The sequence below is a fragment of the Vulpes lagopus genome, chromosome 10 (genome assembly GCF_018345385.1).
Source record: "Vulpes lagopus strain Blue_001 chromosome 10, ASM1834538v1, whole genome shotgun sequence".
Lineage (NCBI taxonomy): Eukaryota > Metazoa > Chordata > Mammalia > Carnivora > Canidae > Vulpes > Vulpes lagopus.
This window is the reverse complement of record NC_054833.1, coordinates 58464532-58525894: the sequence shown is the minus strand read 5'-3', so window position 1 is coordinate 58525894 and position 61363 is coordinate 58464532. Positions and strand designations below refer to the sequence as shown.

Genomic DNA, 61363 nt, shown 5'->3' with positions numbered 1-61363 from the left:
TCTGCAGAAGGCCTGGATTCCTGCCTGGGCACCGCTGCTTCTTAGCAAATCTGCAAGGCCCAGCGGTTCCAGATTCCCCCCAGAGTCTCCCTGACTGGTCATGGCCATGGGGTGGAGGGCTTGGGGGGAGCTTGTCCCTCGAGGACATCGTAGGGGCTCACATGGCTTGGTTGTACTTTCGTTCCCTTGTCACCCATCTGCCCGCTCCAGGGGCCAGGCTCTCTGCATCCATGCACGTCCTCTCCGTCCCGAGTCACACCCACATTCCCACATTAGACACCCGCTCTGCTGACCACATGCCACTTGCAATTATTGATGGGTGCCCTTTTCAAACCAATGTTATGACTGGCCTGGCCCTCGTGGTATGATTACAAGACACCCTTTGGGAATGACCATTGGGAATCTTGAAAAAAAAAAAAAAAAAGATTTATCGCTTACCAAAGACCTGGGAACGGGGCACCTGGGTGACTCAGTTGGTGGGCCTCTGCCTGCAGGTCGGGTTGTGATCCTGGGATCCTGGGATCGAGCCCCGCGGAGGGCTCCCTGCTCTATGGGGAGCCTGCTTATCTCTCTGCCTGTGGCTCCCCCTGCTTGTGCATGCTCTGTCCGTACCTCTCTGTCAAAAAAAAAAAATCTTAAAAAAAAATAAGACCTGTAAACTTTACAGGGCACTTGGAGCCCCACAGTGAGGTGGCAGGTGCAGTGAGAGCATGTGCAGCCAGTGGCTTTTATTGGGGTCGAGGGTGGGGGCCTGGGGCTTTGCAGGCTCATTCTGTTGGTGAATTTAAAACATTAAAGAGAATTTAAAGCCCAGGCAAGACAAAAGGCAAAGTGGCCCAAATGGTCAGTTATGGAAATCAACCAAGATCTATAAAATAAGAGCCTCAGGGCAGGGAGGTGGCCTGGCTCTTTATGCCTATTTTGTGCTCCTGTTGTGGGACAAGGTGCCAGGCTGGGGCAGCGGGACTTGGAGAAACCAGGTGCAAGAGGACAGGGTTAGCAGAGAGTGCAGCGACTTCCCACATCTGTCAGAACTCCCCGTGTCACAGTGACGGGAGCAACAAGAATTTACAGACTTGGTAAGACCCAAGCCTGGCAGGGCAAGGATGGAGCTGGGAAAAGTATATAAAAGGAGTGAAGAGAATGGAAATTAAAAAGAAGAAGAAGAAGAAGAAGAAGAAGAAGAAGAAGAAGAAGAAGGAGGAGGAGGAGGAGGAGGAGGAGGAGGAGGAGGAGGAGGAGGAGGAGGAGGAGGAGGAAGAAGAAGAAGAAGAAGAAGAAGAAGAAGAAGAAGAAGAAGAAGAAGGAGAAGAAGAAGGAGAAATTCCATTTTCAGAGATATGTATAAACTCCACAATTGGACAAGGTGGAACCTGGGATTAGGAGAAAGGGAAATGGGGACATGGCAAGTGGGGGTAGGAGCTGCAGCTTTCAGGGTGCCTGAAACCCTTCCTGGAGGGGTCAGGGTCGTTCTGTGTTTCCCTGGGGTAAAGCATGAGCAGGGCCTGCAGGGAGCAAGGCTGGCTGGCAGCATCACTCTGCTCATCGTCTGTGCAGTGAAGCGGTGGGCTTAGGATCTCACAAGAAACCCTACACTTGAGGGGTGACTGGGTGGCCCAGTGCGTTAAGCGTCCAGGTCTTGACTTAGGCTCAGGTCATGATCTCAGGGTTGTGAGATCGAGCTCTGCGTGGGGCTCTGTGCTCAGCAGTGAGTCTGTTTCTCTTCTTCTCTCTCTGCCTGATGCCCCCACCCCCCTTCCACCACAAGCACACACACACTGTCTCTTTAAATATAAATAAATAAAATGTTAAAAAAATAATCCCATGGAGAGTCTGGGCTGAGATACTGGGGAGGCTGCTGTGCCATTAGTTGGCCCAGGACAATCCAACCCATTCCGTGATAGTCTAAGCGCCTGTGGCGCAGCCTTGCTGAGAGATGCCCAGAGAGACGGGTGTGGAGAATAGCCATTAAACTTACAGTTAGATGAAAAACAGCCACCAGAAAAAATGTTGCCATGGAGCAGGTGAAGACGGTGACCAGACACTAGGCACATTAGTTAAGCGAGCAGCCTGATGAGAGGAGGTCATAAGGCTGAAATGCAAGAGAAGAGATTATGGGACAACAGGAGACATGACATGAGAACTGGTTGAATTGCACAAAGAAATGAGGGGTGAGGAGCACCTGGGGGGCTCCGTCAATTGAGTGTCTGCCTTGGGTTCAGGTCGTGACCTCAGGGTTCTGGGATCCAGTCCCACGTGGGACTCTTAGCTCAGCAGGGAGCCTGCTTCTCCTTCTGCACCCCCCCCAGCTCCCCCTGCTTTTGCTCTCCCTCTCTCTCAAATAAATAAATAAAATCTTAAAAAAAATAGAAATGAGAGATGAACATCACAGATAAATAAAAATGCAGTGAAAGGAGTATGAGGGGGACAGACATTGTGGAATACACTATACAGGACATGACAAATGGGATGAAAGTGAGCAAATGAAGTGGGAATAAATGTAGAACTAAAAATAATGAGAAAAGTTATATATATATAAAATATGTAATGCATCTCTATACTATACACAGACATGTCATATATTTTATGTATGACATGCAAAGAAGTCTAATACACACATAGTTGGAATCTCTGAAGAAGAAATCCCAAAGAATTGATAGAACATACATACATTTCAATAAATAACTCAAGAAATTTTCCTTAGATGAATCCATATATTGAAAGAGAAAACTCTATGCCAAGGAAAATGGATCAAGCATATTGAATTTTAAAAATAAAGAATTTTTTGAGCAGCCAGGAAAAAAAATAAAGGGTCAAGCCACTTACAAGGGGATAAAGATCGGGCCAGCCTTGCATGTCCACAGATCCACAGCAAACTCCAGCAGAGGTGGCCCACGATTCTCAAGGAAAGAAGGTGAAGTCAGTATTTTATGAGAAGGCCAGTTTTCCATCCTCCTTCCCCCTCCTCCTCCTGGCAACCACTGATCTTTTTGCTGCCTCAAAATAGTTTTGCTTTTTTTTTTTTTTTTCCAAAATATCATATAGTTGTAACCCTATGGTGTGTAGCTTTTCCAGTGTGGCTTCTTTCACTTAGCAATATGCATTTAAATTTCTTCCATGTTCTTAGGTAGCTTAATAGCTCATTAAAACAAATTCCATTGTGTGGAAGCACCTCAGTTTGCTTATCCTTTCACCTCTTAAGGGACATCTTGGTTGCTTCCAATTTGGGGAAATTATGAGTAAAGCTGCTACAGATATTCATGTACAGGTTATTGTGTGGACATACGTCTTCAATTCATTTGGACAAATACCTAGGAGTGTGATTGCTGGATATGGTAAGTCTACGTTTAGCTTTGTAAGAAATGGCCAAGTTGTCTTTCATAATGGTGGGACACTTCATTCCCAGTGGCGGTGAACCAGAGCTTCTATTACTTCCCACCCTTGCCAGCCTCTGTTGTCGGTGTTGTGGATTTTAGCCATTCGGATAGGTGTGCAGTAGTGTCCCACTGGTGTTTTAAGTGCCCTTCTGATATAGGATGTTGAGCATCTTTTCATATGCTTGCCTGATGTCCATATGTCTTTGGTGAGGTGACTGTTCAGATGTTTTGCCCATTTTCCAGTTGGGTTGTTTATTTTCTTATTGTTGAATTTTAGGAGCTCTTTGTAAATTTTTTTTAAGATTTTATTTTTAAGTAATCTCTACATCCAATGTGGGGCTTGAACTTACAACCCCTGAGATCAAGAGTTGTATGCTCCACTGACTGAGCCAGCCAGGCACCCTAACGCTCTGTAAATTTTGAATAGAAGTCATTTATCATATATATGTTTTGCAAATTCCCCACCCCCAATCTGTGGCTTATCTTCTAATTCTCAAAACCTTAGGCAGTTTTGGACATGCATGATTTGAGAATGGTTTCATGAGCTCTTTTTAAAAAGATTTTCTTTATTTATTCATGAGAGACACACAGAGAGAGGCAGAGACACCGATGAGCCACCCAGGCATCCCTCATGAGCAATTCTTGAAGAGATTACTAGAGGATGAATTTGGATCAACTAAGGAATAACTGGATACATTTTGGTAAAAGGAGGGTGGTAAATATAGACTATATTTATCACAGAAATAACACAAAAGTTTGGTGGTAGGATTGGGAGATGGAAGGAATAAAGTTGAGGATATAAGCTAATTCATTCATCATTCATTAAAAAAAACAAAACACCAAATTTGAAAAGCTGGATCATTTTCTAAGAGGATATTATTTATCAGAAAGATCCCAGAAGAGGGGTACCTTGGTGGCTCAGTGGTTGAGCATCTGCCTTTGGCTCAGGTTGTGTTCTTGGGGTCCTGGGATCGAGTTCCACCTCAGGCTCCCCGCAGGGAGCCTGCTTCTCCCTCTGCCTGTGTCTCTGCCTCTCTCTCTCTGTGTGTCTCATGAATAAATAAATAAAATCTTTTAAAAAAGAAAGATCCCAGAAGAGAGAAGATGTAAGTAGAGGTTTTTAGAAAAGAAATACAAAAAAGTTTTCAAAGAGTCGCTAGCTTCCCCCAAAGGTTCAGACTTTGTCGATGTCACAAAAAATTCTAACAGAGGAGATTTTTAGATACTGTTTGGGGCATGGAAAAAGAGGAAAAATCTCCACATTATTTTAATTAATGCAGTACAATTGCAAAGGTTGATAAAAAAATTATATAAATAGTCCATGCCAGTCACCCACCTGGCTAAACTGTGGTAGAAATCTGGATGTAGATACACAAGAGTGAAGATGATGTGGAGGCACGGGGAGAGACCACTGCCCTGGAGCTGGGGAGAGAGGTCTGGAAGCCAGCCTTCCTCACAGCCCTCAGAGGGAGCCAGCCCTGTGGAGGACACTGTGATCCTGGACTTCCAGCCTCCAGGACCAAGAGGAGTTACATCTCTGCTTGTCTGGCCCTCTGTGGTGGTACGTGCTTACGGCAGCCCTTGAAATGAGGATTGCTTCTCCTCAGTGTGGATGCCCATAAAATACACGGTCGCCTGGGAAGATCTGCCATGCCGCAAGAATATCCAAATCTGCCAATAAAATTCCTGGGCGTACGAATTAGGATGAAGTCATCAAATCCCACAAGCGAGGATCACATCCGGCAAGAGTGGAACTAAGGAATTCTGGTTTTGGAATCTCAATTGATTAAATTTCTCGTGGGTCAGCTTTGGCAGAGAAGGGTGGCGAGCGATGGTATCTGTGCTTTGAACAGTGACACCCATTCAGAGTGTTGCCCATGAAGCTTGTCCCTGCCCTCTTAGGACCCCTCGGGGCCACCCCTGCTGATTCCTTCCTCTGGTGGAAAACCACTCTGCCTCAACAGAAGGTGGAGGACAGTCCTCACCATCAAACGAGCTTTTGTTGTATTTTTAGTGGTTTGTTTTTCTGTACCGACATGCCTGGGTGAAAGGAGCAAAAGTTCACTGGGCAGCTTTTAACTTTGGTTCGGATTGTGTCATGCTCTTTCTTCTTTTCCAGGCTTTTTTGTCCCCGCTGGGGCCAAAGGCTCCCCTGGCAGCCGTGACCACCAGGTGCTCCCACCAGCTGCCACAGCAGGGCCGCGATTTCGGCTTTTGTGCAGAAAAAGAGAATCATTCACAAACAGAACACACCAAATTAGTTCTTTAAAATTCAATCCAAAAAAAATAAATAAATAAAATTCAATCCAGTTGGACAGTAACATTTTCTTTTTTTAATTTTACAACTTGTGTTCTTTGTCTTGGATACTGTTCAGGAATGAAATCAAGATATTCTAATGTCCTTTATCAAGAGGACGGTTCTCAATTAAACAATAAGGTTTGTTGCTCAAGGGAGGTGCTAAATCCTTAAACAAACAGGCCATTTTGGAGCACTGATTAATTGTATTTTTACTGCAAACATTGAAGGACCTCAAAAAAACCCAAAGGGTCATGTTCCCACTGGTACAATACAAACTTAGGTTTGTTTTAGGAACAAATGAACTCTTCCTTTATCAGCACTTTCTGGGTTTGGGGACTGTGAGGAACACATTTAACACCAAATTAACCTGTTATAACCTGTTATGAATACTTAGAACAGAAATTCCACATCAAAAGTACAACTGCACAGACATTAAAAACCAGCCCATCATCATTTCCACTGTGGAAGTTTGTATTTTTCGTAAATCATTCAGCTCTGTGTTTAAGAAACAAAAGTTATGTCCTCAAATCAATGAAGACTTTTGATCTTGTCATTTGTGAAAACATGGCTGGAACTTGAAGGCATTACATCGAGGGGAGAAAGTCAGACAGGAAAAAGACAAATACAAAAAAAAAAAGGGGAAAACAAAAAAAGACACAGTATAACGTCCCTTATTTGTAAGATCTAAAAAACAAACAAAAAGGAGCTCATGAGCTCGTGGATACAGAGGACAGATGGGTGGTCGCCAGAGGTGGGGTAGGTAGTTGGTGAAATGTGTAAAAGGGGTCAAAAGATACAGACTTCCAGTTACAAAATAAGTAAGTCGAGGAGATGAGATGCACAGCATGATGACAGTAGTTAATAATTCTGTGTGGAGTATTTGAAAATGGTGAATGGAGCAGATCTTATAAGGTCTCATCGCAAGAAAGACATTTTTGGTGCTATGGATGGTGATAGATGTTAGCTAGATTTATTGTAGTGATCACTTTGCAAGGCCTACAAATATTGATCCCTGACATTGCACACCTGACTAATATGTCATAAGTCAATTACACCTGGACAGAAATACACGTTAATGGGAGGAGAGTGGGGGGAAGGGATAATTCCAGTTGGGTCAAAAATGACTCTCTGAACTTGAAATGTGATCTTCACATTTGTATAAAACAAAGGATTAAAGGAGTTTAAAGATAATGAAAACCTTTAAGTCATAGAAATTGAAGTAGGAAGCAACATTTTTATCAGAATTTAAGCTATAACAAAGTATACAACACAGTGTAGGATGTAGCACTTAAGAATCTTTGGTAAATAACGCATTCATATGCAGACTGTTTGGTATCTTGATGTGAGTGGTAATTTTTAAAAATAATTTATTTTAGGTATTTAAGATGGGCATTAAGGAGGGCATGTGATGAGATGAGCACTGGGTGTTATACTGTATGCTGGCAAATTGAATTTAAACTAAAGGAAGGAAAGAAAGGAAAGAAAGAAAGAAAGAAAGAAAGAAAGAAAGAAAGAAAGAAAGAAAGAAAGAGAAAGAATTTGGAAACCAAATTGGAAGACAAATGCACAAAAAAGCTAATCCAAGGCAGAATGTGACAGACTTTAAAGAGTAGGTACAAAATATGATGGGGGTTTGTAGAAGAAATTCAAATGCAGTCTATACAACTTATTTTGAAGCTTTAAAGAAAATATTTTTGAAAGACTCTGGACACATCAACCAGTGGTGAAGGGGACAGGGCCAAAGTGGTGAGTTTTGGCAAGCCGACTGGGGGGGGCCCCCAGGGAGGACCCAAGGAAGCTGCAGGACACCATAGGGGCATGGATTCCCCTCATGGCCTTAGTGTGAATGAGAAAGAGCAAGGATGGAGCAACCACACAGCCACAACTGGGCAGGAGGTGTGAGAAGATGTGTCATCTGGGATAGTGAGTATGCAGATGTGGCCTCCAGGCCAAGATGAGGGCAAGGGCAAGGCCGAGAGAATACGCCTCTCATTCTGTCAGTGCTCAACAACCTGTAGGCCCCAAGTCTGTGGGATGTGTGCTTCCATTCTGAGGGTGTGTTACTATGGGGGAATCTAAGTATCAAACCAATGAGCCTTTGCTGGGGCCTTACTGTCTGCTGAATTATATGTGGTCCCATTGAGATTCTACAACACAATATGGTGCTTGTCTTTTTTTTTTTTTTTTAATTTTATCCGTCTACTTGAAAGAGAAAGAGAGAGCAAGAGAGGGACAAGCAGACTCCGTGCTGAGCATGGAGCCTGATATGGAGCTCACTTCCGGGACCCTGAGATCATGACATGACCTGAGCCGAAATCAAGAGTTGGACGCGTAACCAACTGAGCCATCCGGGCGCCCCAGTGCCTGTCTTCATGGAAGGCAGCAATTCACCTACTGAGGGTCTATTAGGTGCTCGGTATTTTATATACACACTCTCACAATCCTCACAATGGCCCTACAGGGTAGGTGAGATGATTGTGATTTTACAGACATAGACACTGAGTCTTAGAGGTTAAATGACTTGACCAAGACGATTTGGCTCTAGCCCGTTGGAAACCAAATTGGAAGCCTGGCTCTTCTCTCCCTCTCGACACTTTTAGTGCTTTTCTGCATCATGCTATTGAGGAGGGGAGACAAAGCACCTGTACTGCTGTCCACATGACTGGCTTCACCAGCTTGGAGGACAACTAAGGTGACCTGTCTTTTTCTTTTAAAAAATATTTTATTTGTTTATTCATGAGAGAGAGAGAGAGAGAGAGAGAGAGAGAGAGAGAGGCAGAGACACAGGCAGAGGGAGAAGCAGGCTCCCTGTGGGGAGTGTGAAGTGGAACTTGATCCCAGGATCCCAAGAACACAACCTGAGCCAAAGGCAGACGCTCAACCACTGAGCCACCTGGGCTGCCCTGTCTTTTTCATATTCAAAGTTATTGCTCAAGACCAAGTCCCCTGGCCAAGGTCTTGGAGAACCCTTGGAGATTTATGTAGCTTAAAAGGGCCAGACCCGGCTGGCTCCATGGGTGGAGGGCCACAAGATAGGGGTGCCTGGGTGGTTCAGCGGTTGAGCATCTGCCTTTGGTTCAGGGCATGATCCTGGGGTCCTGGGATCAAGTCCCGCATCAGGCTCCCTGTGGGGAGCCTGCGTCTCCCTCTGCCTGTGTCTCTACCTCTCTCTCTGTGTTTCTCTTGAATAAATAAAATCTTAGAAAACCTTGTTTGCTGAAAGAATAAAAATAATGATTGTAACAAAAAAATTGTTTAGAGTGTAAATCTCATGTTAGGTATTCTTATCACAATAAAATATAATTTTAAAGAAAAAAAAAACCTTAAAAAAAAGCCACCAGATGCCTGGGTAGTGGAATGTCAGCTTCTCAACTGTCAATGCATGGCTCACTTCTGGCTCCATGGGGGTGGCCCCACTCCCTCAGTAGTGGGATTGACCAAGAGCGCCATGGCCTCGGGCCCGAAGGCACCACACTTAAGTGCCTATTTCTTCGTCTGCTGTGTTTCCCAAATCACCTTCAAACTGCCACACCCAGCCTCCCCCACGAACCATTCCAGGTCTTTGCATGGATATGGGGCACGGTGGACTGAATCTTCCTGCCCCGAGTCCGGGCACTAAGACTCTAACCCCTAGTGGAATGGTGTTTGGAAGCAGGGCCTTTGGGGGGTGATTTGGTCATGCAGGTAGAGACCTTTTTAAGAAGAGAAAGAGACTAGTGCCTGCCCAACCTCTGCCATGTGGCAAGAAGGTGGGTGTCTGCAAACCAGTTCGTGGGCCCTCACCAGACCCTGAACCTGTGGACACCCGGCCCCAGAACTGGGGGGGACAAATGCCACCTACTCTGTGGGATTTTGCTATAGCAGCCCCAGCTGACCAAGACCCAGGGTCACTAGGGGTGAATCTTTCTTTGCTTGTAGTGGGGTCCCCATGGGCCCCATGGCACCTGCCCTGAGAGCAGACCTTCTCTGTGCTACCTATGTCGGTTAGGGAGGTTCTTCTGAAGATGTTAAACCTCTAAAGGAAAGTGACTGGGGTCTCTCTTGTTCATTTAAGCCAATTTTAGCTTTAATGTCTTCATGGAGGGATGGTCGACAAATCATCTCTTTAGTCGACAAAAAGTGCCGTGGCCCCTGTGAAAAGTGCCCATGGTCCCCAGTCCCCGGCTCTGCGGGAGGGAGGCCCCTGGAGGGGACTGTGTTGGTGGAGGGGCACCGCTGGGCCCGTCCTGCCCCGCCCAGCAGGCGGCTGCTGGCTCCTGACTTTGCAGCTGAGGGCAGGAAGGCAGGGCTTCCGGCAGAGCCAGAGGTTTTCTGCGAGCTCACCTGTACAAGGAATTTATGAACCATATCAGCTTGGGTAAACAACGGAAGTTCATGTTCCTCTAATCAGGTGCCATGTTTCATTATTAAAAGGTAATTAGAAGCTGGGGAGCCTGGGGGGCTCCTCCTGTGAAGCGTCTGCCTTTGGCTCTGGTTGTGATCCCAGAGTCTCTGGATCGAACTCTGCATTGGACTTGTGCACTTGCTCTCTCTCTCTCTCTCAAATAAATAAATATAATCTTAAAAAAAGAAAGAAGGTTTATTAGGTGCAAAGCTATTGGTCCCTGCCCAGGGCCGAGATGGCGTTCCCAGGTCACAGGGCTGAGCCCCAGGTGGGAGAGGGCAGGGCTTGCGCAGGGTCAGAAGCTCCCAAGGCTGGGCGAGGGCTGTGGGCCAGGGACGGGGCAGCAGGCTCTGCAGCCAGGTCCTTCAGCTCAGCTTCTGGGCAGGGGGTGGGGGTGGGGGCGACAGGGGTACCCCTCTCCTCGGCCTGCCTGCGAGCACCAGCCCCATGAAGGTCCTCACTTCCCTTCCAGATCAGGGTCTTCTGGGCTTCTTGCTCAGGCCAGTCTGCAAGCCAAGAAACCAGTTTGAGCTTGTCTCAAAAACCTGCCGAGTTAGTGAGGCTCTAAAACCCTGATGGGTGAAGATCGGTTTGCACTTGCATCTGATCTTCAAGCAAACCATTCCTGAGGTTTTCTTGAGGCAGTTTGTCAAGAAGGCAGCTGCCAAGACACCCCAGGGAGGTGCTGGGGGGAGCGCCTGTATGGCAGCAGGTGGGGGCAGGTGGGCTTTCCTGGTGAGGGGGGCTGTCTCCCCAGACTGGGGGCCGGGGGGACTGTCCTGTGCTGGGAGGGCCCCGTGGGGTAGCAGCGGGGATGCTCGGTGTGTGGGCCCCCCCTCTATCCCCCCATTCCTAATTTTACTAAAACAGAGAAGGGAAGCAAAGGTCTGCTAGAAGCTGGAGAGAGTGTGAAGTCCTTTCTCACGGGGCCTCTTTCTATCAAGATTTTATAAACTCCGAACTGGTTTCGGGCCTTGAGTTCCCCAGAGATCTGGGGATTGAAGCGGAGAGAAACTTCCGCCCTCTGCTGCCCTGCTGGCCGGACACCTCCAGGGTCTTCGCAGGCTTTTCCGGTGGGTGAGCCACCTGCGTCGGAGTTCTGAAGGTGTCTGGGATTCCAGCTAGAGTCAGGACATCCAAGTTAGGAAACAAACGAACAAAAAACGGTCAGAGGGAAAAGTTTCTAAAGTTCGAAAACTTTTACCACTAAGAATGACTGTTTAAAGTTTTGCCTCGGACATTTGGAGTGAGGCGTGGTATTAAAGAAAGCAGGTGGGCAGCGGGGGAGTCTGGGTCCCCGGAGACTGGAGCATCCCGCGGCTGTGGCCACATGGTGGCACTGGCGTCTGAGTCTTTGGAGATAAGAGACCCAGGAAAGACAAACCCAGCTTCTCCAAGACTTGGCAGGTGAGAGTCACACCCCCAAACACGAAGTGACCTGTAACGCCTATCTCAGTGATTGAAAGACGTTTTACAGAAATGCACTAAAATGGAAAAACTCAGTTTTTTCCCCTTTCTGTGTAGGGAACGCCCCAGTTTTCCTGACACTTCTGGTCACCAGATGTCTGGAGGGTTTTCCCCACAGCAAGCAATTCCCCCCCATCAGCTGGGGGTCTGCCTGGAGGTAGTGTCAGACCCCAGAGGTTAGGGGCTCAGTCCCACAAGACCACCCCTTCCTTCTTCCAGATGCCAGTCCCAAGCCCAGTAGCACCTGGGCCCCTGACCCCTGGGGGCTGGAGATCAGGGGTGCCCACCACCCACTGTGTGGGTTTAATTGGTTTGTGACAGCAGCTCACAGAACCCTGACTATTGTGGTTTCACGGAGGCGATCCCACATGGAAATGATGGATTATTAACTGTCCCCAGCCCCCTCCCCTTTCTGGGGGACGGGTGTTCAGGGCTGGAAACTCTAAGCCTCCAGTTCTGGCTCTGTCTTTCTGCTGCTTGGACCCCAGCCAGGAGCCAGGCCAGGAGCCCACCAGGAGTCACCCCCCAGAGTCACTTTGAGGGGATGGAGGAGGCTCCCAGGAGTTTACAAGGGTTTCAGGAGCTCCGTGTCAGGAGCTGGGGGCAGAGGAAAGAAAAAATCTTTTTTCTATGATTGCACACGTGCTTCGGTCTGATTGTACAAATTGAACACGTGTGCGACCAGAAGCCCGATCTGGAAAGGTCACTACCAGCCCCCCAGTGACCCGCAGTGTTCCCTTTTCAATCAACTAGCCCCTAGTTATGGGGCTAAGCCCCATAACTACTAGCAGGATAGGAGAGTGCTTCCCGGTTTTGTCCTCGAGGAAATGGACCCCCCTGTATGAGCTCGTTGGAGGCTGGCTTCTCGTCCTTGCCCAGGGTGGGGGTCCCCCCACCTCGATTTGCTGCACACAGTGTCCCGCCGCAGGAACATACCCTGGCTGCGCTGCCCAAGGGCATTTGTCAGAGGGGGGCGTTTCTTGCCTTTGCCTATTAGGAAGAGCGCTGCTGTGATGTTGTACGTGCATTTTGGTGATAATGGGAGACCCCTTTCTATCAGGCTTACCCCTTGTGCTGGAATTCCTGGCTCATGTGACCAGACTGAGTAGACATCGCCAAAAAAGATTGCCAAAGTGGTTGTTTCATGGCCCAGCACCTTCCCTTGCCCCACCAGGGACTCCATGTCCCCACCAGTGTTCTTCCTACCACAGTATTTTATTTTATTTTTAAAAAATATTTGGGATCCCTGGGTGGTTCAGTGGTTTGGCGCCTGCCTTTGGCCCAGGGCGTGATCCTGGAGTCCCGGGATTGAGTCCCTGCCATCTGTTCCACGCTCCCGGCGTGGAGCCTGCTTCTCCCTCCTCCTGTGTCTCTGCCTCTCTCTCTCTCTCTCATATAAATAAATAAATAAATAAATCTTAAAAAAAAAGATTTAAAAAATATTTTATTTATCTACTTGACAGAGAGAGTGTGCATGCAAGAGCACAAGCAGGGGGAGCAAGGGAGAGGGAGAAGCAGGCTCCCCATGGGGAGCCCAATGTGGGATTCGACCCCAGGACCCCTGGATCACGCCCTGAGCTGAAGGCAGACACTCAACCCTGGAACCCCCCAAGTGCCCGACATTTGACATCCTGAGTACCCTAAGCAGGTGAGCACTTCCAACCATTCTAGCTCCTGGTGTCCCTGTGAGCATCTGAGAGCATCTGTGTCCTCTTAGCATCACTTGTCCTCACCCTGCAGAGTTCTGGGTGTGTTTGGTGAGCCAGGTAGGGAGAAGGAGCCTCCGTGGGCAGGCCACAGACGCAGAGCTGCAGAGCAGCGGAGGGGGATGGATCGAGGGTTTAAGAACCTGCTAGCCTCCCCTCTGCCCCCCATCTCCATCCCCCACATCCCAGGTTCTCAGGCGGAGGTGGTGAGTCTGCAGAACAGACTGCACTTCTGGGGGCTTTCTGCCATGGGAGGGGCTGTTTTGGAGGTTGAGGAGGGGATTACTGCCCCCCTTCTCCAGTGCCCCCACCCCCAGAAATGCAGGGGCCCAGCTTCCCGCACAGCCACGCACCCCAGGTCAGGGCCTGGGAAGGAGACACAGCCTTGGGCAGAAGAGCCCGTGGCCTGGGAGGGGCTGGCCCGCAGGAGCAGAGGCTGGGCTCTGGGGTCACGAGGCTCCCCGGGACCCGGATGAGCATGAGTAAACCTGCCTGACATCTACACCTCAGGGTCCAATGGGCACCTTGCTCTGTGTCCCACGAGCGGGCTTTCTCCTCTTCCTGTTTCCACTCTGCTTAGGAATCCACGCCCCCTCTGTCTTCCTGACTCACTCAATCTACCCACTTTTTGGGCTATACTCGAAGCCTCACTGTCCCTGCCCGTGGTCATGGTCTTCCTTCCTCTGATTCCTCCCCATGGTCACTGCTACCTCCTGGCCTTACCCCATCACATCTGTCCCAGGATGTGTGCACCTGCCATCTGCCACACGCCCCATAGCCTGCACGCTTGCCCCTAAAAGCTCCATCCTCAGGATCTCCTCAAATTGAAAAGCAGACCACGTCCTTTCCTTGCTGAACCTCATCCCGTTTCACGGAGGAGCAGCAGTCGGAAACCCCTTCCATGGCCCTGCAGCCCCACAGGATCTAGCCCCTTCCTTGCTCTCTAACCTCCTCGTGGATACACCAGCCTGCTAGATTTGAGCTACTTACTGAGCCACCCATCTGCATGGAGACTGGGTCTGTAAAGAGGTAATTAAGATGAAATTGATGTGGGAAACAAAGGCAGAAGAGAAGTGATTAAATTTCCGTGCTGCCTACAGCCCACTGACCAGTCCTTGAATCAGGCAGGGGGCCTTACTCCAGGGGCTCAGCGGCCTCCATGCTCACCCGTCACTCAGGGCAAAAGGCAACCTTAGCCCCACCCTCAGGACCCTGTGAATCTGCTTTATTTTTTATTTTTATTTTTTGTGAGTCTGCTTTAACACAGAACAATTCCTTTAGAACCTTCCTTCCTCTCAAACCCCCAAGATCATGCCCCAGGCATCTGACCCACGGATGTACATCTGAAGGGTCTCATGCCTCAGGTTTTATTAGCCGGTAATAAATGGCCTTTCCCGACAATAGCTGGTCCCCTCAGGGTCCCGGGAACCTTGCTTCCAAATTCCCCAGAGACTCAGGCTCTCCCTGACCCCCTCCCGACTTGAAAGTCTATAACGGGCCCTCCTTGTGACCCCGTGCAGCCCTTCCTGCCCACGGGCCCTGTCCCCAGGTTTTCATAAAACCACCTTTTTGCACCAAAGATGTCTCAAGAAATCTTTCTTGGCCGCTGGCTTCGAACCCTGCCGTCTTTCCTACATCAAAATGAGGTCCCTGATTCAGCATGACTGGTGTCCTTATAAGAGGAGGGATTCAGACTTGAAGGCACAGTGAGAAGGCAGCCACTGCAAGCCACAGAAAGAGGCCTGGGAGGGGGATCCAGCCCTGCCCGCACCCTGATCTTGGACTCCTGGCCCCTAGACCGTGGGAAAACAAAACTGTGTGGTGTGTGCTATTGTTACAGTGCGCTAGGGAGCTGGTGCACATGCTCCTCCTCTGTGTCTGGTCCAGATCCAGCATCCAGGGTGGGCTGAGGGACCCTCCCCTCTCCTCCTTGTACTTCAGTTTGCTTGCTGTGGATGGAGATGGGCGGCTTGAGGTCCCTGCTAGATGCTGGGATGCTGGACGGTCCTATGCTGCCCCTGCAGAGGACTCTACCAGTAGCTCGGGACCTCCCTCCAAATTGACCTTCACAAGGGTCTGCTGTGAGATGCATGAGCAGATAAGAAGAGAGGCAGAAAGGGAGCCCAAGGGGCTGGAGGGGGGCAAGGAAGGGGAATAGACAAAGGCACAGAGTGAAGTGGACGCAGAGGATGACGGAGACCCAGCAGGCACGGGGGCCAGGGAAGCTCTAGCATGTGGCTTCTGGTTCCTCCATGTCCCACAGCATTTCATGTTTTTGGAACTGGGGCTGGGACGATGTTTCCAGTGGGGCTGGGGCGGGTGGGGCAGAGACCTCGGGCTTGGAGCTGGTCTTGGGATCAGATTAGACTGAGGTTTGGGTAAGGCCAGAGGTGGGGCCTGGGCTGGGGGTGGGCATGGGGGGCCATCTGGACTTCCACCACCACCACCCCTGCAGGCTCTGCTGGATTCCTCAAAAAATGACTTAAAAGTGTGTGTGTGGGGGGCTGTCCAGAAGGGGCACGCCTCCTTCCACTTCCCACACTTGAGTTCTCCAAATTATTGATGTCTCCAAATGGTCACTGAAGGCCCTCATTCCTCTGCTCCCAGCCTCCCTCCTGAGCAGCAGGAAGCTGGGCCCCCCGGGAGTCAATGAAAGTGAAAGTTGAGCACCTGAAGATGGGGTGGGGGGAGGGCAGAGGAGAGGGGTCTCCGCAGCAATAGGAGGAGGTGAAAGAACAAGCACGGGGTAGATCCCTGGGAAGCCCTTGCGAGGAGCTGGGCGTGTTAAGGCTCAGGGTCAGTTTCCCTCCCCCTAACCCTGCTCATTTCCATGCGCACATCACCAAGGCAGGTAGTAGGATGGTATCCATTTCAGGCCAAAGAAAATGGGGCGTAGAGATCTTGGGTGGCTTGGCCAGTGCGCTCAGGGCTGGTAAGCGGCAGAACCAGAGTTCTGACTTGTGTGTGGTTGACCTCCAGGTCTTCCCAGTGCTGCCTTGGGGCAGGGACTCGCTGCGAGGTCAGCCAGCCAGGAGGTTACGTGGTGTGTAGGGAAGGTGGTCCCTGAGCCCAAAAAGCTGGAGTCCAGGCAGGGAGAGAGAACGTGGGACACCGCGGGAAACCAAGACCCTTAGCGCACTCCTGTGGCACGGGCTCACTGGGGGCAGACCACACACAGGGGCCGCTCCAGGCCAGGGGACTAGGGTGCCTGCCTCTGGGATGCGCAGAAAGTAGTAAGCTAAGTACCCCCAAATGCATGATATATTACAGGGAGACCAGTGCTATGGAAGACAGAGAGCAGGGGAGAGGGGAGGAGGGAGGAGGGCTGGTGGTAGTGGTGACAGACCCTCCTGATGTGGGAATAGGGCAGCCAGGGTGCGGGGTATCCCCTTCATGGCCTCTGAGCCTGGTGCTTGTGTCTGGTCTCTGTGCCCAGTGAGACTGGAGTCAGGGTGGGGTCTACTGTGGGTGCCGTTGGCATGACTGGTGCATTCTCCTGACGGCTTGCCCCGACCCCGGTCCCTTAGCATGTGCACCCAAATGTCAAGGTCTATTTTTCTTTTACAGATTTTATTTACTATTTATTTATTTATGAGAGAAAGAGAGAGAGAGAGAGAGAGAGAGAGAGTAAGGGTAGGGAGAGACTCTCAAGGAGACTCCGCACTCAGCACGGAGTCCAACATAGGGCTCAATCCCACAACCTGAGATCATGACCTGAGCTGAAGTCAAGAGTTGGATGCTTAACCAACTAACTGAGCCACCCAGGTACACCTCAAGGTGAATTTTTGATATTTGCTGCATATTTGTAGAAAAGTCAATTTACTGTTACCTGGCTTTAAAAAAAATCAGTAGTCTCTTTGTAAAATATAGTTTAAAATTCATTTTTGAACCTCCTTATATGTTTGGTTTATAAGTGTGGTTATTGTTCTCATAAGCTGAGCAAAGTGAGAACCACCAATTGCACTTTTTAAAAAAAGATTTTATTGATTTATTCATGAGAGACACACAGAGAGAGGCAGAGACACAGGCAGAGGGAGAAGCAGGCTCCCTGCGGGGAGCCCCATGCAGGGCTTGATCCCAGGACCCTGGGAGCCAAAGGCAGACACTCAACCACTGAGCCCCCCATCACCTAGGCCCCCCCATCATCATTTGGCTTTACCATTCTTGGATGAAGGAAATTTCCCCTGGAAGCTGGAGCTTGTGCATCTCCCTGGCATTTCCCAGTGTTGGATGTAACAGCTGATGAGTGGGATCCATTCTCCTGGTTTCTTTGTAGCTGATTTCTCTTCCTCTCCAGTAGCTTCCAGAACCTTCTCTTCCTCCGTGGTATTCTGAAATTTCACCACGGTGCATTCTGGGTCATTCTTCAGTGAAAAGTTGAGCAATTAATTTGTAGGTTATCTGAATTTGGAGCCTCAACATTTTCATTCCAAAGGAATTTCTTGCATTATTTCTTTGATGACTTTCTCCCTTTGACTTCCTGCTTTTCCTTCCAGAACTCCTACGAGGAGGATGTTGGTTCTCCACGTTGATCTTTTATGTTACCTGTGGAGGTTCTACAGGGCGAATAGAAGAAGAGACTGTTCTCCTCTGACGTTTGAAACCACTTGAGAACTAGGACACAGTAGACAGTTATGTGGATATTGAGATGTTGGCTGTATTGCTGATAAGCAGGGAAAGGTGGATTTGGCTTAAAATCTTAAATCAAAACTGACAAAATAGGGACACTTGAGCGGCTCAGTGGCTGAGTGTCTGCCTTCAGCTCAGTGCATGATCCCTAGGTCCTGGGATCAAGTCCCGCATCGGGCTCCCCACAGGTAGCCTGCTTCTCCCTCTGCCTGTGTCTCTGCCTCTCTCTCTTTCTCTGTGTCTCTTATGAATAAATAAACAAATCTTTAAAAAAACCCGACAAACAATGAAACAAAACAAAACAATTCTTAAATCAAAAGGACTTGTTAAGATTTCATCCAAGAAAAAAAAAAAAAAAAGATTTCATCCAAGAATTAGGCAGACCTATCTGCCCTGTAGCAGAGCAGATTACAAGGTGGGTGGGAGGCAGCTCCACAAGGCATGCTTCCCTCCCTAGGTGGGAGTGCAGGGCTAGGGGGCTGAGAGGAGGCCCAGAGAATTTCCCTGATGAAAAATATATATAGAAATATGAGGCCAGGGAAAAAAGTCCTCTAACTCAGCTGTTTTCTCATTAACAAAACTTTTCTTTTTGTTTCTGTCCTTCTGATCACTCTCTCTTCCTCTCTCTCTTTCTTCGCACCCCCCCCCCCAATCCCTTCTCTCTTTTTCCTGGAAGCTTTCCTAAAATTTATTTTCCAAAGCTCCTGCTGATTTTTTGACTTCAGCAATATTATTATCATTTTTAAAAAATTTTCAAAAGCTCTTTCTTGTTTTCTGAACAAGTAACTAGAACAGAAATACAATGGGAATTCTGATTGATTCACAATGTGAATTCAGGAAACCCAATAGGAAAATAGATGAAGGATATGAGAAAGCAGCTCACACAAGGGGAAACCCAGATGACTAGTACCTAGTTGGAGAAGTGTCCAAGCCCACTCTTAACTAGAAATGTGGAATTTGGGAGTTGGAAGAGGGCAGTAGATTGGTAGCAATTGGGAAGTTGAATAATATCAAGAGTTGGGAAGGATGGAGAAGAAGGTGGGGTCCCTAACTGGGCTGGTAGTGGGGACATCACCCAGCACAGCCATTCCGGAAAATTGCACCCTGATGGGTCTCAGTGAAATAGAGCTTGAGAATGCTTTGCAATCTTGCAATTTGACCCCAGGTGTACTTCACAAGGGAGGTCTCCTCTAGATCCCCATCTCTAGATCTCTGCCTTTAATAGCAGAGATAAGAAAGAAAGGTAATTTCTGGGTTATTAATACTCTCCTAGAAGGAGCAGGGACGGAAGATGCCGTGAGGGAATGTGTAGGGGAGGCGGAGGACCTGGCAAGCAAAGAAAGAAAGGGAAAGAAGGTGACTAAAAAAATATTGTGGATATGATCTCATCCGTGCAAAAATGTCCATGTGCTTGGAATTAAGTGCGAGAGTTTTTTTTTTTTTTTTTTTTTTTTTTTATGATAGCCACACATACACACAGAGAGAGAGAGAGAGAGAGAGAGAGGCAGAGAGAGAAGCAGGCTCCATGCACCGGGAGCCCAACGTGGGATTAGATCCCGGGTCTCCAGGATCGCGCCCTGGGCCAAAGGCAGGCGCTAAACTGCTGTGCCACCCGGGGATCCCAAGTGTGAGAGTTTTCTGTGATGACCCAGTGCTTTCATTGTTGGGTAGGGCTCCAAGAGAACTTCTTACGTGGGTCTTCATGGGATCATGATGGGAACCATGAGTGTGGTGTTAATTGTGGTTATTGGCGGTTGGCAACCTCTTAGGGTTCATTACTAGGGAACTGGGTAAATAAAGCACAATCAACTCCAATCCATGCCACCCTGGGGTTCATAGCAACAAGCCAGATTGTACAAATAGCAACACGGACAGATCTTAAACACGTATTGTTGGATGAAGAAGGTCAGGAACAAAAAGATTCATAAAAGTTCCATTTATGTAGATAGCAGAGAGACACATAGACTCCAGCACGTATTTTACAAAGGTTCCCATTGAGGCATACTCTTTGGGTCACCTATGGATGCAAAACACACTAACCTCAACTTCTGTGGCTTGAAACAAAGGACTACTTGTTATGTCTTAAGGTTCAATGGGGCTGGAAATTTGGGTAGGGTGAGACGAGGTGGTCCACGTCGTATTGGCCAGGGTTACACACGTGGGGGCATTCAGCTGTTGGCTGTGCTGGGCTGGAAGCTCCTGGAAGGCTTTGTTGACACGTCCTCGGGCTTCCGTGCTCCTCTGTGTGGTCATTCTCTCTCTGTCTCTCTATCTCTCTGTCTCAATCTCCAAATCTTGTCTTACTTCCCCACCTCCAGCCCAGGCCTCTCTCTCTAGCAGGAGAGCTGGACTTCTCTAAAGCATGGAGGCTGGCGTCCAAGGCTGAAAACTGAACCTTCCAGGTCTCTGAAGGCTGAGCCCAAAACTGGGCTCACTTCTAGCACTTTCTACTGGCCACAGCAAGCAATGAAGGTAGCTCAGATTCAAGGGGAGGGGAAACAGACTCTGGCTCTTCAGGCGGCGGCCGGTGTGACTTGCATGCATGGCAAGGGAAGAAGCTGACTGCCACCGTCTTTGGAGACTGCGCATGGAGAGTAGAATTGGTTTGGGGGAACAGGATAGAGGAGGGAAAGTAGGAGGGGAGATTGGAGGAAGGTGGGGCATCCATGAACCCAGAAATACGACTAACCTGACTTTCTGTGCCTGAGGTCCTCCACCACCTAAAAAAAAAAAAAGAAAAAAGAAAGAAAGAAAGAAAGAAAGAAAGAAAGAAAGAAGAAAACCCCACCTAAACCAGTATCAACCAAATAAAACAGGATTCCATAACCCAAATCAGAAAAACCCAATAGAAAAGTGACAAGACCATATGATACCTTCAGAAATAGTCCAAGGACATGTCAACTTTTGGTAAAAATTAAGATGCTGAGTTTCAAACAGGGAGAAAAGAGGCAAGGGATGTCTCTCGTGTTCCCTGTCCTTTCTCACCAGGTTGGGGGTGGGCAGTGGTGGTTGAACCCAGAAACTTGGAGTCAATCCAGTTGAGGTGTGTGGCCAATGAGAAAACCCCTTTCCTGTCCCGATTCCCAGATGTCAGTTGGTCAACTTTGGCATGGAGTAGATAATGCACTTGGTCAGCTCTTTTTTTTTTTTTTTTTTTTTAAAGATTTTATTTATTTATTCATGAGAGACACAAAGATAGAGCCAGAGACACAGGCAGAGGGAGAAGCAGGGTCCCTGTGGGGAGCTCGATGCAGGACTTGATTCCAGGACCCCAGGATCATGCCCTCAGCCGAAGGCAGGTACTCAGCTGCTGCGCCACCCAGGTGCCCCCATCACGCGGGTGCCTCATCACCTTGATACCCCCATCACCTGGGTGCCCCATTACCCAGGTGCCCCCATCACCCGGGTGCCCCATTACTCAACCTTTTCCACAGGACTGTGAAGACCTCTGTCTTATGGCCTGACTTTCCCCCTCTTTCCCCTGATTAGCTTCTCTCTGCCCAGGGAAGGTCACTTACTCTTCCTGAGGGCCCATTCCCTCCCCTGGGCAGTGGGGGCCACAGAGGTGCCCACCACCGGGGGGGGGGGCGTGTTGGGACAGTCACATGTAGATGACTTAGCACAGGTGAGGACGGGGCTTGGTGAAGTTCCATCCCTCTGCCCAGGGAGGGCCGCTTGCTGCCACCCGGTGCCCCTGCCCTTATGCCCTGGTCCTTGAGGGGCTTTATTCCCAGGAGAGGGAGGTGAACCAGCCCAGAGCTGGGGAGCCCGGATGCTGAGCCTGCACATTGGGCAAGACCAGAGAACCGGCCCCTGTGATCCTGGCCAGGATATTTGGAGACACCAACAGTTCTGGGAACTCCTGGGACAGGAAGCGAAGGGGGGAGGGGCAGAGGGGAGCCCAGTGAACTGCACCCCAGCGCCCCCGGACCGGACTCCTCCCAAACTTGCAGTGAGGAGCGAGGTAGCTGGCATGTGGGGGGTTATGGGGAACAGGCCAGGAGACCCCTTTCTCTGGGAGGAACAGACACAGTCATGTCCTCCGCCCCCGCCACCCTTTGCCTGAGTTCCAACCCCATTTCCCCTTCTATTTACTGTCCAAAGTCCCAGGGGCAGCTGATGCCAGGTGAGAAGCACTCGGACACTCGGACACACGGGCTTGGGGTTCTCGCCCAGACCAGCCACTCCGGGTACCCCTGCCCCACTTCTCCTGGCTCTGGTGCCTCCTTGTCCTGGGGCCTGGGCTGCGTGAGGGACCTGGGAGTCCGGCCGCCCTACTTTAACAGGTAACTAAGGTTGGGGAGGCAGGTGGCACTGGGGATATTTGGTGTGGAGGAGACCCTAGTTCAGGGGCAGCGGGAGCCGGAGGGAGGAGTGGGAGGTGGCTGAGTCCACAGGAGTGCGGGAGGCGGGCTCCTGGCCATGGCACTGCCAGCCGAGCAGTCTCCCAGAAGGGACAGGACCCAGCTGTGTTTCAGCCCCACACTCACCTCCAAGCTGAAACCCGACCCCAGGGGTAGCCTGGACCTGCTCCCACCCTCCATCCAAACCCATCGTGGACCTCTGCCGGCATTAGCCTCCAGCATTAGCCAGGAGCCCAGCCTCAGCTTGACCCAGCTCCTGCCCCGGACCCAGTATGGCCAAGGACTGCCAAGACATCCAGCAGCTGGACTCTGAGGACAGCGATCAGCAGCTGGGCAGAGGTGAGGGGCCGGGTCCTTGCGGGCATGGCCCCAGGAGAGAAGACCGGTTCTGCAGAAGTGAGTGTCTAGTTTCTGGGGTTTCATACCTCCTCCGAGTAGCTGCCGGTTGCTCTCTTGCTCTGGGGTCTCTGTCACCTTCACCGGTGACCAGGGACCAGACTTCTCTGGGTGTAGGGTGCCTGTCTCCACTGCTTGCCCGCTGACCTCACCTTCCTCTCTACCCCGGGGACCCCAGGAAAGGGTGTCTGCCCTGAGGCGAGGGACTAACTGGAATGTTGGACACGGCTTCCTCCTCCTCCTCTCAACCTGAGCAGCATGCAAGCACATGTGTGCATGTGTGTGCATGTGTACATGTGTGCATGTGTGTGTGCGCACGCACATTTCCTCCTAACCTGAGCAGTGTGTGTACGTGTGTGTGCCGTGTGCATGCGTGCCTGTGTGTGCCAGGAAAGCATGTGCAGCCAGGAGAGTGTGTATGTGGGGGGGAGCTGAGGGCTGGGCACAGCACGATCTGGGCCCTCCACTCCATTTCCCTAAGCTCCCAGCCTAGATCCTCCTCTAGCAGCTGCAAGGAGTGTGGTGATGGTGTGAGGCTTGCGGAGACAGGGGGCTCAGGGAGGGACCCTCATTCCCAGGGCTGGTGGACAGCAGGGGACCTGGTGCCCTTGCAGGATGGGGGGGTGGATGGGAGCTGATTAGGGCAAGGGCAGCAGGAGGGGTAGGTGTTCCCACCACGGCTCCTCCTTTCCTGGTAGTGAGCTGGGCATGAGCAGGGACCACTCCCCACGAGATCTCCTGAGGGGGCACCAATTCCCAGTTTAAGCAGGAGGCTGGGGCAGAGCCTGGAGGTCTTGGATTTCACGGAGGAGGGCGCTCACCCCAAAAGGCCTGCTGGGCAGCAAGGCAGGAGACAGAGGCACACAGTGACACCCACACCCTTCACCTGCTTTCCCAGGACAGCTTGCACTCTTCTTCGTGCTCTAGATGCCTAGTTTTCAGCCAGTTTGGAGATGTTTTGGCCACTCTTTCCTCAGCACCCATTTTCTGCCTCCCTCCCTGCTCTGCTCTCTTCTCCTTCAAGGACTATAATATTCGGGGTCCAACAGGTTCACTGATGACCTCTGCGTTTTTTTAAAGTCTTTTCTCTCCCGGTGTTTCTTTTTATATCGTTAATATTGCTGTGTCTCCAAGTTCACCGATCTTTATTTATGTCAAATCTTCCACTCATTCCACCCAGTGTATTTTCCATTTCAGACACTGTGGTTTTCATGCCTAGGAGTTCAACCTGGGATGTTTAAGTATCTTCCTTGACTTGTGCTCATGTCTGTGAACAGCACACAGTTATATTATCTGTTTTAATGTCCATGTCTGCTAATTCTAGCACCTGTGTCCATTCTGGGTCTGTTTGTTTTTTAAAGATTTTGTTTATTTATTAGGGAGAGGGAGAGAGAGAGAACGAGCAAGGGGAGAGGCAGGGGGAGGGAGAGTGAGAAGCAGGCTCTCTGTTGAGCAAGGAGCCAGACATGGGACTCGAACCCAGGACTCTGGGATCATGACCTGAGCTGAAGGCAGACGCCTTACCAAGTGAGCCATCCAGGTGCCCTGGGTCAGTTTCGATACATTTATTAACCTTCTTATTATGAGTTGTGTTTTCCTGCCTCATTGTATGCCTGGTAATCTTTGATTGCGGGCTAGACATTGTGAATTTTACCACATTGTGTGCTGGATATATTTCTATTCCTCTGCATAACCTTGAGTTTTCTTTTGGGGGTGCGGTTAAGCAACTTAGTCAATTTGATACTTTTGGGTTTTGCTTTTATGATTTTTTTAAAGAAAATCTGTTACTTTATTTTTTAAGTTTATTTAACTTTTTAAGTAATCTCTACATCCAACGTGGGGCTTGAACTCATGATCCTGAGATCGAGAGTCACATGCTCTTCATCTGAACCAGCCCCTACATTTGCAAGTTTTTTTTTTTTTAAGTAGCCTCTACACCCAACACAGGGTTTGAACTCAAGACCCTGAGATCAAGACCTGATCTGAAATCAAGAGTCAGATGCTCGACCATCTGAGCCAGTCAGACGCCCCTGCTTTTATGATATGTTGGGCGGGTCTGGAGCACTCCCGAAGCACCATCCTGGGGCCTGTCTGTGTGCTCAGGATGTTGCTAAGGTTTGGGGGGAGCTCTTTGCAGACCTCCCGGATTCTGTGGGCAGCTCTCTCCTCTCTGACCCTTGCACTCCCCAGACTCTCAATTTCATGTCCTCACCCCAGGGAGTCAGCCTGCTGGGCTTTGCTTGGATTTCCCCTCCCCGCTGCCTGGCCTGAAAACTTTCCCTTTGCAGCAGCCAGAACCACTGGGCTCCTCTCGTTGTTCCCTGTCTCTCAGGGATCCTCCAAGCCCTTTGTTGCTTGAGATCCAAGTGTCTTGAGAAAGGGTGGCTTCTCATAGTTGTCTTGGTCGTTTCTGGTGTGGAGGGTGGATCTAGCCTCTGGCTTTCCACGTCCGTCCGGCAAACCTATGCTTTTACCTTCAAACTTGCCTGGCCCGCAGTTTGTGTGTTTTACTTCATTTTGTTCTCAGAACAATCCAATCTGGTAGCTACTCCTTTTACCCCCATTAAAAAAATATATTATTTATTTATTTGAGAGAGAGAGAAGAGAAAACATGAGCTGGGGAGGAGCAGGGGCAGAGGGACCCCCAATGTGGGACTCAATCTCAGGATCCCAGGATCATGACCTGAGCCGAAGGGAGACACTTCACTGGCTGAGCCACCTAGGTGCCCCTTCTTACTCCCATTAAAAAAAATTGTCCTGCCTTCATCCCAGGGTATGATCCTAGTCCTGGGATCGAGTCCCACATTGGGCTCCCTGCATGGAGCCTGCTTCTCTCTCCACCTGTGTCGCTGCCTCTCTCTGTCTCTCATGAATAAATGAATGAAATCTTTAAAAAAGTTGTGATAAGAATACGTAATATGAGTTCTGCCCTCTTCACAAGTGACTCAGGGTGCCAACGCAGGTCGTGAGCTCCAGTACAGGTGCAATGCGGTGCCTGGAACTTATCCATCTTGTGTAACTGAAACTTTATAGTCCTTGAACAGCAGCTCCCCATTTCCCCAGACCCTGGTGACTACCATTCTACTCCTGATGTCTGTGAGTCTGGCTTTTTAGCTACCCCTTGGAAATGGACACGAGGACGTTTGAGGCACCCGGAGGCCAAGTGACTTGTCCGAGACCTCAGAGCTAGTTGGTGGCACAGCGGGACTCAGCCACAGGTGGTCTGATCTCAGGCCTGCAGGCACAGATCACCGAGCCAGCCCAGAATTGGGGTTCATAGATCACAGGTCAGGTTGGGAAGCAGGACAGGGGCCTCATGAGTAGACAGGGTTGGAGAGAGAAGCTGGACTGAGCCCTGGGGTCCTAGCTGGATGGGGATGACTGTGGTCAGCAAGAGCTTCTGTGTGGAGAGAAGCCCAGGCGATGGGACGGGTGTGAGGGGAAGGGGTGACAGGCACAGGGGAGGCTGTACCCAGAGAGGGGAGCGGGCAGTGGAGGGGTCAAAGACATGGCCTCTGTGAATCAAGATGGGGTCCTGAGTGTGTCTGAAGTGGAGGATGGTGACAGTCATTGGTGTAAAGATCTCAGGAGGTCTGGGTGATCCCGCACAGGGAGTGCCCACTGCAGGATGGTGGCAGGAGGTACACTGGGCAGAGGACTCTGGGCCCCTGACCGACTGGCCCAGGATGGGATGAGGATATGGGAAAGTGGGGTCTGAGGCAAAGAGGAAGCATCTTGTTTGCAGGTGGATAATGCAAACTCAGGAGCTTCAGCGGGGAGGGCACACTGGCCAGGGGCTGGGGGGTGGGGAGCCACCCAGTGCCTGTGAAACTGCAGGTGTATTTGTGAGTGTGTGACACTGTGTGTGTCTGTGTGTACGCGTGTGAAGATGTGTCAGCGTGTGCTACCACACAGGAGAGTGTGTACGAGACAGTGTGTGTGTTAATGTGTGTGAGTGTGAGAGTGTTAATGAGAGTGTGTGCCCATCCTGGGTGTCAACGTCCCACTGCTGGTGGCCGGCCACATAACCCGGTCCCAAAGCGAGGGTGGCAGGGGCCAGTGGGGATGGGACCATGCGAGGGGCAACGAGTGTGCATGCAGCAATGTGCATGCCTCAGTGTGTGTGTGTGCACAGTGTGGAGTGTGAGAGCAAAGTGAGAAAAGCATGTGTGTGTGTGGGGGGGTCAGGGGTTCATTCTGGCTAAGGGCAGGGAGAGGCTTCTGCAAGGTGCTGAGGCTAGAGGGGAGAGGTCGCCAGGGAGCAGGGGTTCTGGTGGTTCCAGGGCGGGGGTGAGGATGGGAGCAGGGATGGGGGGGAGGGGGTGGTGGGATGCCACAGGACAGGGCTGAGAGGGCTGACCTGGGGAGTGGAAGGCCCAGGAATGAGGGGTTTGCTCCTGTGGGGACTTTCTGAGGGCCCAGGCATGGGTGGCAAGAACGCAGGGCCTGGCCTCTGGGTCCCCAGGTCCAAGCCCGGGGTTTTGCACACAGGTGATGTGACTACCCTGTGCCTTCATGTTGCACGCACCTGAGTTGCTGTGTGTGCACATCTGCATGTGTTCACATGGGGGTGAGTGTGCAAATGTGTGCAATGCCTGACCCCTGGGGTCAAAGCCCAGCAACTCCCCCCACAGCTCACCCCCATCTACCACCAGGGCTCCACTTCCTCAGACCTCTGTCTCCCCGATGCTTGCACGTGTCCACTGTCCAGGTCGGCCGGTCCCCTTGCTTCTCCTCTGACACCCCATCTCCTGCAGGGTTGCCTCCCCACCGGCCCCTTCTGCTGCAGCGTCTCTGCTCTGGATTCCGCCTCAGTCTGCTTGTCCTAGGCTTCAACGTCCTGATGCTGGTGGCGATCTGCGTGATCGGGTCCCAACGTGAGGGTCGTGGGGTGCCGTGGGGGATGGGGTGGCGCCAGGGGCCTACGATGGCTCTGAGAGCTCTGAGAGGGGCCAGAAAGAGGCAGCGCTGGGACAACCGTGGGGGCGGGTGATGGGGCGGAGCGGGGCACGTGGCTGGGCGTGGGCTGTCACTTGGGTCGCTGCCCTCTCCACTTTGTCCTGTTCTGCCTGCCTCCCGGCAAGGAGCTCAGCTAGAAGAGGACCTTCGGATCCTCAAAGAGAACTTCAGCCACTTCTCCTCAGGGGTCCTGATGGAGCTCGGTGTCCTCCTCTCTGATGGTGGGTGGGTGACTCCCCGCGGCTCATCCACACCGGGTTTGCTGGGAGCCCCAGGCCGGGTATGCAGGGTGGGGGGCCCAGCCGGGAAAGCTGGGCGAGGCTTCCAGGGATGCTGACCCCTGGGCTCAGGGGCTCGGAAGGATGGACAGGTAGGCGAGCACGGTGGGGGTCCGTGCCAGGTGGAGAGAACAGAATCTGTGAGGCCGGAGGGGACTGTGACCCCTTGCAGTGTGGCAGGGGCTGGGTGGGAAGGAGGCAGGTCTGTGCCTTGCAAAGTCACTGCGGGGACTTGGGCGGGGGAGTCGGGGCGGAGGTCACGGGAGCACTGGAGTGAGGGTGAGTGAGGGTGGGTGAGGATGGAGGGAGCTTCAAGAGGTCGAAGGGAGGAGGAAATGGTTAAGCTTTCCTTTTTCAGGGAGCGGTGCCAGTAGCCAGCTGACCTCTCTGGAAGCCAAGCTGGAGAAACAGCAGAGGGACGTGAAGGCAGGTCAGACACCCTCCCGAGTGCGTGCAGCGTGCGTGTGTGTGTGCGCGCGCGCGCATCCCCAGCCAGCGCGCCGCATCACACCCTCCCTGGTGCCCTAGATCACGCCACCCTGCTCCTGCACCTGAAGCACTTCCCCTCGGACCTGCGCATCCTAACGTGTCAGGTGGCGTTCTTCCAGAGCAACGGTAGGGATGGAGGGGAGTCCGCAGGCCCCGCGTGCCCGCGTCCTCCGTGCACCTAATCCCCCCGCCCCATCCCCTCCCCGCCCCCCCGCAGGCACCGACTGCTGCCCGGTCAACTGGCTGGAGTACGAGGGCAGCTGCTACTGGTTTTCCCGCTCCGGGAAGACCTGGGAGGAGGCCGAGAAGTACTGCCAGCTGGAGAGTGCGCACCTGGTGGTCGTTAACTCCAGGGAGGAGCAGGTGAGACTAGACCCTTCCCAGGGTGCAGCTGGGAGGCTGGTCCCGCTGCTTTATTGTTATTTGGGAACCAAAGGAAGGGTCCAGAAGCAGAAGTCCAGCACAGCCCTGGGAAGGCTGTGGTGAGACAGTCACCGATTCTAGGAGGTGGGGCATTACAACCGGGAGCTGGGGGTGGGGGGTGGGCAGGTGAGCGGGTGACCAGCGACAGGTCAGGAGACAGGATCCAAGGGCCAGGGGCTTGGCTGAAGAACACAGTGCAGACGCTCAGTCCCTTCTTGCTGGATGTGGGATGAGGGGGTCACTGAGTATAAGGGACCGCGTGGGCAGGATTCCCAGGGACACACCTGCCGTGGGTGAGTGGGTCCCTCTAGAGCATTCCAGGTCTCTCCTGCCCACTGCCCCCAACACCAGAGTTCACCACGGACAACCAAGCTGTTAGGGTAGGTAGTGGACTTTTTAAAAAACGAGGATATGACTGGTGATAATCACTGAGTCTTTGCTCTGTACCAGGCAGTTTCTTTTAAAAAAGATTTTATTTATTCACAAGAGACACACACAGAGAGAGAGAGAGAGAGAGAGGCAGAGACACAGGCAGAGGGAGAAGCAGGTTCCCTGCTGGGATGTCAGACTCAATCCCAGAGTCCTGGGGTCACGCCCTGAGCGGAAGGCAGATGCTCAACCACTGAGCCACCCAGGTGCCCTATGTTTTTGATTTTTAAAAACTGATTAAGAGTCTTCTTTTAATAGATGTGTACCTCATTTATGGTTTTTTAAAGATTTATTTATTTATTTATGATAGACACGGGGGGGGGGTTGTGCAGAGACACAGGAGGAGGGAGAAGCAGGCTCCATGTCGGGAGCCCGACGTGGGACTTGATCCCGGGACTCCAGGATCGCGCTCTGGGCCAAAGGCAGGCGCCAAACCGCTGAGCCACACAAGGATCCCCTACGTTTTTTTTTTAATAGACACATTTAATCTCAAGCCTGTCTTCTTTTCTGTCAATGTCCTCCGTTTGTTTCCTCACATTTGTTGTGTGAGATGTATTCTTTTTTGTTTTTTCCCCTATGGTATCTCCAACTAGGTGTCACTTATTTTGGGCTATACTAGTGATTACTGTGATAATCTTAAACAATGGGCTGAGATTGATTAGCTTCAAAAAAAAAATCAAAGATTTCATTTGACTTTCCATATGAAGAAGGAAACCAGCCCGCTGATTCTTCTTCAAATGTCTCCTCTTTTTGGAAGTAGGTTCCACACTCAATATGGCTTGAACCCTGGACCCTGAGATCTAGAGTTCCATGTTCTAGCGAGTGAGCCAGCCAAGTGCCCTGCCTCGTTCTTTTTTTAAAAATTGAAAAATAATCAACATATAATGTTGTATACGTTTGAGGGATCCAATGCGCGTAGTGCAATGTGATTGCTCCATAGCATCAGCTAACACCCTTAGCACGTCATATAATTATCACTTTTTTCTGGGGAGAGCAATGAAGATCTAGTCTCTTGGCAACTTTGAAGTTTCTAATGTCTCGTTCTTTCTTCTCTGAGACTCTGTAAGCATTTTGCCTGAATAGTTGGAGTCTTTTCTGTCTTTGAATTTCATTAGCCTCATCCAGATATATCTTGCTGTTGCCCCTTCTCTCTGTATTTTGGCCCTGGGGCCAGGAGCATCCTCTTAATTCGTACATTTTGGAGGTTTCCTAAATTCTTAAATATATATTTTAAAATATTTTTGAAAAAAATTTGAACATTTCTTTTTTTATTTTTTCTTTGAACTTTTTTTTCTTGTGTGTTCTCTTTCTTTCTCTGGAACGGGTCATCCAAACATCCCTCTGTTGTCTGCTGCCCACAGCCATTGCTCCTGTCTTTTCCTTTCCCTCTGAGCTGCGGTCTTGTTGTCAAGCTCATCCTTCACACCCCAGACTCACCTTTCTGCTGAGTTCCTAGGCTCGTCCCCCGTGGCTCAAATCTTTCTCTTGGGTTTCTTCCCCTCACTTTACCATGGTGTCATCTTTCCTCTTGGAGGTCTTCTTTGATATTTTATATCATTCATCTCCTCTTTAATTTTTTTTCAAGATTTTATTTATTCATTTATGAGAGACACAGAGAGAGGCAGAGACACTGACAGAGGGAGAAGCAGGCTCCCTGCAGGGAGCCTGATGCGGGACTTGATCCCAGGACCCTGGGGTCACACCCTGAGTGGAAGACAGACGCTCCACCACTGAGCCACCCAGGTGCCCTCACGTCAATTCTTTTTTTTTTTTTTTTTACGTCAATTCTTAATATCAGAGTTCTTGCTTCTTCCTTGTCCTCCTCTTCATCTTCCTCCTCTCTACTTTTTGCATAAGTTCCATGATAATCCCCCCTCTGCCATGTTTATGAATGGATGCCATTCTTTCTTGCCTGTTGTTTACCCAGGAATAGGGGAGATGAATTCTCCTGGACTGTCTTCTCCAATCATCTGGCACTATTGATTCCTCCCCTCAGTCTTCAACACAGAGGGCTGGATATGGCCAATTTGTGTTCCATTCAGTTATTCAGCTTCCGGCCGTGGCGGGAACAGGGGACGGGGCAGCAGGTGGCAGTGAATAGAATACCTGGGCTCCAGCACTTTGCCTCCAGCTCTGTTGACTCCTGTGAATTTGTGAGGCAGCCCCACAGCCTCTGAGGGCCACTCCTCCAGCACAGAACATGGTCTGGTTTGCAGGATTCTGGAATTTGAGGGCACTGCCATACCTGTGCTCACAGGGGGTGGTCTGCAATCATTACTGGGTATCTAGGAAGCAAATGGAATTAGGAAATTTCCCTCCAAATGGGATCGTAGACCCTCCACTCGCTGAGGGAAGAGTGAAGCGGGTATGTTAGTCCAGCTACCCCTCTGTTTCCTTCCTCCACACCTTCCTTCTGTCACCCTCCCAAACCATGGGGCTTAAGTCCCATCTGTAAAGAGAAGGCCACTGGTGGGGGGGGGGGGGGTTCTGTTGACCTAGGGGGGGTGTATGAGTCTGGGGGAGCTGTCTCAGGGCCAATTTCTCCCCAGTCCCTGCCCATACAACCCGAGCAGCCTCCTATTTCCAGCCCAGATCTTGGACCCCATGTAGCCAAGTTGGAGTGGGCCCAAGCTTGGAGGCTCCAGAGCCTGGCAAAACTCTAGAAGTGACAGCTATGTAGAGAAGCAGGGGCAGGGACCCATGCCCCTGAGAGGGGAGTGACACCGAGATCGTGAAAGGGCATTGAGTTCCACGGGGGCAACAGGGACAGAGGCCAGAGTCAGGATTCCAAGAATTTGAGGTGGTGGGCAGAGGACAGCAGAGGATGAGGGTTGGGGTGGCAGCTGTGAGCTGGGAATGAGGTGGGGCGTCGGTCAGGGGGCAGCGGTCACAAACCCTGGTGGGCCCTGGACTTTCTGGGCTCTGCCGACTACTGCGAGTCCCCTGATCTCACATGCGAAGTGCAAATCACCGGGGTACCTGATTTAGAGAGCTTTCTAAGGATCGAATAAGATCATCTTCGTAAAGCACTTCGCACGAGTCTTAGCCCCGCAAAGTCCTCTAAACCCTAACTCCTGTTCCAGAAGAAAAAGCAGGAACAGTTGTGTAGGGAGCTGAGGCTTCAGCCTGGGGATGGATGGAGCTGGGCCTGGTGGAGGCAGCCACAGCTACTGTCTGCTCGAGCTTCAGAGGATTGGAAGCTTCCCCCCACCTGTCTTCCAGAAGTTCATCCTACAACACACCAACCCCTTCGATACCTGGATAGGTCTCACCGACAGTGAGGGCTCCTGGAGATGGGTGGACGGCACCGACTATCAGCAGAGCTACAAGTAAGTGGCTCCCCCTCCGCTTTGTTAGTTTGGCCTGGAGACAGCCACCTGGTCTTTTGCCCCTGTCCCCGCCCATCCTTCCCTTGGGGCCCAAATTCCCCAAGCCTGTCCCTTCAAGGCCGCAGCATTCACTCCCAGGACCCTTCCTCCTCGGCTGTGCTCTTCTGAGGTGGGGGCTGAGGGTTGTGGGGGTGGGGGCCAGAGCTCGAGCAATACCCTGCCTTCCTAGGAACTGGGCGGCCACCCAACCAGACGACTGGCAGGGCCACGAGGTGGGCGGAGGTGAAGACTGTGCTGAAGTCCGGGCCAATGGCCGCTGGAATGACAACTTCTGCAAGCAGGTGCAGCGCTGGGTGTGCGAGATGAGGCGGAACGTGACGGGTTAGGAGCCCGTCCCCCCGCCCCGCTCCCAGCTCTCCACTGGGGGTTTCAAAGGAAGGAAAAACAGAGGTGGAGTGGGGTTGGGGCACAGTGGAGGGGGGGCCATAAGCATCTGGGACCCCCAGAGACACTGCAGTCCTGCCTCCTTTGGCAAGTCACTGTTCTGGTTATAATGTGGAGCCCGCTCGGCAGGGTACAGAGAGAAGATGCAAGTACTTGGAATTGTGTGAACTGGTAGTTCAGGACTGGGAGATGTGGGGAGCAAAGGGGAGGGGGTTTCCTGAAGAGACACATTTAGTCCTTGATGGCTGCTCCTTGAGACTGATCCTGAGGGATGCAGGTCAGGGAGGCTGGGGGGGGGGGGGGCTTGGAGCACAGATGCTCTGCTGGAGGCCGTGGGTGGGGGCAGAGGGCCTGGGGAACAACTCCCCCCACCCCTGTGGGATTTTCTGCAGAAGAGGTTTCGGGGAACAACGGTGCTCTCCCCAACCCTGGGGGCGATGGCCCCACTGCCCAGCCTGTGGAAAATGCTCACTAAGGAAAGGGGGGTCCAGGGTGCTGTGCCCTGTCTGCAGTGGGACCTCCTTTTCGGACTCCTAACAGCACTGGGTGTCACGAGCCACCTCCATAGTGGCCACATTGCACCTTGCAAAATCATTCTGAAGCTGATAATAAGAGGCTCTTTAGACAATTCAGATTTGTTGTTTTATTTTTTACTACACAACCAGTACCTACTATTAGTAAAAAAAATGTTTCTCTGTCTCACACACGCGCGGGGATGCTCCTCATGCCTCCCACTTCTCCCAGAGTTAACTATCTCGTGGCCATTGGACTAGTCAGGGCTCTCCGAAGAACCAGCAGGGTGTGGATGTGTATGTAGGTGTGATTTATTAAAGAGATTTATTACCAGGAATAATACACGCACATGGAAATCTCTTTCTTGCGCAACTTCTGTTTCCTCTGAAGTTAATAATTGTTTCACTTAAACATTTTTTTCTTTATATGCCTTGAACAAAATCATCCATTGCATATTGCAAAATTATCCTTGACTATAAAAGGCCTGAATCTAAATTTCTACACATGCTGACTGGTCATGTAACGAGGATCTCAGCTCTACTTCTTTCCTAGAGCCATAGGGGTGAATGCACATTTTATGAGGCCTGAAGCATACACAGTTTTGAGGAGCCCTCCTTAAAAATAACCTTATGGGGGCACCTGGGTGGCTCCTTTGGTGAAGCAACTGACTCTTGGTTTTGGCTCAGGTCATGACCTTAGGGTCGTGGGATTGCATCAGGCTCTGTGCTCAGTGGGGAGTCTGCTTAAGATTCCCTTTCCCCCTCCTGCTGCCCGTCCACACTGCACTCTCTCTCTTTCTCTCCAATGAAAAGATCTTTTTTTTAAAATAACATTATAGGGATCCCTGGGTGGCGCAGTGGTTTGGCACCTGCCTTTGGCCCAGGGCGCGATCCTGGAGACCCGGGATTGAATCCCACATTAGGCTCCCGGTGCATGGAGCCTGCTTCTCTCTCTGCCTGTGTCTCTGCCTCTCTCTCTCTCTGACTATCATAAATTAAAAAAAAATTTTTTTTCTTTAAAAAAATAAAAAAATAACATTATGAACACAAAAGCATAACAGTTAATATTTACTTACATTGGAACCTGCCCCACAACTTTAGTAAAAGGCGAAAGATTTATACAATCTGAAGAGAAACCAGAGTATGCCCCACAACTTTAAAAAGCTGGAAGCTGCCACAAATATCACACAGTCCTCAAAAATTATATAATATTTGTAGTCATCTTCCAACATACCTTGAAAATTCATTTTCCCTATCTTCTTGGTACAAGACTCACCGTTTGCTTCTGCATGTGACGAAGATGTCAGGTGACCTTCCAGAGAGAGAAGAAAAAGGTAATTGTGGCCTCCTGATTGTGGCTCAGAGTCAGGGTGTGACCCCGGTGTCCTGGGATCGAGTCCCGCATCGGGCTCCCTGCAAGGAGCCTGCTTCTCCTTCTGCCTGTGTCTCTGCCTCTCTTTGGGTGTCTCACGCATAAACAAATATTTTTTTAAAAAATTAAAATTAATGGGATCCCTGGGTGGCGCAGCGGTTTGGCGCCATGTCAGCTGCTCCCCCAGTGAGTCCACAGCGCTGCTGACAGAGGCACCCCAAGAGCCATCGCTTATGGACCAACAGAGGGGTGCACGCTGTGACTGCAAACCACACACTCATGTCCCCCAGCATACTCAGGGCAAATGGATTTCCTGCCTGACTTCTTAGCTTGTTGAGAAAAAGCCACCTGACCCAGAGGACAGTGTAAAGGAGGGTGAAGGGACACTAGTCACCAGAATTGATTGTCGTTAAAATAACTTTTATTTTCATGATTTACCAAGGTTTAGGACCATGCAAAGATGTCGCTAGGGCCCCAGGGGGGTTTCATAAAGGGCCTGGGTGGGGTCCTGGAGTTCAGGACCCAGCGGTTCATTGTCTATCTGCTCTGTGCACCTCCTATACCGCCACTGCCACCTGCCTGCCAGGCTCGGGGCCTCCATTCATGCCCTTGGAGCTGCTGCAGAGCCAGCTGGCAGAGCCTTTTTCTTTTTTTTCCAAGATTTTATTTATTTATTCATGAGAGACACACACATAGAGGCAGAGACACAGGCAGAGGGAGAAGCAGGCAGAAGGAGAAGCAGGCTCCCTGCTGGGAACCCAATGCGGGACTCAATCCCAAGACCCTGAGATCACAACCTTAGCCAAGGCAGATGCTCCACCACTGAGCCACCCAGGGTCCCCTGGCAGAGCCTTTATGCTGGCACTTCCCACTCATCCTGCGTAATTTCTGGTCTCCTCTCTTTCTCCTGGGTTGGACCCTCTCTTCCCTGAATCCTTGCCTTCCTCTTTCTTTGTTTAGTCTCTTGTTTTGCTAAAGCATCCTCTCTAGCTTTCTAGAAAAGCGTATAGGGGAAGGATGTGTTTTTGAAAGATCAGTTGGTCATTTGTGGGAATATAGGCTATGGGGTGGCAAATATGCTCCCTCACTGCTCCGTAGGCCGTGCTCTGTATTTTCTAGCTTCCGGGATGCTGCTTGCCAAGAGATCTGACCCTACCCTGAGGCCTGATCCTGTCTGTGAACTCCTCCCCACCCCCACCCTGCTTTCTTGAGATATTTCCCTGGAACCCTGGTGTCTGAAAGTGACCGCTGCCTCATGGGATCCTTTCAGTGGTTACACTGGGCTCTCTCCAGGCTTTTTATTTTTTTAATTTTAATTAAAATTTTTTTTTTAATTTATGATAGTCACACACAGAGAGAGAGAGAGAGAGAGAGAGAGAGAGAGAGGCAGAGACACAGGCAGAGGGAGAAGCAGGCTCCATGCACTGGGAGCCTGACATAGGATTCGATCCCGGGTCTCCAGGATCGTGCCCTGGGCCAAAGGCAGGTGCCAAACCGCTGCGCCACCCAGGGATCCCATTAATTTTAATTTTTTAAAAAAATATTTGTTTATTCGTGAGACACCCAAAGAGAGGCAGAGACACAGGGAGGAGAAGCAGGCTCCTTGCAGGGAGCCCGATGCGGGACTCGATCCCCGGATGCCAGGGTCACACCCTGACTCTGAGCCAAAGGCAGACGCTCAATCACTGAGCCATCCAGGCATCCCAAGAAATTTCTTAAAAAAAAAAAAAAAAAAAGGTGTCAATATGGCTCATCAGTTGTATCCAAGGTGCCTCTGTATCAAAGACAAGATGGGGGGAAAAAAGTAAGACAAAAATAAAATGAAAATGACAATAAGCATAATTTTCTGCTCTTTCGAGTTATTAGAGTGACACACTAATGTTCTGTTGTAAGAAGAACATTCGGTAAAGTCAAACTGTCTCTGAAAGATGAACAATGCAGTGGAAGCCAACAGCTTCCTATAATAATAATAAGCGAAAATGAAAAGTTGCTTATACCGCGCTTTTTTTTTTTTAATTTTTATTTATTTATGATAGTCACAGAGAGAGAGAGAGGCAGAGACACAGGCAGAGAGAGAAGCAGGCTCCATGCACCGGGAGCCCGATGTGGGATTCGATCCCGGGTCTCCAGGATCGCGCCCTGGGCCAAAGGCAAGCGCCAAACCACTGCGCCACCCAGGGATCCCTTATACCGCGCTTTTAGAAGTAGTTGTGCCACAGCAATCAAAGGAAGAACACAGGCAAAAAGGAGAGATTTTAAAAAATGCTTATGTTGGGATTTTATTTTATTTTATTTTATCTTATTTATTTTTTTAAAGATTTTATTTACTTATTCATGATAGAGAGACAGAGACAGAGACACAGGCAGAGGGAGAAGCAGGCTTCATGCCCAGAGCCCACCGCGGGACCCGATCCCGGGACTCCAGGATCATGCCCTGGGCCAAAGGCAGGCGCTGAACCACTGAGCCACCCAGGGATCCCCTATTTTATTTTATTTTATTTTTAAAGTAATCTCTACTAAATCTATGATTCCAAGATCGAGTTGCATACTCCACTGACTGAGCCAGCCAGGTGCCCCAAAAAGGAGAGATTTTTAAGGTTTCATTCTTTGAGATACAATTACATTAAAATCATATATAAAGAACAAAATCGAACAAACACATCTTAGCTGTTTGTAAATGAAGAGCTGCTTTCCTGTATCACCAGATTCAAAGTGAAAATTACCCAGAAAAGAAAGAAATACATCAAGACCTATGGGACATAGCAAAAAGCCGGGCTCAGAGGAAAATGTACAACCTCATGTTTTTATAACTAAAAACTAAAGACTGAAGGGGCGCCTGGGTGGCTCAGTGGTTGAATGTCTGACTCCTGATTTGGGCTCAGGTCATGATCTCACAGTCACGGGATGGAGCCCTGGGTTGTGGGATTCCCAGCTCAGTGGGGAGTTTATGTCTCCCTCCCTCTCTCTAAAATAATAATAATAAAAAAATACATCTTTTTTTTTTTTAAATTAAGCTCTTATGGTTAGGTAATTGGAGGTGCATGCAGGTGCATGAGGAACATGGACAGGCCCCATGTAACCTTCCCCCAATTCCTCCCAAGGGTGACATCTTGCAAAACTGTGGTAGAATTTGACCATGACCAGACTGTTGACATTGACCCAGTTAAGGTCCTGACCGTTTCCATGACCGAGAGGGTCCCTAGGGCTGCGCCCTCATAACCATGCCTCCCCCTGTGCCCCAGCCCGCCCCCTGCCTGACTCCCAAACCTTGACAGCCACTCGTATGTTCTCTATTTCGATGACTTTGTAATTTCAAGAATGTTGTAAAAACGGAACCCATATCGTATGTAACCATGTGGGATCGGCTTTTTTCACTCACCGCAATTCCCTAGAGATGCATTCAAGCTGTTACGTGTGTCAGTAGCTCACTCTCTTTATTGTTGAGTGGTATTCCGTGGGGTCGACGTCCACGGTTTGTCTAACCATATACCCTGCAGGTCCCGGGGTTGTTTCTGGGCTTTGACTCTTGCAAATAAAGATGCTGTGAACATTTATGCACACAAATTTTCTTTTCTTGGGGATAAATGTGCAAAAGGAGGATGCCTTTGAGGGATTGGTTGCTTGTTTCCAGAAGAAAGTGCCAAACTGTTTCCCAGAGTGGGCACCCCAATTCATAACCTGACCACCAGCAGGAGAATGATTCCCATTTTTCTGTAGCCTCACTTGCGTTTGACTGCTAGCACTAATTTTTAAAATTTTAGCTCTTTTGCTAAGTGTGTAGTGGTAGGTTACTGTGGTTTTCATTTGGACTTCCTGGTGGCTGATGACATTGCGCATTGTCTCATAGGCTCAGTTGCCATCTGCATATGCTCTTTGGAGAAATGTCACTTTGTGTCTTTTGCCCATTTTTCTAATTGGATTCTTTGGTTTTTCTGGATTTTGAAAATTCTTTTCTTTTCAAGATTTTATTTATTCATGAGAGACAGACACACACAAAGAAGCAGAGACACAGGCAGAGGGAGAACCAGGCTCTACACAGGGAGCCCAATGTAGGACTTGATCCCAGGACTCCGGGATTAACGTCCTGAGCCAAAGGCAGACACCCAACCGCTGACCACCCAGGCGTCCTGAGAATTCTTTTTTTTTTTTTTAAATATATCATTGTATAATTATAGTTGAGTGAATTTATTTGAAAAGCTAAGAAAGTATTTTTTGGGGCATTTGAATAATTTCTTTCAATAAATATACCTGAACACCTCCTGGTGGCAAAGTAATAAGCGAATACAGCAGCAGAAGACACTAAAGCCCGCATTAGTCATCTCTTGACTGAGTGGGGTTCTGAGAATTCTTTTTTTTTTTAAGATTTTTAATTTATTCATTCATGAGAGACACAGAGAGAGAGGGAGGCAGAGACACAGGCAGAGGGAGAAGCAGGCTCCATCCAGGGAGCCCGATGTGGGACTCGATCCTGGGACCCCAGAATCACACCCTGGGCTGAAGGCAAGTGCCAAACCACTGAGCAACCCAGGGGTCCCATGGGTTCTGAGAATTCTCTATGTGTTCTAGACACTGGCCTTTTGTTGGGTGTGTGGACTGCAAATATTTCTCCAAGTCTGTAGCTCGTCTTTTCTACTCTCTTAGCAAAAATCTGTTTACCGAAACTCTCACGTGATAAATAAAACCTTGGCAAAGCCCAATTAAGGAAGCGAAAAAAGCGACACGGCCACATGAGAGATTAAATGATACTTTTCCTGTTTTTATTGAAATTTGGCTGCGTTCCCAAAGCTGAGAATGATGGTTGATAACGCCATGCCTTTAAACCAGAGGGGGAGCCGGACGCATCTAGGGAGGATTTACCAAGAGGCGGCAAAACAAGCCACCACCACTCTTTCCAGCCCCTATAATAGAGGACTAGGGAGTTAAGGGGCTTATTTCAAGGAAATTCTTAGATATGGCAAGAGATTCAAGTCTTTGGAGGAGGGAAATGCTTCTTTACAACCCATTAGCCAGATGCTGTGGTCCAAAGGGAACCACAGTAGAGATGGGGTGTCTGCAAGGGAGAAAGGCATGTTGTTCTCAGGCCACATGGTAGGTAAGCAGCAGACACTGTTGTGATGGCTATTCGAGAGGGACAGGAAAAGCTTTAGGGGAGACTTTCAGGAGTTTTGAGGGCAATCATGGGGAAAGACACTCACCCTTGACAGGAGACGTCTGAAGGGTAAAGAATGAGGGCTGGAGCTGCCCTGCGCATCAGAGAGTCAGGCTGCACTTGGTTGTCTGCTGGGGTAAGGTTTTCAGGGAACCTGTGAGCCTGGTGGACTCCACGGACACCAGGCTGGAGCCATACAGGGAGGACCCTGCTGAAGAGGAATTTGTGGCAGAAGGAGGCTGAAGGAGACCCTGGGGCAGGAGCTGATGGTGGCCATCGGAGGGTAGCCAGAGAATTTGTTGTTCTCGTGAGGGACTGCCATAGTCCCTGAGAGGGTCCCATAAGAGTCTCGGGGACACCCCAACAGACCCTATTGGCCATATTGGAGGCCTGCTGTGAGGAGCATCTTGACCGCCAGCTGCAATGGTACAAGATCATGGGCTTCTTCCTCAAATTCCTCTCTCCTTTGCCCCAACCCTGAGGCTCAGTGGGGAGAATAGCCCATGACTCCTGTCCTAGGTTAACCAGCAGCAGGCCCTGCACTGAGGATCTTTGTGAAAGTGGTTTGTTAGAAAATGTTCCAAGGGAAACAGGTGGGGGAGTGGGGAAGTGGGATGAGGAAGATGTGGAGGTCATACCAGGCTGCAGCCCAAGATGACCCCAAGGTGGGACTCTTGTGAAAGCAACTTGCTGGTAAATGTGAAGGGTTATCTTGAGCACAGTCCTGTGCCAGTCCTGTGCCAGTGGTGGTGGTCGTGTAACTAGCTCAGTCCCAATGACCTATCCGATCTCAAAGCTTCCCCAGCCAGGAGCAAGGCTCTGGAGCACTTCTACTCTTGTACCCGATGGCCACTGGTTGGCAAGCATGGAGATCCCAAGGTACTTCCTGCTCTCTGTGTGCCCAGATGCAGCATGTCCCCATAGCCGGGGGCCCATCTTCTGACAAAAAGACACAGGTGTTGGCTGTGGCCGTGAAGAGCAAGAGTGAAAGGATCTGGAAGGGATCTGAGGAAAGCCTTGGGGTGTCTGCTACAGCCCCATTCTTGCAGATCCTGAGTTGTGCTGCCTAAAGCTTCGCTCTGGTCTAGACTGGACTTTAAGACCTGGAGTTAAGACCAATCTTAGAGCAAAATGTATAGGAAAGAAAAATCCAGGAGAGTTTGTCCGAAGACAATGGGATGAAATACAGGTGTGGCTGCCCTTCATCAGGTTGAAGGAATTCCCTTCTATCGGTTTGTTGAGAGTCTTCTTTAAAAAAAAAAAAAAAAAAAAAAGGAAAAAAAAGAATGGACATTGAATTTTGTCTCTTGACTATTTTGAATGAATTGGTACAGTTATGTGGATTTTCTTCTTAGACCGTTAATATGGTGGATTGCCTTGATCGATTTCTGAACATTGAGCCTTGCATCCTTGGGAAAGTCTCCCTTGGTTGTAGCCCATGACCCTTTCTATATATTGCTAGATTCGTGTTGCTAATATTTGGTTGAGGATGCGTGGTCATGAGAAATGCCGATCTATAGTCTGCTTGTATTATCTTTGGTTTTGGCAGCAGAGAAAATGCTAGCCTCATAAAATGAATCGGGAAGTGTTTTGCCCTCTTCTATTTTCCTGGAAGAGATTCCAGAGAATTGGTGTTGTTTCTTCTTGAAGTGTTTGGTAGACTTCTCTAGGTAAGGTACCTAGGCTGGATATTTCTTTTGGGGAAGGTTTTATTTTTATTTATTTATTTACTTATTTATTTATTTATTTTTAAACATTTTATTTATTCATGAGAGACACAGGCAGAGGGAGAAGCAGGCTCCAACATGGGACTCGATCCCGGGTCTCCAGGTTCATGCCCTGGGAGGCGGGCGGCGCTAAACCACTAAGCCACTGGGGGTGCCCCTGGGGAAGATTTTAAGCAATCAATTCAGTGTCTTTAATAGTCATAGAACTATTCATTTGATTTAATTTATCTTAGGTAAGTTTTGATAGTTTGTGGTTTTGGGAGAATTGCCCCATTTCACTGAAGTCGCTAAAATTTTGGCATAGAGTTTTCCATATAATGTTTCTTTATTGTCCTTTTAATCTCTTCACAGTCCAACATGACATTCCCTCTTTTATTCCTGGTACTAGTAATTTTTGTTTTTTTCCCCTCTGTTTTTTTTTCTTTGTCGGTCCTGCTGAAGGTTTATCAATTATGTTGATCTTTTCAAAGAACACACTTTTGGTTTCATTGATTTTCTCCATTGTTTTTCTGCTTTCAATGTGATTTATTTATGTTCTTTCCTTTCTTTATTTTCTTCCACTTGTTCTTGGTTTGTTTTGTTCTTTTCCTAATTTGTTAAGGTGGGATGTTAGGTTGTTGATTTAAGACCTTTTCCCTTTCTTTTTTAAAAAAATCTTATTTTTAAGTAAACTCTATACTAGATGAGGGGCTCAAACTCATAACCCCAAGATCAGGAGTTGCAAGTTCTACTTACTGAGCCAGCTGGGTACTCCAAGACCTTTTTTTCTTTTTATTTTTTATTTTTTTTATTTTTTTTTTAAAAGGATTTTATTTATTTATTTATTTATTTAATTTTATTTATTTATGATAGGCACACAGTGAGAGAGAGAGAGAGAGGCAGAGACATAGGCAGAGGGAGAAGCAGGCTCCATGCACCGGGAGCCCGACGTGGGATTCGATCCCGGGTCTCCAGGATCGCGCCCTGGGCCAAAGGCAGGCGCCAAACCGCTGCGCCACCCAGGGATCCCCTTTTTTTCTTTTTAAAATATAAACATTCTATGTTATAAAATTCTAAGTATTTCTTTAGCTGCATCCCACAAATTTTGATCTGTTGTATTTTAATTGTAGTTCAGTTTAAAATAATTTCTGATTTTTCTTGAGACTTTCTCTTTGACCCATGAATTATTTAGAAATGTGTAACTTTTGGGTGAAGATTTTTAAATTCGCTTTTTGTTTTCTATCTAATTGTCTCCTGGCTTAATTCCATTATTATCTGAGGACATATGTTGTAAAATTTCAACTTGCTTAAATCTGTCAAGTTTGTTTTGTGATCCATGAAATGATCTATCTTGGTGGAAGATCCCCCCACACTTGAAAATGATGCATCTTCTGCCGTTGTTGTGGGGTGGCGTGGTCTATAAATGCCAACTGGAGAAATGATAGAGAAACATAATGCGACTTTGACCTGAATGCCAACAGTTTTGGGGGGAGGGCAGGATAAAATGATGCTAATGTTCACATAGAAGAATAAAAGCCTAAGTATATATGTAATTTTACGCTTAAAAAATTGTGAGAGATGATGTCAGGTTGGCCGGCAATGCGAGTGACAAAGAATTGCACCGAGAGTAGACCAACAAGCAGGGCAGAGTCGATTTGCTCTCCAAGGGAGGAGATGGGCCAGACATCAAGAGAAATGTTGGCCCTGTGTTCCTGTCCGGCTGGGCCTTTTTAGGGGTTTTTAAGGATGTGAGAGGGTTGCAGCTGCACCCATGGGGAGGGGGTGACAGTGGGGAGGGGTCTACTCTTGGCCAGGAAGAGCAGGAGGTGACAGGTCTTCAAGGGGTTTGTCCAGTCGCGGGTTGTGGTCAGGCTAGAGAGGAATATGTTTTGTAGCTGGGTCTACTTTCTAAGACCATAGGGCACCATGACCTGGGAAAACCGAGCATTAGGGCCAGGGGCAGACACCTTTGCATTTTGTCTGCAAATGTGGCTGGGGGGGGCTTTTGAATATGTTCCTTTCAGATAACTTATTCTAAATTTGTTGAAATCAAATCAGTATTACACGAGCACAAGAAGAGAAACTAAATCAGTAGAACAGATTCCCGGGCCAGAAATATATATGAATATAGTTAGGAACTTAACAGAAGTCTTATTTCAATTCATTGGGAGAAAACATAAAGCATAATATAGTTTATAAATCAGTTTTTAATTTGGAATAAAACCAAGCCAGATTTCTATTTCACACACTACACAGAAATGATAAACTCCAGATGGATTGATTATTTAAACATAAACATTAATCATTATAAAATATTGGAACAGGGGCACCCGGCTGACTCTGTTGGTGGAGCATGTGGCTCTTGATCTTGGCCTCGTGAGTTCTAGCCCCATGTTGGGTGAAGAGATTACTTAAAAATAAAAATCTTTAAAAAATGCATTGGAACAAAATTGAGGAGAATGTACAAAATTGAAATGGGGAGCTCTTTCTAAGCAAGACTAGAAATCCACAAGCCATGAAAGAAATGACAATCTTTTTCGATTATATAAAAATTGGGGGCAGGGGTGGCACCCGGGTGGCTCAGTGGGTTGAGCATTGACTCTTGATTTCCATTCAGGTCATGATCTCAGGATCAGGAGATCAAGCCCCACGTCAGGCTCCACACCCAGCGGCTAGTCAGCTGGAGATTCTCTCTCTCCCTCTCCCTCCCCCTCCTCTCTAAAATAAATAACAAATACATCATTAATTTGAAAAATGAGGAGGGAGGGCAGCCCAGGGAGCTCAGTGGTTTAGCGCCGCCTTCAGCCCAGGGCCTGATCCTGGGGTCCTGGGATCGAATCCTACGTCGGGCTCCCTACATGGAGCCTGCTTCTCCCTCTGCCTGTGTCTCTGCCCCTCTCTCCTGTGTGTGTCTCTCATGGATAAATAAATAAAATCTTTTAAAAAATGAGGGGGGCAAGGCATGCCAGGAGACATCAATGTCTTAATATTCACTAGGTCTTCCTAGGGAAAGAGGTGACATGAAGCCCAATGTCACACTCTACCTTGTCTAACACCTGCCCAATCCAGTCGCTGCCTGCACAGCCCTTACCAACAGCCAGTTACCCCACTGGCATCCAAACTGGAAAGGTTTGTAGACATCCAACATAACTTTGAAAAGTGGAGATTTGAAAATATGAACCTTGTCATTTATAGAATTTAATCATTTGCCTGCTGATTCTCTGAGATTTTTTTTTTAAGTATACTATACTGGGGAATAGTATGGCTGGCTGGCTTCACTGGTTGAGCGGCCCACTCTTGATCTCAGTTCAGGTCTTGATCTCAGGGTTATGAGTTCAAGCCCCATGTGGGACTCCATACTGGGTGTGGAGCCTACTTAAAATAAATAAATAAATAAATAAATAAATAAATAAATAAATAAATAAATATCCTTAAAGTAGACAATCCTATCATTTGCTGGTGATGGCAACTTTCTTTCTGTTCTAATCCCTGTATGTTTTATTTGTCCTGTCTTTCTGCACCATCTAGTACAGCTTCACAAAGAATTGGTGACAATGAGCATCCTTTATCTTGTAACTAGCTATTAAAAATGCTTCTTTTTGGTCTGCTTCTGAGCAATTTCCCCAACTTTTACCTTCTGGTTCTTCTGTCATTAATTTTGGTTATAATATACATATATTTTTTTACTCTGTCCTACTGAATTTATGCACAAGTGCTTTGCCAATATAAAACAATGAAAAGAGAAATACCAATAGAGCATTCCTCAGGTACCTGGGTGGCTCAGTCAGTGAAGCATCTGCCTTTCCCCACTCATGTTCTCTCTGGCTCTATCTCAAAGAAATAAATAAAATCTTTTAAAAAGAAAAAAAGAAAAAGAAAAAGCATTCCCCAGAGCTCAGCAGCATAGATCTCAACTGCAAAGGATCCAGCAAATTACCTGCACAATGGAACAAAAAAGGCCCATGCTCAGTCCCATCACCACGCATTTCAGAGTACCATGTAGGGATATAAGATATGACATATTTCCAGAGAGCTATTTTGAAGATAATCTTTGAAAGAATGGAAACAAGATGCATAGCTTCTAAACCATCATGAGAAAGAAAATGCAAGAAGGAAAACAACAACAAATCTGTCAAAAGCCAGGAAAGGAAGAAAAAAAAAGGAAAGAGAATATGGTAGATTGAAAATGTGAAATTATATGGCAGGAATAAATCCATATATGTTGATCATTATAATAAATGTGAATGGGTTTAACTCTGCTATTACCATATTATTATCTATGTGTTTCTTTAATTTTGTTATTCATTGGCTTATATACCTGGCTATTCCCATAGTTAGGGGCATAGGTATTTACAATTGTTAGATCTTCTTGTTGGATAGATCCTTTTATTTATGATATAGTGTCCTTCCTCATCTCTTACTAGTTTTTGGTTTGAAATCTAATTTGTCTGATACAAGGATCACTGCCCCAGCTTTCTCTTGATATCATTAGCATGATAAATGGTTTTCCACCTGCTTACTTTCAATCTGGAGGTGTCTTTGTGTCTAAAATAAGCCTCTTGCAGACAGCATATCAATGGGTCTTGCTTTTTCATCCAATCTGATACCCTGTCTTTTGATTGGGGCATTTAGCCCATTTACATTCAGAGTCACTATTGAAAGTTATGAATTTAGTGCCATTGTATTGCCACTAAAGTTACTGTTTCCTTATATTGTCTCTGTTCCTTTCTGGTCTATGTTACTTTTGGGCTCTCTCTTCGCTTAATGGATCCCTTTTAATATTTCTTGTAGAGCTGGTTTGATGATCACAAATTCTTCTAGTTTCTGTTTGTCCTGGAAGCTTTTTATCTCTCCTTCTATTTTCAATGACATTCTAGCTGGATAAGGTTTTTTGGGCTGCATATTTTTCTCACTTAGCACCCTGAATATATTATGCTAGTCCTTTCTGGCCTGCCAGGTCTCTGTGGACAGATCTACTGACAGGCTAATATGTCTATTTTTGTAGGTTAAGAGCCTCTTGTCCTGAGCTGCTCCCAACAAATGATGTAAACTCTTAGATTGGGTTAAAGAAATCCAGTTACATGCTGTTTATAAGCCATGGCCGTATACTTATTTTTATTTTATTTTCTTTCATGGTCATATATTTAAGACAAAGCAACACAAACATGTTGAATAAAGACAGGGAAATATATTCTAGACAAATGCTGATAAAAATCGAACAGGTGAAACGTGACAAAAGAGACTTTCAGATGAAAAGCATGAAATGGGGTGGGGTGGGTGTCACATAGGATAAAAGGTGAAATGCACCAAAATAAGTGGTGGGTAATTGTGTCCTTAAAGGAGTGCATCCAAATCGTATAGAGGGAAAGCTTATGGAAATAAAAACATTATTCTTTTTTTTAAAGATTTTATATTTATTCATGAGACTACACAGAGAGGAGAGAGAGAGAGAGAGAGAGAGAGAGAGAGGCAGAGACACAGGCAGAGGGAGAAGCAGGCTCCATGCGGGGAGCCTGATGCGGGAATCGATCCTGGGACACCGGGATCAGGACCTGAGCCCAGGGCAGACACTCAACCACTGAGCCACCCAGGCGTCTTTAAAAGCATTATTCTTGAATAGAAACTCCCTCTTGTATGGAAACAGAATAATGCAAGCTCCCATCTTTGAGAAAAGGAAAATCTGAAGTCAGAAACCAGAAGTCTTCCTTTATAAAAGGAAGAAAATAGTGATGCTATGTTATCAGTGCTTTATTCTGAAAACTTGGGTATTTACAACCCATGGAGCTAAACAAACAAACAATTATTTGTGAACACTCTGGTCAGGCAAGTGTCTCCACGTGAGATTAAATTCAACCCTGCTTTGAGGGTTGTGATGGATTTCTTTTCTACGGCTTTTTAGCCATTTAATGAAAAGAGATAAATATTCTCTTATCAAATCATTGTACCCAGAGGCTTGCCTTTTCCTGTAGAAAGTGTAAATCTTTCTGTTTCTATGGACATCAAGGTTTGTGAGAAATATTTCCATAACAGTGGGAAGTCATAATGCATTGCCAAAAAAGGGAAATAGTCATTTTCTCCAAGTATACTTATTGTTAATCCCTGGAGACCTAATTTTAAATGAATTCACTTAAAAACATTCCTTTAAAAAAAAAAAAAAAAACATTCCTTTAAAGCACTTGAAACACAATCCCTTATTTCACATACTCTAAAAATTCAGGATAGTATCTAATGCAAGTCTACTGGTTTTTTTTTTTAATTTTAATTTTTTAGATTATTTATTTATTAGAGAGAGAGCAGAGCTAGCAAGAGAGCACGAGGACAGGAGGGGCAGAGGGAGATCCCTCTGAGCTCCCTGAGAGGAAGCAGACTCTTCCCTAAGCAGGGAGCCCAATGTGGGGCTTGATCCCAGGACCCTGAGATCATGACCTGAGCTGAAGGCAGACACGCAAACCCACTGAGCCACCCAGGCGCCCCTATTTTATTTTACTTTATTTTATTTTATTTTATTTTATTTTATTTTAAGGATTTTATTTATTTATTTTTTAAAGTAAACTCTACACCCAACATGGAGCTTGAGCTCACAGCCTCGAGATCAAGAGTCACACACTGTATGGACTGAGCCAGCCAGGTGCTCTGCAAGTGTACATACTGTTTTAGAATAACTGATGCACATTTGTTTCCCAGTTGTGGTTGCTCATAATAAGCTTTAATTAAATAAAAGAGCTTCTGACAGTTTCTAAACCTAAAATGTAATGCAAAGCTTTGCTTCTTCCAAACCAGCCACCAGTTAGGTGCTAATTGAAATAAGACAGAAGATATTTCTTGAACATCATATTGATGAAAATTTACAGGTTTGTCGGTGAAGGTGCGGATAAATGAATATCCTCCTACGCAGTGGGGAGAAAATGAATTGGTCATGTCTTTTTATTTTTTTATTTTATTTTATTTTTATTTATTTATGATAGTCACAGAGAGAGAGAGAGAGGCAGAGACACAGGCGGAGGAAGAAGCAGGCTCCATGCACCGGGAGCCCGATGTAGGATTCGATCCCGGGTCTCCAGGATCGCGCCCTGGACCAAAGGCAGGCGCCAAACCGCTGCGCCACCCAGGGATCCCGGTCATGTCTTTTTAGAGCACCCTGGCCATATCCATACACTTTAAAATTTTAAGATTGGTGTTTCTGTTCATTTTGCTTCTGGATGTGTAACCAAGAGCAATTATTTGTTTCTTAGCACAGACAGGCATATATGGGCCTGTTCACTTTAGCATGATTTACAAAAGTCCAAGATGTTGCATCTCAAAAATGCATCACCAAGGGAGTCATCACATAGGGTCTGGCACGTGTATGCTCTGGAGCACTGCGTGGCTTTTAAACGGAGGGCCGTGGGCAGTGGCATGGGAAAACCCTCCAGACCCATATTTAGGCAGACATATGATAATGGAGAAAAAATTGTGTAAAAAAATCCCACAAAAGGGGATCCCTGGGTGGCACAACGGTTTAGCGCCTGCCTTTGGCCCAGGGCGCGATCCTGGAGACCTGGGATCGAATCCCACGTCGGGCTCCCGGTGCATGGAACCTGCTTCTCCCTCTGCCTGTGTCTCTGCCTCTCTTTCTCTCTCTGTGACTATCATAAAAAAAAAAAAAAATCCCACAAAACTCAACTTACCACATCCATATATGTTTATGTTTGCTTTACAGGTGTACAAATATGCACAGAAATAGGTCTGAAAAGACACATTAAATTGCTGTCTCTGGGCTTGGGGGCTGGAAATGGGGTAAACATGTTATTTTACTACCTGTCCCTAACCTCTCATGCCTGAGCCACTGGTGGGTATGCACCTCCCATCAGCGGCCAGTATGGTACCATCTCCCCCAAGGCCACATCACGACCAAGGGACAGGGAGGGCAGCATCTCCTCTCACCTCCACCAAGGAGCACTTGCCCTTCATCTGCACAATCTGGGATTGTTGGACTTTGGAGCTCCCAGCACCCAAGGAAAGAACCCACCTGCTCAGGGAAAACAGCCCTGGTCCCGTTGAAATTCGAACATGCCTGATCTGGGCTCCTCAAAATAACTGTCAAGTGTGGGGGAGGAGATAATTTTGCTTTGCAGGTGATCGATTCCAGTTACAGGGGAAAATGGGTACGGGCCTTTGCGGTGGGGGCAGAGGACCGAGACTGCAGGCTCCCAGCCTGTCGGGCAGCCGCAGAGCTCCCCCATGTAATAACGTCATGGCCGGTGGCAAGTCAAGGCGACCGTAAAGGCTTAGATGCTGTGGACATGAGGTTCTGGGTCACTGCACCAGATCAAACCAAAAAAACCAAAAAAACAAAACCCTGAGCAGCTGAGGTGCTGGGAGAGGGCTAAGGCGCCACAGGGAAGCCGTGCTTGTCAACCATGAAAGAGGTCTCAGAGGCGAAAGCGTAATTTAGGAAAAGTAAAGAAGGTTACTGGCAAAGGGAATCAGCCTTTGGGAGGACCAGCTTACTGAGCAAGAGCACCGCGGGGTATGCAGAGGACACTCTGCACGATGACCAGGGCTAACAGTTGGGGGTTTTTTGTTTTTGTTTTTTAATCATTCTGCTCGTGATGGCAAATCCTGCTCTCACACAATTATTAGAGGCACAAAAGGTCGTGACATATCTTCAGGCATTGGCACTGCAAAAGTCCGGGATAAAGCTGTTTTTTCCTAAGGAGTCAGCGATTTATGGGAAATACTCAGCGTTTACTTTATTTCAGGATCTGGAAGGAGAACTAGTGTGTGCGCGCGCGCGTGTGCGTGTGCGGACGTGCGCACACACAAAACCCACATACAATTCATCAGCCTAATCCTGTTGACTCTACCTTTGCAACATACTCAGAATCGGAGCCACCCCCAGGCACACAACCCTCACCCGGGTATCATAGCCGCCCCTTACCAGGACTCTCAGTTTCCACCCTGGCCAGTGAGAGGTTACAGTTAACACGTTCCCTCCTCCGCTCCGACACCTCCACAGCCTGCCCCTATAATGTGGGATAAAAACAAATCCTTAACAACAGTGTAAGGACCCTGAAGGATTGGTGACTCCTCTACTCCTCATCTCTGTCGCTCACTTCTCTATAAAATCTCCGGCATCGGGATCCCTGGGTGGCGCAGCGGTTTGGCGCTCGCCTTTGGCCCAGGGCGCGATCCTGGAGACCCGGGATCGAATCCCACATCGGGCTCCCGGTGCATGGAGCCTGCTTCTCCCTCTGCCTGTGTCTCTGCCTCTTTCTCTCTCTGTGACTATCATAAGTAAATAAAGATTGAAAAAAAAAAAAAAAAGATAAAATCTCCGGCATCTCTGCCAAATGGATGATCTTTGTACACACTAGACTTTCTTCCACCCCAGGGCCTTTGCACTTGTTGTGCCTTTTTAATTTTTTTTTTAGGTTTTATTTATTTATTCATGAGAGACACACAGAGAGAGGCAGAGACACAGGCAGAGGGAGAAGCAGAGTCCCTGCAGGGAGCCCAATGTGGGACTCGATCCCAGCTGGAGCCCTCTTCCTCCTGGAGCCCCTCACGACTTGCTATCTCACCAACTTGTGAATTTTGCTCCAACCTCACCTTCCCATAAGGCCTACACTGACACCTTACTCTTGACGGCCTTATTGAAAACTGACTATCTCACGTCCCTGCTCTATTTTCTTCTGTTGTACTCATCACCGTGTAACGTTTTCTGTAGATTTCACTCATTTATTTTGTTCACCTGTCACCCACCAGGATGTAAATTCTACGAGAATCTGGCGTTTTTGGTCAGTTTGTTCACTGCAAAAAGGAGAGCACCCAGCATACTGTAGACACTCAGGAAGTACTTTTTCGAATGGACGGATAATGCACGGGTGAATGAATAGAGTGAATGTTCTCCGTGGACAAGAATGAATAATGCATACATGTTTAGTATGCCTGGGTCAACACAGTGCAACACTGTGGCGGACACAGAGGTGAGCTACCTGGATCCCCCGCTGCCTGCCTCCACCTTCTTTGGGTAAGGACGTGTGGGGCCCCATGTGGGGGCTGTGATCTGTGCAGATGCCACCTCCCCCAAGGTCACACCCCTGCTGGGGTGGCCCGGCCCCTGTGCCTGAGCCACGTGGGGTTATGAAGGCCCCACTCCACTGGGTGCAGACACCCCCAACAGGCCAGGCCCAATGGCCCGGAGACCCTGTTGCGTTGGCTGCAGCTTCGTGGGGCCTGCACAGCTGTCCACCTTCTCCCTCTGCCCCATCCGCCTTCTTCTTCATTCCTTTATTAGGTGTCGATCCCTAAAACATAGCTTGCACCCCAATTTCAGTCTCAGCGTTGGCTTCCAAAAACCCAACCTGTGACAAATACCGATCTGAATACCAAATGATAAAAAAGCAAGTAGGGGTGCCTGGGAGGCTCAGTCAGTTGAGAGGCTGCCTTCAGCTCAGGTCATGATCTCGGGATCCTGGGATAGTGTCCTGCCTCGGGCTCCCTGCTCCACTGGGCGTCTGCTTCTCCCTCTCCCTCTGCTGCTCCCTTGCTCGTGCTCTCTCCCTCTTGTCTGTCTCCTTCTCTCTCAAATAAATAAATAAGATCTTAAAAAAAAAAAAAAAACAAGTAGCACACAATCCCATTGGTACAGAAAAGACAACCTAAGATGCATTGGCTTTCCTTCTCCACCTTTCTTTCTTTTTTTTTTTTTTAAAGATTTTATTTATTTATTCGTGAGAGGCAGAGAGAGAGAGGGAGGCAGAGGGAAAAGCAGGCTCCATGCAGGGAGCCTGATGCAGGATTTGATCCTGGGTCTCCAGGATCAAGGCCTGGGCCGAAGGCAGGTGCTAAACCTCTGAGCTACCCAGGGATCCCCCTTCTCCACCTTTCAAGACACAGAAGTTCCTTCTGATGGAGAAGACTGTGTGTGTGAATTCGGGGCAGCCCCCTTAACACAATTTGCAGGTGGTGGGAGTAGAAGGAGGTCGTTTCTTGAAGACAGTGTGAGTGCAGGGCTCCAGGCCAGGGGGTCAGGGAGCGTGCAGGGCTTGAATCCTGGCCCTTGCGCTCAGCGGAGCCCTAAATGTGGGCAGCCCAGGCCCTGGTTCTGAGCTTCGGTCCAGCATCCAAAACGCCTCCCGGGATTCTTGTGGGAACAGAACGGCATGTGTCATACCTGGCATGTGTCCCGGGGGGTCCAGGAGTCCCCACTCTGCCATCTATCTGTTCCCTCCAGCACAGGGCCAGCCGGAATGGGGCAGGGGGGTAGGGAAGCACACTGGCCGAGGTCCCAGGGGAAGCTCATGTGCCAGGACTGGGTCGGATTGAGCAAGAGCAGAGAAATGGGCTCCTCTGGACTCAGCTGTGTGATGTGGGGGACACAGATCTGGGAACTTCAGATGCAGGAAGTGAAAGGGGGTGTGGGCAGAGGAGATGGATCACTGTCTCTGGTCTCTTCTGGTCTGGCTCCCTTCTCAAGAATGAGGAAGTTGGAGGGGGGCAGCTCACGAGCAGCAGTGAGCAGCGGAAAGAGAGTAGATACACCCTGGAGGGGGAGAGCCGGGCTGCCCTGTAGCCAGTCCCTACGGTCCCGCAAGTCCTCCACTCTAATTCCTCCTGAAGACGGTGAAACACCAGATCCCAGTTCCTGCCAGGCTTGCAGATACAGCCACCCGCAGGACCCTGGTCACGGAGGGGCCTCTCCCTGCCTGTCACCCCCACCTCGACTATCCAGGACTTTGTGTTTCCCAATTCTGGTCATTGCTGCACAAGGAACCCCAAAATCGCAGCCTTCAGACGTTCGTTCCACAGGTAATGGGGCCAGGCGCTTCAAGGAGATGGGAACTGTGGGTCTCAGGTGGGCCTGAGTGGGAAGAAATGTAGGGGGTGGCGTGGGGGTTGGATGGCCAAGTGTGGATTTCAGGTTCTACTCCTGTCACTGGATTTGGCTTGCAGTAGGGTGGGCAAGCATCGCTCACACTGGGAGGCAGACTCAGCCCCATTCCAGCCCCTACCGGCCTGCCGCAGCCCTAAACCCTAATAGGAACCCAGCTCCCCGTCAAGCCCTAACCACAGCTCTGACCCCAGGGACAATGTGAACCCTACCGCCAGCCCCAATGCGAAGTGGACCGTGGACTCTGTTTTCAGCGTCAGCACCAGGGTGAGGTCCAGCCCCATACATGGCTCCAACAGGAGCCCTGAGGACCCCCAGCCACCACGACCCCTCGGTGCCAGCCCAGGGTTGCACCCAGTCCTAGCAGCACACTTAGCTCTCACTTCACCACCTTCAGACTCCAGCTCATTCCACCTCTACCCTCCCCGCCTGTTGCCCAGTCCTGACCCCACTTCCAACCTCCCCTGTGCACCTAGAACCATCCCCAAGTCTCTCTCCAACCCCTGACCCCAGGTTCATCCTCAACGGGAGCCTCACCTCCTCCCTGGACTGCGGTCCTGACATCCACTCCATCCGAGTCCACCCAGCCTCCCCTTTGGCCCCAGCTCCTGCCTCCCTGTCAGCACGGACAGCCCCCAGGTTGGTCCAAGCATGTCCATGCAGTATGAAAAGTTCCAGCACTTGGAGAGCGAGAAGCAAAGCCAGGGATCAAGAGACGGTAAGTAGAAGGGGACCGTGTTTCCTCCTTGAATCCCCTCTTGGTTGGGTAGGAGATTTGCCATCATGTCACACTGCACCCCTATGAGGGTCTGGCCCCAGCCTCTGGGGACCCTGGTGTGAAGAGGATTCAAGGTCCTGAGAAAGATGGGGCCAGGGATAGGGTCACAGTGGGCCTGGATTCCTATATTTGGGGGAAGAGCATTTGGATTTGGGGGGAACCTCACTTGTGACCCTGATGGCACAGGTGTGTATGAGTCTGCGAGGGCCTGGCTGCGTACATGTGTCCCCATGGCTGTGAGGGGCCCATGAGGCTGAGAACATGTGCTGGCATTCCCCTGAGCATCCTCCAACCCACAGTGACCTGGGGTGGCCTCCCACCAGCATGGCCTTGACCCCAACAGGCCCCTGGGGCTCTCCCCTGCCCCCCCACATCCTGACGCCCCCTCCTCCCGCAGGGCTGCCGCCTCCCCTGCCCTTTCTGCACCAGCTCTGCTCAGGCCCCCGGCCTCTCCTGTTCTCCCTGGGCCTCAGCCTCCTCCTGCTGGTCGGCATCTGTGTGATCGGATCCCAGAGTGAGGGGCACAGCGTGGGCAGCGAGGGGAGACCCTATGGGGTGCTGCGGTGGGTGGGACACTGCCAGGGACAGTGGCCACTGCAGCGGCTGCTGGGTCGGTCCCCTATCGGTGGGATAATGTAGCCAAGTGGCTTAACCGGTCCAAACTTGGCTTCCTCATCGGGATACTGGGTAATCACAGTGCCTGTCCCTTTGGGTTGGGTCACGTGAGGTCATGTGCCCCCCTCACGGAGGGCCTGATAAATGTCAGCACTGCTTGTCCCACCCTCAACCAGACTCCCAGTTCCAGAGGGACCTGGCGACCCTGAGAGCAACTTTCAGCAACCTCACTTCGAACACTGTGGCCGCTGTGGCTGAGGTGCGGGCACTGAAAGCACAGGGTGAGCCTGGCAGAGAAGGGGTTGGGGATTGTGGTGGGGAGTGGGGAGCGGGGAGTGGGGAGCGGGGAGTGGGGAGGAGCTGAGTCCGGAGCTCAAGTCCCCACACCCTCCAGGTGGCCGTTTTCAAGAAATGGTAACATCTCTGAAATCCGAGGTGGAAAACCACAAACAGGACCTGCAAGCAGGTGAGACACCACAGAAGCCTGTGTGGGGTGTGGAGGGGGCAGCCGGGCTTTGTGGGCCAGAGGGTGGGGGGCAGCCTCACGATGCTGAGTGCCCACCCCTCCAGCCCGAAGTTTGAACGACAAAGTGTTTTTCCTGGAGAGCAAGCTGGAGAAAGAGCAGCAGGAGCTCCAAGCAGGTCAGCCCCCAGCTGCCCTGTCCCCTGCTCCCCTCCACCGGGTGTGGCATGCGTGTGCTCCTAGGCCAGCCTGGAGCGGGGACACCTGGATTCCAGGTGTGCACCCAGGCACTGCCCCCACTGCCCCCCTGTGTGTCTCAGGTCATTCCGACACCGTCCTTCGAGTTCAGCAGCTGGCCAAAGACCTGAAGGCCCTGAGTTGCCAGATGGCCGCTCTCCAGAACAACGGTGAGGGGTGGGCGGCTGCCCGGGGTCCCATTTCTTACTCCTCCCACCAGGGTAGCGGCTCAGACCCTCCCCACCCCCTCCCTGCAGGCTCCCGAAATACTTGCTGTGCCCCCAACTGGCTGGAGTACGAGGGCAGCTGCTACTGGTTCTCCCGCTCCGGGAAGTCCTGGCCCGAGGCCGACAAGTACTGCCAGCTGGAGAGTGCGCACCTGGTGGTCGTCAACTCCAGGGAGGAGCAGGTGAGCGCTGTGGGGGGCCCAGGGCCCAAAGGTCCTGTGGCCGGCAGCGGTGGGTTCTCAACCTTGGCTGCACACCAGGATCACCTTGTGAACTCGAAATCCACACCCTCTGAGCCACCTTTAGGGAGTTAAATGGCTGCGGCTTGGGATAAACACCCAAAATCTCCTTGACGGATCCACGAACATATCAAGTTCAGAATTGCTAGTGCTGGGAGCTGGCTGGGCTGGGGAGACATCACCCCTTGCTCTTCTGTTGTCCCAGACTTTTGTGCAGGAACATATAGGCTCCTCCTACACCTGGATGGGCCTTAGTGACCCTGAAGGAATCTGGAAATGGGTGGATGGGACAGATTACGAGACCAATTTCAAGTGAGTACTCCCTGGCTTTCCACGTGTCCTTCCCCCCACTTTGGCTCTGACCCCTCTGGGGTCTGGCTTTCAGCTCCTTGCCCCCGGACCTGGGTTCTGGTGCCCACTGACCATCCCAGCTGGCTGTGGTCCTCTCTCCTCAGGAACTGGAAGCCAGGCCAGCCAGACGACTGGCATGGACACGGGCTGGGTGGGGGCGAGGACTGCGCCCATTTCCACCCCGATGGCAAGTGGAATGACGACGCCTGCCAGAGGTCCTACCGCTGGGTGTGCGAGGCCCGCCTGGGCTCGGCCAGCTAGCACAGTCACGGGGTGCCTCAGGCCGGCAGGGGGCAGCAGGAGGGGGCCTTCCCCTGAGACCCCATGCGAGACCGCCTGGGAGAGGGATGAGCCCAGGGAGGTTGGGGCGCTGCCACCATTGTGAATGTTTTTCTCCTTGGTGTTCAGAAGACTGTCTCTAGAGTCCCCACAGTGTTTGGTTTTTGTTAACTTTAGCTGCGCTGAGGTCTAATTGACATACAAAATTGTGAGATACGTGAAGTGTACGTCATTGCAATTTGATGTACGTATACACTGTGAAGAGGTGCTCCATCCCATTAATAACCTCACATATTTATCCCGTGCATGTGAGAGAGAGAGAGAGAGAGAGAGAGAGAACATGTAAGTTAAGCTCTCTTGGTAAATTCCAATTTATACAATAGTGTTAATGACTGTCGTCACCATGAGATCCTCAGACCTTAGGCAGCTGAGAGATTTACCAACCCCTTCTGATTTCCCCACTCCCCAGCCCCATCACTCTACTCTCTGTTTCTATGAATTTAATTCCCCCTCAATTCCATGTATATAAATGGTACCATGTAGTATTTGTCTTTCTCTGGCTTGTTCATTTGGCATAAAGCCCTCAAGATCAATCCCTATTGTTGCAAATGGTAGTATTTCCTTCACCATGTGTTTATCCATGCATCTGTCGGGGGACATTTTGGTTGTTTCCAAATCTTGGTTGTCGTTAAATAAATGCTACAACGAATATGGAAGGGCAGATACCTCTTTGAGTCTCTGTTTTCATTTCCTTTGCTTGGATATACACAGAAGTGGCCGGGTCAGATCACATGGTCGTCCTATTATTAATTTTTTGAGGAACCTATTATTTTCCAGAGTGGCTGCACCAGTTTACAATCCCACCAACAGGGCCTGAGGGTTCCCCTTCTCCACTGCTTTGCCAATGTAAGGTTTTCTTTTTTGAACTTTGAAAATCAACTTTATTGAGGTATAATTCCTATACAATAAAATATACCCATTTAATGAGTACAGATGACTTTTGACAAATATAAATACCCGGGTAAGTACCACACAATCTAGATACATAGCATTTCCATCAGCCCCAAGTTGCTGCCAACTGTCCCTTTGCTGCCAACCCTGCTTCCTTGTCCCCAGGCAGCAAATGAATGATCTGCTTTCTTTCACTCTTGATTGATTTTGCCTATTTTAGAATTTCACAGTATATACTCTTTTGTTAAGCCTTATGATTTTCATACTGCCTGATTTTCCTTTCTCTTTTATTTTATTTTATGTTATTTTATTTATTCATCAAGTCCCGCATTGAACTCCCTGCTCAGGGGGTTGCTTGCTTCTCCCTCTGCCTCTGCTGTTCTCTCTGCTGCTCCCCCTCTCTCTGTCAAATAAGTAAATAAAATCTTTAAAAAGAAAAAAAGAAAAGAAAGAAAAGGCAGAGCCCAGAGCTGTTGGGAAAAGTAGATAAGATGCTCAGATGTATTGGTTAGCTATTGCTGTGTAACAAACCACCCCAACTAGCAGGGGCTCGAGGTAAAAACCACGGTGTCACTGATACAGAACTAGAGGTACAAGTTATATTTGAAAGAAGACTTACTTCAGGAAAACCAACCTGTATAGTTATTCCTCAAGAAAGATAAAATAAGAGCTGGATGACACAAAAGAACATGGCAAAGAGGAAAAGATACTGCAGTCCTTTTTGGACACTTGGAGGGGTGTCTGTCTGATCAGTCAGTGGAACCCTAATCTCTTGGTCCAGGGGTTGTGAGTTTAAACCTTATGTTGGGGGCAGCCTGGGTGGCTCAGCAGTTTAGTGCCGCCTTCAGCCCAGGGTGTGATCCTGGTGACCCGGGATCGAGTCCCACGTCGGGCTCCCTGCAGGGAGCCTGCTTCTCCCTCTGCCTTGTGTCTCTGCTTCTCTCCCTCTGTGTGTGTCTCTCATGAATCAATAAATAAAATCTTTTTTAAAAAATAAACCCTATGTTGGGTATAAAGATTAATTAAAATCTTAGAGAGAGAGAGAGAGAGAGAACAAACATGTCTAAAGAAAGGAAGAAACCATAGAGAAAATTGAAGCTATAAAAGTAAGCTTAAAATATTATCAACATAAAGTGCAGCTAAGATATGCAGTGTGAACATGAGGGAAGAACTTAGAATGCAGAGGGAAAAGCCGGGAATGAACATTTTGAAGGTGGAGGCTCTGATTGATGTAGTGGAGGTACAAATTTGGGTGGTGGTCTTTTTGTTTTTTTAAAGATTTTATTTATTTATTCATGAGACACAGAGAGAGAGAGGGGCAGAGGGAGAAGCAGGCTTCCTGCGGGGAGCCCGATGTGGGACTTGATCCCAGGACCCAGGGATCACGACCTGAGCCAAAGGCTGATGGTCAACCACTGAGCCACCCAGGTGCTCTGGTGATGGTCTTCAAGAAGAAGAAAAGAAGAACAAATGTAGGAATAAAAGCAGTCACATGACATGGATCTATTAAAATGAAAATGGGGCTATATTTTGCCCATAATAGTTTCAAAAACCGAAATACAGGCATGGGATATATTAAAGAAAAGTGTGAGACTTGAATGAAGGACAGAGAGGAAGATCTAAACCCAAGGGCAATCATACTTGCCATCGAGTGGGTAGACTTAATTTTATAACAATATCAGTTCTCCCAATAATTTGATGCCATTCCAGTTCGAACTCCAGTAGGGTTCTCTCTTTTTTTTTTTTTAGTTTTTTTTAAAATTTTTATTTGTTTATGATAGTCGCGCCCAGAGAGAGAGGCAGAGACACAGGCAGAGGGAGAAGCAGGCTCCATGCACCGGGAGCCCGACGTGGGATTCGATTCCGGGTCTCCAGGATTGCACCCCGGGCCAAAAGCAGGCGCTAAACTGCTGTGCCACCCAGGGATCCCGGGTTCTCTTTTTTTAATTAAAGTTTTATTTTGAAAGACTTTTAGACTCACATAGAAGTTGCAAAAATAGGGCACCTGGGTGGCTCAGCTGGTGCCCTGCTTTCAGCTGAAGCATCTGCCTTCAGCTCAGGTCATGATCCTGGGGTCCCGGGATGGAGCCCCACATCCAGCTCCCGGCTCAGCGAGGAGTCTGCTTCTCCTCCTGCTCCCCCTCCCGCTTGTGAGCATGCGTGTGCATTCTCTTTCTCTCTCTCTCAAATAAGTAGATAAAACCTTTAGAAAAAGAGTTGCAAAAATAGTACAAAGAGTTCCCTTGTACCCCCTTCCCCTTCCCCGATGGTGACATCTTATAGGGCTGTAGTTTAATTATCAAAGCCAGAATATTGGGGTGCCTGGGTGGCTCAGTGGTTGAGTGTCTGCTTTTGGTTCAGGGCGTGACCTCGGGGTCCTGGGATCAAGTCCCTCATCAGGCTCCCCGCATGGAGCCTGCTTCTCCCTCTGCCTGTGTCTCTGCCTCTCTCTCTGTCTCTCATGAATAAATAAATAAAATCTTAAAAAAAAAAAAACAACCCAGAATATTGACACGGGTACAATACTATTAACGAAACCGCAGGCCTTTATGGGGGTTTCACCAGTTTTAAATGCATTCTTTTATCTGTTTGTTTTGGCGTATAGTTCTAGAAGTGTCATCACATGTATGGACTAAAGTAGCCATGATCCCAAGCAGGATATAGCTCTGCTGGAGCAACTGAGTCATACTCCCCGACAACTCTGCCTCTGGTGGCAATGGGTCCGTTCTTGTCACTATAATTTTGTCATGTTGTGAATGTTACCTAAATGGGATCATGCAGTATTCACCTGTTAGGATTGGCTTTTATTTTTTCTCCTTGGTGGGTATCTTGCCCTCTGGCTGGCTGGTGGCCAAATCACAGGGACTGAGCTGCCATCTGAGCTCAGAGCCAGAGGGCTTAAGAGAAGACTCTGGATGTGGCCTTGGGAACTTTAAAGCCAATATGCCTTTCTTGGCAGGAACAGTCTGAAGGCAAAGAACCGGGGCTGGAGCTGCCCCGTGCATCAGTTGGTCAGGCTGCACTTGGTTGTATGGGGGTGCGGGGGCAGGGATGTCAGAGAACCTGCAAGTCTGGAGGACTGCGTGGAACAAGGGAGCTTCCACAGTGGCGGGGCATCAGCTGTGGCAGCAGCGCCTCCAAAATCTCAAGGGTTAGGAGTCGGTTTACAGGCTCCTGCTCAGGCCTGAGACATCTAGGAGTGACCCCCACAGGGCTGACCATAAAGAGATGAGTGCCTGGCGGGCTGAGGCAGGAAGGTGCTCAGCTATGCTCTGGACAGACCTGGGGGGAGGCGCGGCCCATGGGGTCTCAGAGGCACCAGCAGCAGACTCCATGGAAGAGCCAGGGTTTGGATACCCGCCTCTCACAACAGCACCAGCCACACACGACGGTGAGTCCATCTCCTTCAACTCTGGAGGAGCAAAGAGAAGCACAGTGAGGTGATAGGAAGAGACTGAGGAAGAAGAGGGACAGGATGGCCTTCTTAGCCAGCGCAGCCTCTCAGGGCCCAGCGAGGCAAACCTGGAGCAGGGGATGCTCCCAATGCTTTAGAGACGAGGTTTGGGTTCACCCTGCCCCAGGCATTTCACAGCTGAGAATGAGCCCGTGTGGGAAACTCAAACAATCACTTAGTTG

General features: G+C 49.2%; 2 protein-coding genes and 1 long non-coding RNA gene across 10 annotated transcripts; 2 read left to right on the top strand and 1 right to left on the bottom strand.

Moving 5' to 3' along the window:
- Positions 1-21099: 21099 nt before the first annotated feature.
- Positions 21100-33823, top strand: ASGR2 (asialoglycoprotein receptor 2). Of its 5 annotated transcripts, none has more exons than XM_041772412.1 (10): positions 21100-21161; positions 21967-22148; positions 22439-22622; positions 27380-27499; positions 27707-27802; positions 28218-28289; positions 28388-28474; positions 28566-28711; positions 32423-32529; positions 32759-33823. In XM_041772412.1, the coding sequence occupies exons 3-10, from the start codon at positions 22499-22501 to the stop codon at positions 32913-32915; spliced, it is 909 nt and encodes a 302-aa protein (XP_041628346.1). In that variant the 5' UTR covers positions 21100-21161; positions 21967-22148; positions 22439-22498; the 3' UTR covers positions 32916-33823. The 5 variants fall into 5 exon arrangements, with proteins under 5 accessions (XP_041628346.1, XP_041628347.1, XP_041628344.1 ...); XM_041772413.1 differs by lacking the exon at positions 21100-21161 and adding an exon at positions 21703-21826 and having other exon boundaries at positions 32466-32529; XM_041772410.1 differs by lacking the exon at positions 21100-21161 and adding an exon at positions 21705-21826.
- An 884-nt stretch (positions 33824-34707) lies between these two features.
- LOC121500586 lies at positions 34708-36698 on the bottom strand. Its single transcript, XR_005990419.1, has 3 exons — positions 36510-36698; positions 35776-35778; positions 34708-34843 (listed from the first exon to the last, which is right to left on the bottom strand). It is a non-coding gene; the product is annotated as an uncharacterized LOC121500586 (long non-coding RNA).
- Positions 36699-52460: 15762 nt separating this feature from the next.
- Positions 52461-57497, top strand: CLEC10A (C-type lectin domain containing 10A). 4 transcript variants are annotated; one of them, XM_041769790.1, is made up of 11 exons: positions 52463-53505; positions 53782-53854; positions 54101-54305; positions 54763-54879; positions 55157-55261; positions 55375-55446; positions 55551-55622; positions 55764-55850; positions 55938-56089; positions 56352-56458; positions 56602-57497. In XM_041769790.1, exons 3-11 carry the CDS (start codon positions 54239-54241, stop codon positions 56756-56758), a joined length of 936 nt encoding a protein of 311 aa, XP_041625724.1. In that variant the 5' UTR covers positions 52463-53505; positions 53782-53854; positions 54101-54238; the 3' UTR covers positions 56759-57497. The 4 variants fall into 4 exon arrangements, with proteins under 4 accessions (XP_041625726.1, XP_041625724.1, XP_041625725.1 ...); XM_041769792.1 differs by lacking the exon at positions 55551-55622 and having other exon boundaries at positions 52461-53505; XM_041769791.1 differs by lacking the exon at positions 53782-53854.
- Positions 57498-61363: the final 3866 nt, after the last annotated feature.

What these genes read in the sequence shown, in the direction of transcription:
- CLEC10A (XM_041769791.1), top strand. Translation starts at nt 54,239, where the DNA reads ATGTCCATGCAGTATGAAAAGTTCCAGCACTTGGAGAGCGAGAAGCAA. An exon ending in CTGTGTGATCGGATCCCAGA is followed by an intron (nt 54,880 to 55,156) that starts GTGAGGGGCACA and finishes ACCCTCAACCAG; the next exon opens with ACTCCCAGTTCCAGAGGGAC. An exon ending in GCGGGCACTGAAAGCACAGG is followed by an intron (nt 55,262 to 55,374) that starts GTGAGCCTGGCA and finishes CACACCCTCCAG; the next exon opens with GTGGCCGTTTTCAAGAAATG.
- ASGR2 (XM_041772412.1), top strand. Translation starts at nt 22,499, where the DNA reads ATGGCCAAGGACTGCCAAGACATCCAGCAGCTGGACTCTGAGGACAGC. An exon ending in GGCGTTCTTCCAGAGCAACG is followed by an intron (nt 28,475 to 28,565) that starts GTAGGGATGGAG and finishes GCCCCCCCGCAG; the next exon opens with GCACCGACTGCTGCCCGGTC. An exon ending in TTAACTCCAGGGAGGAGCAG is followed by an intron (nt 28,712 to 32,422) that starts GTGAGACTAGAC and finishes CCTGTCTTCCAG; the next exon opens with AAGTTCATCCTACAACACAC.